At 39.8% G+C, this 69897-nt stretch overlaps 5 protein-coding genes and 1 pseudogene across 5 annotated transcripts; 4 read left to right on the top strand and 2 right to left on the bottom strand.

Annotated features, from left to right (window-relative positions):
- The first annotated feature begins 15303 nt into the window (after positions 1–15303).
- Positions 15304–18069, top strand: LOC146567684 (NACHT, LRR and PYD domains-containing protein 1b allele 3-like). The gene has a single exon (XM_085285986.1). The coding sequence runs from the start codon at positions 15304–15306 to the stop codon at positions 16684–16686; it is 1383 nt and encodes a 460-aa protein (XP_085142112.1). The 3' UTR covers positions 16687–18069.
- A 12386-nt stretch (positions 18070–30455) lies between these two features.
- Positions 30456–37006, bottom strand: LOC146567683 (caspase recruitment domain-containing protein 8-like). The gene is made up of 3 exons (XM_085287685.1): positions 36843–37006; positions 33826–35159; positions 30456–32072 (listed from the first exon to the last, which is right to left on the bottom strand). The coding sequence occupies exons 2-3, from the start codon at positions 35073–35075 to the stop codon at positions 31328–31330; spliced, it is 1995 nt and encodes a 664-aa protein (XP_085143811.1). The 5' UTR covers positions 35076–35159; positions 36843–37006; the 3' UTR covers positions 30456–31327.
- A 2952-nt stretch (positions 37007–39958) lies between these two features.
- On the bottom strand, positions 39959–44874 carry LOC146567682 (caspase recruitment domain-containing protein 8-like). The gene is made up of 2 exons (XM_085285985.1): positions 44722–44874; positions 39959–43033 (listed from the first exon to the last, which is right to left on the bottom strand). The coding sequence occupies exon 2, from the start codon at positions 42947–42949 to the stop codon at positions 40964–40966; it is 1986 nt and encodes a 661-aa protein (XP_085142111.1). The 5' UTR covers positions 42950–43033; positions 44722–44874; the 3' UTR covers positions 39959–40963.
- Positions 44875–48197: 3323 nt separating this feature from the next.
- LOC146567681 (NACHT, LRR and PYD domains-containing protein 1b allele 3-like) lies at positions 48198–52099 on the top strand. Its single transcript, XM_085287684.1, has 2 exons — positions 48198–48936; positions 49778–52099. Exons 1-2 carry the CDS (start codon positions 48896–48898, stop codon positions 51171–51173), a joined length of 1437 nt encoding a protein of 478 aa, XP_085143810.1. The 5' UTR covers positions 48198–48895; the 3' UTR covers positions 51174–52099.
- Positions 52100–60034: 7935 nt separating this feature from the next.
- LOC146567680 (NACHT, LRR and PYD domains-containing protein 1a allele 5-like) lies at positions 60035–63777 on the top strand. Its single transcript, XM_085285984.1, has 2 exons — positions 60035–60053; positions 60504–63777. The coding sequence occupies exon 2, from the start codon at positions 60520–60522 to the stop codon at positions 61900–61902; it is 1383 nt and encodes a 460-aa protein (XP_085142110.1). The 5' UTR covers positions 60035–60053; positions 60504–60519; the 3' UTR covers positions 61903–63777.
- A 273-nt stretch (positions 63778–64050) lies between these two features.
- On the top strand, positions 64051–66712 carry LOC146567679 (uncharacterized; annotated as a pseudogene).
- Positions 66713–69897: the final 3185 nt, after the last annotated feature.

Here is a 69897-nt window from a genome sequence, read left to right as displayed (position 1 = left end):
AGCCAATATTATCATTGCTTGTAACCCGGTAAATAATTTCGTACATCTCCCAATAAAATAAGTCTTAGTGGAAAAAAGCTCATATTCGAATAAGTTTATTAAAGCACCCCCCTCTGTGGGAAAGAGTTTTTTTTCTCAGAGTCAAGTTTAAACCATGAGGCGAGTTTTGTCAACAGGAGACGGGTTTTGTCACTACCAAGAACAACTGTTGCCCATAAGGTAAAACAAATATCCGCCTCTAAGTCGTATTTTACCGTTGCAGAATGTGGAAAACAGACAGCGTTCACAAGAAGGCATTCAAAAAAAGGAAATTGGATACCCCAACTCTCCCGACTGCACACACACACACACACACACACACACACACACACACACACACACACACACACACACACACACACACACACACACGCTTGCATAGATAAACTCTGAATATAATAGTGGGACTTCAGCTGTTTATGTAACTTACTATCTTAAGACTTTTGTATCTACAATAATTAGTTTCCTTGGAACCAGATCCCTACCTGTTAATAATTCTCCACTGTACCCATGGTTCAGAAAATTACAGTCAGCCTGCCAGGGACACGTCACTCAGAGAGCTTTTAGAAACATGAGAGGCATCCATACATTTAGAGCACGGGCCTGTTATCAGAAAAAAGTACAAGCCGGAGTTGAATGGTGTTCAGTTTCACCTTCCTTCCTGTTGCTCTATGACGTAGTTTGAAACAGAAACCACAAGTGAGTCAGTCTCGGGTCGAGGTTAGGATTTCCAAAATCAGAGTTCACGCACATGTAGCTCTTGATCATATATGTTCATATGTTAACAGTCTTTTTCTTCCCCTTCTTTATTTCTGTGGGAGTCAGGTGGCAGGAGCTCTGTGGTGGTATTTCATCTCCAAAGGCATTGAGTATCTGGACACTGTGTTTTTCATCCTGAGGAAAAAATTTAACCAGGTCACCTTCCTGCACGTCTACCATCATTGCTCCATGTTCACGCTCTGGTGGATTGGCATCAAGTGGGTGGCAGGAGGACAGTGTGAGTAGCTTACAACACAGCAGACATCAGCTATATGATATATATATGAATTTATCAGCATTGCTGTTGATAAAGCCTTCACCGGCTCTGTAGTTTTGTGGTTTATACTGGGTGAGGGCTGGGAAGAGACACAAATGCCTTGGTGGATGCTTCAGGAAGCTAAACCAAACATGTCGAGCTACTTGTCTATAAACCTTTTATTCACTACTGGTTAATGTATTCATTATTGTTGTTTGTTGAGCTTATTTTTTTTTTATAATATGCATCTGCATATTAACAGCCATGCTAGCAACTCTGTAAAGGTATACCACAGGCAGAGGAGCACTTTGAGCTAAGTGCTAATGCCAACAAGGCAACATGTTGAGAGTAATAGCATTTAATCGCTGAAGTTTACTATTGGGTACAATGTTTATCATGTTCACAGTATGTATTTAGCATGATAACACGCTATCACTTGCTAATTAGTAAACACAGGTGCAGCTATATGTATATTTGCAAGTAGATGATTGTGACTGAGAGTAAACTGAGTCTGAACACTGATGAGGAAGCTAGATGACAAATTTCACTGAAACCCACAAGCATAGTATCGTCATATGTAGCTTGGATAGTTTAATCTGGATTCATGGGCCCCTGGACCTACACTTGTTTGAGAAGTATGGCCTCTACAGCCCTGCGCCACCCTGCGGAGGAGGAGGAAAGTTCTGCGGACGAGGGCACAATATTACCTGACACGTCCGGTTACTATCGCCCCTTGGAAAAGCAGCAGCAAGCGGATGAGCTTGACGGTTGGGCATCTTCTTTGTTCATCGATACCGTGAAAACCGCGGTGTATCATCTTGTCAACCTCGTAATCAACAAGTACCTCACTGACACATGCAACGATTGTATGGCCGATCAACCCCACCAGAAACAGCATGAGTGTTTGCGAGTGTTGGAGGATGACTTTTACGCTGAAAATTATTACAGCATCAGAAAAAGACTCCTCACCCCTCGTTTCATTCCATCCATTCAACGGCTGCTGATTGCTCGCCACATCAAAATGGACGACGTCAAAGTCTGCATGGTGGCGGAAACTCTCTTGCACGAACTGAAATCGGAAAGGAAAGTCTTTGACGCCATAGCCGAGGCATACCACAATCTGGTAGGGTTGGACATGGTGAAAATCAGACAGCTACGGTTGGTCGCAGAGTTTTACAAAGGGGGCTGCTAATTTTTTCTCTGAAAGACTGATTTTTTCATTCTCAGAACGTGTAACCAGCATTTTACCAAACAATGTATTCTACATATAGTGCATTTAAAAAGAAAATGTACCCACGTTGGTACATATTTGGTACTTGGTACCAGGGATACTGAGCAATCGTCTCTGAAGATCCAGCCACGAACCCTACATTTGAAGATTGGAGTGAAGACGCACCGTATTCACCAGTGTCAGAGTGGAGCACACCCCCCTCACCACCACAGCTGTGGACGATGGACACTGACAACGAGGAAGATTTTTTTGTATTTCGGCGACTCTCCCGACATTGATGAGGTAGACTGGACATGGCCACCCTTCCAAGGCCCTGAGAGATTACCGGAACAGCTATGGGATAATGATGAGGACTTACCCTATGTACCCACGTAATCGGTGATGAATTGTGAAGTTACAATTCTTTTCTGAAAAAGCATTTTTATTTTTGTATATAAATAAATGTTGATGTTGTGCTATGGGATTGTATGTTTCAATTTTACTTATAATGTGCCAAATCACTACAACAGGCGGCTCAAGGCGATGCCATCCAGAGTAAGGATCTTGTTAGCCACAGTGTTTCTAAGATTTTTACGCCCCGTTACAATAACCTCAGTTCTATCTGAACTTAGAAGCAGAAAATTAAAGCTCATTATGTGTCTAAGACATCCCGGCAGTTTAACCAATAAAAGCGGGTATCTTATGCATAGCAGTGAAAATGTATGCTATGCTATGCCTTCTAAAGCACGTATGATGTAAACAAAACTGGTCTTTGCACAGAAGCCTGTGGAGCTTCATAATTAACCTCAGTGTGTGAAGAGGACTCTCCATTTAATAATAGCTGTAATAAAATGTTCTGGCCAATGGTGTTAAACGCTGCACTTGGGTCTAGCAGGGAAGATTTCAACTTTTCAATACGAATGAAGGCTGAAAACTGATTAGATTAATGTCTGATGATCTTTTCTGTGCTTCTTCAAGTTTGTAACACCAAACATATTAAAGGATGATATAAGGTTCACAGGAAGAGTTTAATTAGACACACATTTACTATTTTTCTTTATACTCTTTCTTTCTTGACATGTTTAATATGATTACTATCAGAGGAGAAAATGACCCTTGTGTAGTTTAAAAACTTTTTATTTACTCAAACTGTAATGTTGTTGAACTCTGACGGACGTGTCTTTTAATCTTGTCAACAAATCCTTAATCACCTAAATCTGTCATTTATCATCTTGTAAAATGTTCCCTCTGCTTCTGTTGCACATCTCCCCGGACACTCTCTGCTTCACCAGCCCTGTGCAGCTGGTTCAACCCCTGCCTGCCTCCTTAAACTGGGGTGTTTAAATCTCTTTACCTCTGTTGTGAACTTCACACAAAGTTTGTGGTAACAAAATCAAACTGACGAGGATCTCGTTTGAAAAACACACACACTCACGAGACAAAATGAAAACAGACTGCTCAAAGCAAAAGCAGAGCCCTCACAGCTGGTAGTACAAAAACACAGTGACAACATGCGTATTAGATACCCTCAGTGCCAAAAGCATAAATATGAAAAAGGTGGGATCACCAAGAATATCCTAAAAATGGCGTTGAGGTGGGTGTTACAGTGAAAAAAACAAAAAGCAGCCAAATTTTCATCGGAAAATGTTGAATTTTAGTAAAAACAATGCTCTGTAGTTTGATACTGTCGTTACAGGGTATGCAGATGTTTAAAGCCTTTGGACGCTCATTTGAAATGCCCTCATTCTCCTTATCAGCTGGAAACATTAAAGCCGTAAAATGACTTTTTCGAACGGATAAAAACTATTGAACAGCAGCAATGATGAGCCTGTACCAGAATTTGAATGTACATGTGTTGAAGGTGCGGGTCTTGTTGAATTATTAAACATACTTTCTTTAATTTTTCGAGCCACAAAAACAAAAACTTTTAATTTTCTTCTGCTTGAGTCTCGGCCTCGGGTAGCTCTACTTATCATTGCTCAGTCAGTTGTCTGTTTGTGCTACTTTTTCAAGGAGCAGCGGTTTATTGGTAAGGGTGACTTTATGTGTTTAGCTACTTAAGTGGAAGTACTGTGGATAGTTTTACTTTACATACATAGATCTACCAGTACAGCTTCTGAGGTAACTGTTTACAAAATTTTATAATCTATCCACAAGTTCTTTGCAATTTTACATTGATAAACATTATCCTTAACACATTTGGCCCACATAAAGTGCTATGGCCATCACACTGTCATTTAGAATTGTTTAAATAACTCGTGTCTTAAGTCCTTCCATCAAACAGAAAAAAAAAAAAGTCGCATGGTTCACTTTATATTTCTAACATTTTGTGATATAAAGTCGTTCATAACAAACTGAAAGGCTGGGAGTTTAAAATGCAAACCGATGGAAGCAGCAGTAGAAGACTATAATGTCTCAGAGCACACGGTGTCTATTATTGTGTAGACAATTATAAATAAGAGCTTAATAAAGATGCTTAATTTCTTAAGAAATAAACAGGTGGAGTGATCTTTATCAAAAGTGGATGTTGCATCTGTGGCTAAACCCCTGTAACCAAAAACTTTAAAAATCTACTGTGTGTGAGGCTGTGTAAGTAAAGCTTGCCCTTCACACCCGCGTGTAACAAACCATTTGTTGGGGGTTGTGGATTTGACACCTCAGCATTGTGAAAGTGGGGAAACATGTTTCTGGCTGTGCATAAGATTTCTGCTTACAACTTAGAATCTCATTTCTAAATGAAATTCAGATGTTTTTTAAGTATGGCTAATGTATTAATTGACTTCTAAGGCATGCACACACACATGCACACACACACACACACACACACACACACACACACACACACACACACACACACGCACGCACACGAACAACAACAACACCGACACAGAGAAGAAGAAGAGGGGGTCGGCAGACTATGAATAAATCTACATACTCTGATATATGGTATGTATGGTATGTGTTTTATAAAAACCTACTGTACACCAGCTGAGGAAGTAATTAAACACAATGTTTTGCCAAGTTTCCCCTCTGGGAAAAAGTCTGTCTTCATTTATTCAGTTATTGTACTAATGTATGCACATTTCTATGCTATTAAAGGTACTGAAAAGCTTTACTTACACAATACTTTGGGTACTGAGTTGACTTACAACAAAGATTATGCTGAAATGCTGAAATAAATAATATATATATATATATATATATATATATATATATATATATATATATATATATATATATATATATATATATATATATATATATATTATAAACTATATAAATAAAAAGTACTTTTAATAAATTAAATTATTTTTTTCACATGAAAACAATATTTATATTAATAAATTCTTGTTTAACTGTGGTGTAATTATAATTAGTAGTAGTTGTATTTAATTATGTCCATATGCATGTGTCTACCAGCCTCGACTTTTTGGTGCCCACACGATACAGAGACAAATATGATGACAAACACTCCTATCTGCTTCCACCACACACTATTCTGATCTATATCACAAATGCCAGCAATTACTAAACATGTACATTTTGCTACTTAATAAGAATGTATCATAAACAGTCAGCAAATCTTTGACATATGAAAATATTTAAACAGAAATCTCTGATAATGTTTGTGGTGTCAGCTTTTTCCTTTTCAAACTGTGCGAGAGAAGAAGTATCTCATGACATTCACGCCTAATGTGTTCAGCATATTCTGCACAGTCTGCATCGTCACTGGTACCTGTTTAAGGCTGAAGGCGGGTTGAACAGCAGGCTCTGGACACGGGCCCCAGTGGGGAACCTGAGCCCTGATGATGGGGAGGGTGAGTGCAAACACCAGAGCCAAAGGTAGCTTCATGGTAAAGATGTGGCTTTATTACCTAAAGAGAGTATGAAAGAAAAGCAGGTAAGGTAACACAAACCAAAAGAAACATGGCCAACGCAAACAAGATTACTGCTACATCAACTCAGGCAACATTTTTCTTGGCAGAAATAATCTAATATTAACTAATTTATAGTTTAATCCTTCGCATGTATCTCCACAGATTTCTCTTACCTCTGTGTTCCAGTGGTTCAGATATGTGCTCTGTCTTTAGAGATAGAGAGACAAGCCCGTGTGACCGATGGTGACATGGAACTGAATCTGAGCCCCAAAGAGAGAATAAGAGTTATGCTTTTGCACCATATTGTGTTTTCACCGTTCTTTCATAGCAAGAAGAACGATTTTCAGTCAAATGATCCCTACAATCAGTATATTTAATTTCAAAATCAGCCACCCTGGAAATCAACCTACTATCTGGATAATTGTCAGATACTTCTTCCACCACAGGTACTTTTGGATCTTAGGTCCACAGGAGGCAAGACCGTAATACAGGTACATCAGGACATGGATCATCGCATTCATATGTGCACCAAAGAATCCTGCAGTAGAAGAAACAATAAGTTTTTAATTTTGTTCTGCTTACTATAGTTAAAAAAAATCTTAAACTGAGTTGCTCTGAACTCCTGCTGTCTGTATCCAATAAAAAGACAATAGTTGAGGGGGTGGGAGATACAAACAAGTGTAGGTCCAGGGGCCCATGAATCCAGATTAAACTATCCAAGCTACATATGACGATACTATGCTTGTGGGTTTCAGTGAAATTTGTCATCTAGCTTCCTCATCAGTGTTCAGACTCAGTTTACTCTCAGTCACAATCATCTACTTGCAAATATACATATAGCTGCACCTGTGTTTACTAATTAGCAAGTGATAGCGTGTTATCATGCTAAATACATACTGTGAACATGATAAACATTGTACCCAATAGTAAACTTCAGCGATTAAATGCTATTACTCTCAACATGTTGCCTTGTTGGCATTAGCACTTAGCTCAAAGTGCTCCTCTGCCTGTGGTATACCTTTACAGAGTTGCTAGCATGGCTGTTAATATGCAGATGCATATTATAAAAAAAAAATAAGCTCAACAAACAACAATAATGAATACATTAACCAGTAGTGAATAAAAGGTTTATAGACAAGTAGCTCCACATGTTTGGTTTAGCTTCCTGAAGCATCCACCAAGGCATTTGTGTCTCTTCCCAGCCCTCACCCAGTATAAACCACAAAACTACAGAGCCGGTGAAGGCTTTATCAACAGCAATGCTGATAAATTCATATATATATCATATAGCTGATGTCTGCTGTGTTGTAAGCTACTCACACTGTCCTCCTGCCACCCACTTGATGCCAATCCACCAGAGCGTGAACATGGAGCAATGATGGTAGACGTGCAGGAAGGTGACCTGGTTAAATTTTTTCCTCAGGATGAAAAACACAGTGTCCAGATACTCAATGCCTTTGGAGATGAAATACCACCACAGAGCTCCTGCCACCTGACTCCCACAGAAATAAAGAAGGGGAAGAAAAAGACTGTTAACATATGAACATATATGATCAAGAGCTACATGTGCGTGAACTCTGATTTTGGAAATCCTAACCTCGACCCGAGACTGACTCACTTGTGGTTTCTGTTTCAAACTACGTCATAGAGCAACAGGAAGGAAGGTGAAACTGAACACCATTCAACTCCGGCTTGTACTTTTTTCTGATAACAGGCCCGTGCTCTAAATGTATGGATGCCTCTCATGTTTCTAAAAGCTCTCTGAGTGACGTGTCCCTGGCAGGCTGACTGTAATTTTCTGAACCATGGGTACAGTGGAGAATTATTAACAGGTAGGGATCTGGTTCCAAGGAAACTAATTATTGTAGATACAAAAGTCTTAAGATAGTAAGTTACATAAACAGCTGAAGTCCCACTACTATATTCAGAGTTTATCTATGCAAGCGTGTGTGTGTGTGTGTGTGTGTGTGTGTGTGTGTGTGTGTGTGTGTGTGTGTGTGTGTGCAGTCGGGAGAGTTGGGGTATCCAATTTCCTTTTTTTGAATGCCTTCTTGTGAACGCTGTCTGTTTTCCACATTCTGCAACGGTAAAATACGACTTAGAGGCGGATATTTGTTTTACCTTATGGGCAACAGTTGTTCTTGGTAGTGACAAAACCCGTCTCCTGTTGACAAAACTCGCCTCATGGTTTAAACTTGACTCTGAGAAAAAAAACTCTTTCCCACAGAGGGGGGTGCTTTAATAAACTTATTCGAATATGAGCTTTTATCCACTAAGACTTATTTTATTGGGAGATGTACGAAATTATTTACCGGGTTACAAGCAATGATAATATTGGCTGTTGACTCCTCAGCGTCATCATTTTCTGTCTATTGAGAAAACCCATTGTAAAAGTAATGAAGAAAAAAACTCTACCAAGGAGCAGGCTGCGCAAAACCTACCTCATATAGATGTTTTAATAATAATAATATTTTTTTTTTGGGGGGGGGGGACGCGTTATAGGTTATAAGCATTGAGAAAAAACTGATATCTGCTGTCTCATTCCTCCTTGACCCGCGGTGTGTGTGTGTGTGTGTGTGTGTGTGTGTGTGTGTGTGTGTGTGTGTGTGTGTGTGTGTGTGTGTGAAACAAGATCGCCTGTCACGGCAATTATGGTTTGTTTTTTCAGTCCCTTGTAAAAAGGACTCTCAAAAGGAAAAGTAGTATTCAAAGAAAAGTATTCACTAAGGGATATTTATTCATTTTTTTTTTTACACATACGGGGTAGGCAGCCTGTAGGTTACAAGCGGATAGAAAGTTCTTCTTTTCATCACAAGCTATGGTGTAGCCTAAAAATGCAATTTGTTGCTAGGCTGATCATCTTAAAGGTTTTTTACTGCATCTGTATTATAGGAAAATAAAATACTATTGAAAGAAACGGTTCTCTACAGACAATAGGAAGTCACTCTTTATTCCCATTACAAACGCCGGTGCAGCTTAAGAAAGTAAAATTACATCTATTGTAAAAAAAAAAGAAATACAGAGAAAATTGACATAATATTGAAACAGAATTCAAACTATGAGTTTGTGGAAAACTAACTGCCGCTCTGTCTCTATACATCACTGAATCAACTGCTGCATCACCGCTCTGCTTTTATTCCCCTCCCATGCTGCAGACCCTCCCTCCCTCTAAAAACTTTTTTCTTTTTTTTCCAACAACAGGTGGCGCGCTTCCGGGGGTTTCCCCCTCCCTTCTCCGGATGCAATTCGTCACGCTTAGGGGATCAAATTACACACTTCCGGGGGGGAGGGGGGAGGTCAAAAGGTCATGATTAGGGTCATCAATCAAATCGGATCAAATTTTGTCATAAGCTGTATGGGAGTATCTCTCTGTTCAGTTTGCTTTTCCATTTTTCAAAGCATGCAGTGCTATGGTGGCCCTGAAAGGTCAAACGGATTGCAACTTAGGAAAAACACCAGTAAATTGGTTTCTGTCACTTCTGCAGCTGTTCCTTCAGATACTTGTGTTGCCACAAACACTGCAGTTTTTTTAAAGTAAGCAGCATTTATTCAGTTTGTCTTTTGTGTGTTTTTGCATCATTTTTCTCATTGCTGTTTTTTTCTTAAGTTGTACTCCATTTCCATCCACTTCTCAGACCCACCATAATGTCCTCTACAGGGCAGCAATATAGAAGCAAGAGCTCACATTTATCATGGGTCAGACCGACCACATGTCCCGTATATGATAACCAGTTTGTTTCTTTCCGTTCAGTTTACTCACAAACTCTGTGTTTTATTCTCTGTCAGACTCCTGTTACGTTGCTCTTTGGTGTTTTGCTCAGTGAAGGCAGGCTGTGAGAATGAATCAGGAAGCAGGAAGCTGTGAAGGAGAGCTGGAGGTCAGAATTACATGTCAGGGTTTTGGTAGCTGGCAGTCAGTCCTGATCACCTTCACTAAATCCCTGTCCAACAAAGCAGTATTGAGGCCTTATTGATTTAACTTGAGCTCCAGTCCTGAGTTTTATGTTTATGTGGGTGGTTCAGTTTTTTCTGGGATACATTGCCATGGTAACCTATGGTCAAAATAAGAGATCCGTATAAATGCCCAGGGACCAATCGAATTTGTAAAAAATAGCATCACCTGGATTAGTGAGAGGCAAGATCCCTCAGACGTCAGTGGGTGGATGGTGTCTAATGCTTTTAAGAGCATCAGAAGTTTCTGTATTCGCCCAAAAAACATCAGGAAAAAATATCAGTTCTTAGAAGCAACATAATACTCACAAATTTAAATTAAGTTATTGTTTATACATATCAATATAGGTGACCTTTTATTAGGTTTGGTAGTAGACCAAGTCTGTGTGTGACTTGTGTTTTGTGTCGTACAGATAAGCATTCATCTGATGGAATCGCAGGTTAGAACAATGTAGCTTTAACACTGAGATTTCCACAGTCAGCGTTTTAGGAAGAGCAATGGTGAATGCATGTCATTCTAAAAGTACCGTAGCAAAGTTTAAGGCTATCATTTATTCAATGTTATGTGCCAACTAAGCAAACAGCAGCTGCTGCTACTCCCTCAACAGTCGATTGTCCTGTTTATTCTGGTTCATCCTGCACGCAAACATCACAAGACGCTCATTCTCGAGTTACTTAAAGTTTTGCGGGTGACAGTCTGTACTTCTGCGTGACAATGTATACATGTGTGGTCTGTTCATCAGGGATTCCCAAACGCTGACACTGTCTGCACCACAACGGGTAAATGGCATCGCCTCAAAAAAGAGGACGTGGTTTAAATAAGTAAAGAAATGTTCAGGCCACAAATAACCACAACATAAACACTTGTTTGTTTAAAACTCAGATGTTAATCAAAAAGAAGAAAAATCTAAATGCAAATAAAAGTTTTTGTTTTTGAACTGTACATTTGAAAATTATTGTTTTCCAGGGTGCAGCACCGTTTTCCTTTGAAGTCTCTCCCTCTTTCCTCCACCTTTAATCTTCTTGTGTTCTCCATTCGATCATCCAACTAAATAAATATCAGAGAAGCAGAAAGACGTCCTGCAGGACCCTGCGTGTGCAATGCACTTAGCTTTGAGCCCCAGAAACAATCAACAGATGCTGAAAGATGCTGATCGTAGTGAGTTTCATGCAAACAAGATGAGACACTCATTCTCTACTTAAAGTTTACCAGCTACACCTGTCTTATCTATGACCTATGACACCTTTCTCTGTAAGATCTTTTTTTTTTTTTCTTCTCTTCTCCTTTTTCTTTTTTCTTTTTTTTTTTTTTTCTTTCTCTCTTTTTTGTAATTACATCAATAATAATTTTCATGTATGCTTTTTCCTGTGCATGAACATTGTAATTTTCCAATCGTGCACCTTGTTATAGCAGGAAGCTCAGATAACATAAAATATAGGGAAGGAAAATGAGGGTCATCAGAAGCCATGGGGGAGTGTATTTCTGGTTGACCCACATGCTTTTCAGAGGCGTTCAGCCAGTTAGACCCAAAGGGGGGGACGCTGACAAACCTGAAGTGACACTATGGATGTCCTCAGGAACTGTCTCTACCCAGAAATACCCCTCACATACACTCTGTTGAGCAGCGGTGGATCACAAGGACAAATCAGCGGCCATGCTACTAGCACTGCTCTCTCCATGACAAAATGAGGTCTGTAGCCTCTGCCAAGGAGGATACAAAACACCACAGTGCAGCAGATGGCTCCTTATAAAGCCAATGGGTGTAAACTCCCTGGAAGGAAGAGAAACCATAAACCTACTGCTAATTAGATATTCTATTAACTTGCTAAAATACAATAAACGATAATGGCTGAATATTTTCCCATAATAATTTTTCAGGTGCATCTTACAACAAACCCAAAAAAGGATAGTGCTGGAAAAAAGATAAGAGTAGAAAATGATTTTTAACTGAAATCATGAACAAAGCTGGAGCGAGCCGGCCTTCTTTTCCCTATGAATGATGAGTGATTGACACATGCTGGCAATATTTTGCTGCCATGTTTACTGGAGTCATTTGGAAAAGAAAAAAAATGAAATTTGTCAGTTTCCTTTCAACACGGATTAGCAAGTTTGATGCACACAAACACAAATCTGTGCTGTAAGTGCAGTTTGACTCGCCAGAAATCTGACTCTGGATTCAAGGGTGTCTTTTTTGTTTTCTGGTGGCGATCAAAGTGTGATGTCCTCATTTCACTGCAGGCGGCTTTGTTGCCTGTCTTCTTATATTTACTCTATAATTACACCAGAAGCCATCTAATACAAGCAAAATGTTGTAAAAGCAGTCTACAAAAATGGACTTTGCTGTGCCTTCCTCGTAATAATTTCTGCTAGATGACTCCGTTTAGTTCCACGGCAAAGATGCTAATGTGCCCGCCTGCAGTGACACAGACAGGGTTTAAGCTGTATTTCTCAATCTGATATATCATATTTGCTCTGCACTTTAATCCAAATGAACAGTTGGGTGACTGAGCAGTTTTAGAGGCTCCAGCCAACTGAAGTAAACACAGCCGGTTGTACGCTGCGGTCATGTGACTGCAGTGTTAGTCCAGGGGAACCTACGTAAGCTTGCGGCATAGCACTTGGCTTCCTGCCCTTCTGGCTGCAATAAGTGACACACACACAGACACACACTCGCACGCACACCACAAACTTTGTTATATCATCCTCCCACCTCTGCCCCGCCTCCGCTGTTGTGTTTGATACAGATTGGACTTGGACCTAGTGGAACATATGCTGTGACAATAGGGGATTTTGTTTTCTCGCGCTTCTCAGTTAAAGCTGTCCAGTAAAACAGATCTTCTGGCCAACACACGCACACATAGTGATAGTAGGTCACCGCCGTGCCCGTGTGATTCTGCTGAATCTTTTCTTAAAACCGAGTTACTTCTTCCTCTTGTTAGGGCTGTCCTCCACACAGGAAAACGTGCCCGGCTGTAAGCTCGAGTAAGCACCGACTTGATAAATAGATGCTGCTACGAGGTCTGAGACATGGGGTTTTCTCAGCAGCCAGGAGCATTAAATCTCCCAACTTCTGAAGGATTACAAAAAAGGATTATATAAATGTATTATTAACACAATTACCACTACATGTGTTGGTTTTTTTTGTCAGTATTTTCGGACATTTTTCATCTGAGCCCACTAATCCATGCAGCTGCCTGGGCTTAAATCACAATTGTGGTCGGCCATGAACTGTAAATTCAATAATGCATTTGCATGCATTTGTTCAGCACTGCCTTTTTATAGCCGTATAGCACTTACAAGAGTGACTATAGATACATGTGAATTCTACTATCAGTCTTTTCACTTGCACTTTGGAACTTAAACACAAGAAAACGATCGCATAGTAATCGTCATGGTTACTACAGCTATAAGGAACATTTGGGCTTCTGCAAAGACAGTGCGGTTGCTTTAACAGGGAAGTGTACAAACAGGAACAAACAGTAGTTCTTACTTTTTAAAGACTGCATTGGATGAGCAACATGTGAACGACACAGTCACTGTCTTATGTGAGTGTATCTAGGAAGAGCTATGCGAGCAGATACTGTTTAAATGCATTAAATACCAGGATTAATTAGCAGTTTACTTTATGATATGATCAAAGGTCCATAAAGCAAGTTCCACATACCCAGCTGCTAGTCAGCTGTATTAAAGGCTGTATCCCTGCACTGTTTTTTTTTTTTGTTTGTTTTTTTGTTTTTTTTACTAAATGACATCAGAAACAGCAGTATGCGACATTACGTGATGGCAGAGCTTCAGTTCATCCTTTGTCATTTTTTTTTTTTTTTTTTTTTTTTTTAATAAATAGGACAGGGGGAATGAATGAGAGAAAGAGGGGGAGAGAAAGAAAGAAAACCAAAGGGGAGAAGAGACGGTGAGAAGGGGGGGGGGAAGAGAGAGAGAAAAAAAAAAGAACTCCTGGGTCACCTGTATGGAGAAAAAAAAAAAACAAACAAAAAAACAAACAAACAGAGGAGACAGCAAACAACAAAGAGCAACATAATAATAGAGAAAACAAAGCACCATCACAATAAACTAGCTAGTCATAGATATCAATATTTACTAAATAATAAACGATATTGTGCAGCACGCAAGATAGACAGCGCACAGTGTGCTTTGAGATCTCTGTAAGATCTTTAACAAAGTCTTAATAATAAAGTCCTTTAAAAAAAGTTTCAGTTTTTAATGAGCAATTATAGAGAAGCTATATCAGATTCCCTTATGAGAGAAATGTGTAATATAACATTGCTGCCTTCATCGGTCCATTACAGGGACATTATTGTAGATTATTTGAGTGCTTGGACTCGTGGGAGAACCCCAAGTTCGATTCCAGCTGCTGGAATCACTCGGTAGTAGATTTTCTGAGCAGACAGACTGTGATCAGATGAGCTGCTGTGGATGGTTCTAAGGTTTAATGCTTTTTGTGGATTTAGCCATCATATTGTATAAGCACCTGTTACGTTGGAGATGCTTTCGAACCCCTGGTCATTGTCTAAACACCATCAGCTGAAAATCACATTTTAAAATCTCTGCACTTATTGGCAATTATTTAGTTTTGCACACTTAATCACTGTGGTAGGCTGCCACTTATGAAACCCCTAAATGACATCACAGTCGACTGGGAAAGAGGAAGGAGTCACACGACAGATTGGAATAAAAAGACATGACAACCTGTCTAAAAGATTCAGTTATAAGAAAACGACGGACAAGTTACTGGGTAGGTGAGATCTCTTTTTTTCTGTCTTTAATGCATGTAGGTTTATGTAAAACTAGATAAGTTTACATAGTTTATCCAGTTTATTCTGATGTCAGTTTTCATAAGAAAAGGTCAAATTAGAAATGCAATACAGCACTGCTAGTCTCCAGCCTAGATAGAAAACAGACCTATTAATTGCACTTGTGTGAATACTATGCATTTAATTTTTGCTGAAAGCGTTTAACTTGTAATAATCTTGTGATTATTATTATTATTTGCCAAATTCCTTTACTTAAAAAAGTTACATATGCTGAGAACAAACTAGCAGCACACAGAGTTTTTAATAATTTCTGTCATGATCTCTTTTAAAACAAATCTGAGATCACACTATTTCAAAATGTTTTATAAGAGTTGAGAGTGAAAAGTGTTGCAATGAAGAGTTTATTTTTAATGTTTCACAGATGCAAACAAGACAGGATGAAACTCAGACAGAAACATCCACACTGCGTTAATGCAGGAGACGCACCACTGAAGAAAAAGAAAAAGCTTAATGGACAGACTTCTGTACCAATGAACACACAATCTAACAGTCAGAGTGTTAATGGGCAGGAAAGCCTAGAAGGAATCAAACATACTGGTGCTATTACATATAATGCAATGATCCAGAACAAAGATCGGCGTCAGTCACTGACCACAACACAACGAAGGACGGATTTAACACAAGCAACCTGTTCACCTGACATGAAGCCACAAAGCTGCTTTGAAGAGTTTACACCTATCATCACTGCTGATGAGTCTGATGATGAAACCTACCTGTTCCAGTGCTCCAGTGCAGGCCTGTACCAGTGCAGTGTGACCGGCCTGGTGTTTGACATGAAGGCAGAAGGAGACGTGGTTTACAGGACTGTCCCTTGGAACAGGAGGCTGCTGGCCCAACACCACAAGAAGCCTGCAGGACCCCTGTTTGACATCAAATGTCAGCAGCAGTCTGTGTGTCAGCTTCATCTCCCACACTGTGAGCTCATCTCCACAGGTGGAGGTCAGTTCTTGCAGGTCGCTCATGTGAAGGATGAAGGCATTGAGTTCATCCCCCCTCATCAGATAACAGAAACTCATGTTGTTATAAACATCACAGGGTTTTCTGGTTATGGTAATGTGAAGGATGAAGACTCTCCCCCTGAACCAGTCCACGCTTTGGTTCTGCTCTTCTACAAACCTCCAGAAGAACTTAATCTCAGATCCTTCCTCAACGTATTGTTGTTGCCAAGGAACATCATGATCCATGATGTTAAAAACAAGAGGAGGGAATTATTTGGTGAAGAGATGTACATAGATGTACCCTCAAAATGTATTCTGTATCCAAAGCAGGTTTACACTCTGTCCACTGTTCCTGACGATGACCTGATTGTAGTTCAACCAAATGAGGCAGAGTTTGATGAGGAGCATAACTACTCCATCACAACCTTCCAGGTGATTTTAAAAACAATCATTACAGATATTAACCTGAGTGTGACACACCAGGGTAGCTCCAGCTGTATCTGGGAAAGAGAGGTTTGTCTTTTGCCCAACAGAGTTAGAGCCATGACTGCTTCTCCAAATAAGAGGCTTTTAAATGTAAGGAGCTCATTCATTGATAGGATATCAGGACCTGTTCTCAGCAGTCTGATTGACAAACTCCTGGAGAAAGGGTTGATGGTTGATGGTGACAGGGAGGAAGCAGACGCAATGCAAACCAGGAGCGATAGAGCTCGTTTTGTTATCGACACTGTGAGAAGGAAAGTTGAACCTGCCAGTTCACAGATGATTGAGTTTCTGCGTGAGCTTGACGCCTTCCTCCACAGAAATCTTTTTTTGATTTGACGCATCTGGCAAATTTTGTTATGTTTGCCTAGATCTGATATCGTCTTTCAGGCTTCAGCTACAACATCAATAACCACGAGTGATCCAGTGTCGCCCATGCATCATTGTGTTGGAGGTTGATTTTAGTTTAATTTGTCCAAATAGGACTAATGCAGCTTTTTTGATCTTTAAGCAAAGTTTAATCCTGACCTTTATCTTCAGACTGAAATCTGGTTTGTACCTTGTGGTGAATCCTCTTGGGGATTTTTGTTTCTTTGTTTTGTGTTTTTGTTTGTTTATGATACGTACACATAGACCATTGTTGTGAGTGCGCACGCCAGGGGCTGACACATTAATACAGCCATATTTCACACATGACTGTGAAAGGCGGAAGAGGAAGTAGTTCCTTCCAATGCAGACAATCCGAATGTTATAGTTTCTATCCACTGTGTTCCTGTTAATCATAAACTACAAATTTACCATAAATTACTAAAATATCGATATTTTAATATGAGAATCGATTCTAGAACATAAATGATTGGTATCGGAGGAATCGATATTTCAGGCATTTCAGAATTATGCTGCATTTTTCTGACTTTTTCTTTCAAGTCTCTCCATCTCTCCTCCACCTTTAACCTTCTTCCGTTACCCTATTTCATCAGCCAACTTAAGTTGTCATCGGAGAAGCAGGGAGACCTCCTATAAGACCCTGCAAACAATTAATAGGTGCTTAAAGAAGAGCATGGAGGAATCCTGAGAACTGCGTGGGGTTGTTCCTCTCATTTAATTCATAATGTTGTTGATGGTTCATGCAAATCCACTGGTGAACAACACGAGACGGTTATTGTCACGTTACTTAAAGTTTTGCTGACAGTTGTGGTACTCTGTACATCTGCGCCACAATGTATGCATGTGCGGGCTGTTCAAAACTAGTTAATGCCATCAATTCCAAAAAAAAGAGGATGTGGTAAAGAAAAGCACATTTCACAGACAACCACCCAAACCCCGATTTTAACCAGAGAAAAGAAAAAAATAATTAATGTAAAAGTAAGGATTTGAACTGTACATTTGAGAAGCTATTTTAAAAACATTTAGACTATATTTGTAATTATTGCTCTCCGCTAATACTTTTAAATTCTCCATAATTATGCTTTGGGTAAAGCTTTAATTTGACTTGATTTCCCAGCTGCACTTGTCCAAGTTATGACTTCAACTTTGCTCTTTAAGGTTTGTTGAAAATAGTAAAGAATAATAATAAAGGCCTTCAGGAAAAAAAGTTATTTTTAATCATCCATCTTTATCCCATGTACAAGTCAGTTATTGTGAAAAGTTTCTGTTTAGTGTAAACTTAAACATATGTTCCTACCATCGCCATCATCGCCAACATGACGCGTTTTTGGAGTTTGACAGGTTTTTTTTGTTCCATGAATAAGAACAAACAAAAAATAATAAAAGTTTTACAAACACTTTTATCATTTCGTTTGAGAAAATAACAGAAAATAAAGAAGCACAATATTAACATATATTTTCCTCTTTTTTCACAGTGAAAATAAAAACAAAATTGTAATCATGTGACGTATGAATGAAACTGAAAGAAAAACCATGACGTCTGCTGTTACGTATAATCATATTGTTGGTGAAACGCTTTCGTGTTCTCCACTTTTTGGATATTTCACTCAATTCATTGAAATTCTCATATAAACATTATGAATATTTCAGAAACTTTTACGTACACAGGAAGCTGCATCATGTTTGTGTTTACATAAAATATTATATCTCTTACATAAAACCGCTGAGTTATGAAACAGTTTAAGTGGTAAACAGCTCTTTGAGTAGACTTATGTTCTGATATTTTAGTATCAGATTCACTATCAGAAATGTGTGATGTAACATTGCTGCCTTTCTCGCTCCATTGCAGTGACATTATTTAAGCTTTGAGCTTAGACTCGTGGGGGAACTCTAAGTTCCAGTCTACCTGAGGGAATCACTCACTTTAAACTAAGTCATGTACATTTTGAGCTCCAGCAGATTTTCTGTGCAGACAGATAGTAATCAGATTACTTGATGATGATTTCTAAATTTTTTCTGCTTTTTGCCATCTTTGTACATCACATGGCAAATGGAAACAAGTGTTCATCTTGTCCAGTTTTCCTTTAAGTGAAGTATTTCATGTACTGGAACGGTTTCACCCTCGGTAAGGGTGAACTTACTCCTGGAATAAGTTCACCCTCGGTAAGGGTGAACTTATTCCAGGAGTAAGTTCACCCAGGAATTTGACAGAGGGGTGAACTCTGTCTATATACAGGGAGTGCAGAATTTTTAGGCAAATGAGTATTTTGTCCACATCATCCTCTTCATGCATGTTGTCTTACTCCAAGCTGTATAGGCTCGAAAGCCTACTACCAATTAAGCATATTAGGTGATGTGCATCTCTGTAATGAGAAGGGGTGTGGTCTAATGACATCAACACCCTATATCAGGTGTGCATAATTATTAGGCAACGTCCTTTCCTTTGGCAAAATGGGTCAAAAGAAGGACTTGAAAGGCTCAGAAAAGTCAAAACTAGTGAGATATCTTGCAGAGGGATGCAGCAGTCTCAAAATTGCAAAGCTTCTGAAGCGTGATCATCGAACAATCAAGCGTTTCATTCAAAATAGTCAACAGGGTCGCAAGAAGCGTGTGGAAAAACCAAGGCGCCAAATAACTGCCCATGAACTGAGAAAAGTCAAGCGTGCAGCTGCCAAGATGCCACTTGCCACCAGTTTGGCCATATTTCAGAGCTGCAACATCACTGGAGTGCCCAAAAGCACAAGGTGTGCAATACTCAGAGACATGGCCAAGGTAAGAAAGGCTGAAAGACGACCACCACTGAACAAGACACACAAGCTGAAACGTCAAGACTGGGCCAAGAAATATCTCAAGACTGGTTTTCTAAGGTTTTATGGACTGATGAAATGAGAGTGAGTCTTGATGGGCCAGATGGATGGGCCCGTGGCTGGATTGGTAAAGGGCAGAGAGCTCCAGTCCCACTCAGACGCCAGCAAGGTGGAGGTGGAGTACTGGTTTGGGCTGGTATCATCAAAGATGAGCTTGTGGGGCCTTTTCGGGTTGAGGATGGAGTCAAGCTGAACTCCCAGTCCTACTGCCAGTTTCTGGAAGACACCTTCTTCAAGCAGTGGTACAGGAAGAAGTCTGCATCCTTCAAGAAAAACATGATTTCCATGCAGGACAATGCTCCATCACACGCATCCAAGTACTCCACAGCGTGGCTGGCAAGAAAGGGTATAAAAGAAGAAAAACTAATGACATGGCCTCCTTGTTCACCTGATCTGAACCCCATTGAGAACCTGTGGTCCATCATCAAATGTGAGATTTACAAGGAGGGAAAACAGTACACCTCTCTGAACAGTGTCTGGGAGGCTGTGGTTGCTGCTGCACGCAATGTTGATGGTGAACAGATCAAAACACTGACAGAATAACACGAAGAAGAAGGCTAGGCAGAGAGACGCGGAGGGACACTAAATGACACGGGGAAACACAGAGTCATGTGGAGAAACGCAGATGATGCGATGAGTAGCACAGGCAGACACACACAATAAATACACACACCAGGTAATCAGGAAATGGCACACAGGAGGGGACACAGCGGGAGAGAAAACCGGGAGAGGACACAGGTTGCGAAAACAGAAACACTAAACACACGACTAAGAACAAATACAAAACAGCAGAAACTGGAAAAATAAAACAATAAACTCAGAACACTGGGTCAACGACCCAGGACCATGACAGTTCTTAGTATCAGACCAGTTTGATTCATGCTACAGAGCAAAGAGTCGCAATCCTTCAGACACACACACACACACTGTAGTTTTCTGTCAGAGTTTCACGTGTCGCTTTTTTTCACCCATTAAAATAAATTCTATTAAATAGATTTGCTGTTGTATTTGTTTTTGCTGCAAGCCTCTGCTCACACCTTAAAAATCACCCTGCTCACTATTGATATTTGACTTTTAATTTAGTTATTTATTTAATAACTTATTTATTATTTATTTAAAAGTTAAGTATAAACTTAGTGACTTCTTTGGTTTATTAATTGAACTAATAACTTATCCAGCTTTCCCAGCCGTTTTGATTATTTTTAATTAACTGTGAACCAATAATGAAAATGAAAGATACTAGCGGAGTTTTTCCTTTGTAGACAGAACAATGAAGTAATTTCAACATACCAAGGACATCTTGTCCTTATCAGCAATTCACTTACTGGAAACCAGATAAGCCATTTATCCCATACCTGACATCAGCAGTCAGGGTAAGCAGTCTCACAAAAGCTTTTGTCAACATTGTCAGCCTGGCGTTTGAAATTATACTGTTAAATTTACTGTAAATGTGTGTGTGTCCTGTATAATCTCTTTGGTCAGTCTACAAAAGTGCTCATATTTTTGGCGTGTTTGGCCTATTTAAAAGGAAAGCTAGCAAAAATGTTCAAAAACCTCTCAGTACTCAACTTCTGTTCTCATACATGCTCCATTAAATTCATATTTACATATGCCGAATACTCTTAGTTATTTACTGAGCTGTAGCCCTGACCTTGTTAACAGTCTTAACAATTTCAATAAGTTAACAATAAGTAGAAAAATAAAAGTCAAAGGTGGGATCAGAATAATTGTAAATTAAACTAATTAACTAGCTAACTAACTGTAAATTGAAAGTCAACAAGTAATACTCCATTACTACTCTACTCCACTGTATGCAACAAACTTTTTTAGATGGTAAGGAATAATGCTTTGTTCATTAATCAATATTTATTAATTTATTTGTTTTTTGCTAATCGATATAAAATGGAAACTTTAACACTGACACTCCTATTGTGTGCGAACCACGGTCTCAGGAGTCTTCAGTGCTCAAGAAACCCAGCTGATCAGCAGGTGTTGGTTTAATCAATTGTTTAACATAAGTTACTAAACAATGTACCCAGGTGTGAGGCGAGCATCATCATAACACTAAAACTTAACACTTAAGTTAACTTAACGAGCTCCCAGTTTCACTTTGTTGTTCAGGCCTCAGGTTTGAAGTAGTTTTTCCTTATGAAATCAGAAAGTAGTGGAGGTCAGTCCTTGATTCAGTGATGAGGACAGTGAGTTCACATGCCCTCAAAAGACAAGGCAAAGTCAAGTTGCTGACCTAGTATGAGTAATGGTCTTGTACTTCTAAAGACAATGAAAACATTCCAGTTACAATGTGACTCTTACAGATCACATCAGGGCTTCATTCCATGGTGTTAGTAAGGTATGAAGGTTATGAGTCTGTAGGTTCTCAGTCTGACTCACTGCAGCCCTGCTCATTCTTTACATTATCATCAGTGTCTGTCTGCCCAACTGTCTGACACCAGCTGATAAGAATGCCTTTCTAAATATTTAGCCTCTGTTTTCTATCATTATTATTACACTGAAATTCAATCCGATTCAATATAAATTGTATAGCGCCAAATCAAAAGTGCTCTGAAGGTGCTTTATATTGTAAGGTAGACCCTACAATGACACAATGATCTCCCTTGAGTTCATGCATGGGGTTAAAAAATGCCTCCAGATGTAGACACCACAGTTACTGATCAACACACATTTTATCTGCTTAATTCATTTTTCCTGTAAATGGTTAATTACAGTGAAATAAAGGACTCTCCATACAAATTTTTCCCTGCAGTTAATCCAAGCATACAGTGTCTGTGCGCTATGGTGGCCCTGAAAGTAAGCAGCAATTATTCCAATTTTCTTTTATGTGTTTTTGCATCTTTTTTCTCATTGCTGGTTTTTTCTCAAGTTGTACTCCATTTCACTGCTTGGGGCCACCATAATGTCATCTAAAAGGCAGCAATATAGAAGCAAGAGCTCACATTTATCATGGGTCAGACCAACCACATGTCCCGTATATGATAACCAGTTTGTTTCTTTCCGTTCAGTTTACTCACAAACTCTGTGTTTTATTCTCTGTCAGACTCCTGTTACGTTGCTCTTTGGTGTTTTGCTCAGTGAAGGCAGGCTGTGAGAATGAATCAGGAAGCAGGAAGCTGTGAAGGAGAGCTGGAGGTCAGAATTACATGTCAGGGTTTTGGTAGCTGGCAGTCAGTCCTGATCACCTTCACTAAATCCCTGTCCAACAAAGCAGTATTGAGGCCTTATTGATTTAACTTGAGCTCCAGTCCTGAGTTTTATGTTTATGTGGGTGGTTCAGTTTTTTCTGGGATACATTGCCATGGTAACCTATGGTCAAAATAAGAGATCCGTATAAATGCCCAGGGACCAATCGAATTTGTAAAAAAATAGCATCACCTGGATTAGTGAGAGGCAAGATCCCTCAGACGTCAGTGGGTGGATGGTGTCTAATGTTTTTAAGAGCATCAGAAGTTTCTGTATTCACCCAAAAAACATCAGGAAAAAATATCAGTTCTTAGAAGCAACATAATACTCACAAATTTATTGTTTATACATATCAATATAGGTGACCTTTTATTAGGTTTGGTAGTAGACCAAGTCTGTGTGTGACTTGTGTTTTGTGTCGTACAGATAAGCTTTCGTCTAATGGAATCGCAGGTTAGAACAATGTAGCTTTAACACTGAGATTTCCACAGTCAGCGTTTTTGAAGAGCAATGGTGAATGCATGTCATTCTAAAAGTACCGTAGCAAAGTTTAAGGCTATCATTTATTCAATGTTATGTGCCAACTAAGCAAACAGCAGCTGCTGCTACTCCCTCAACAGTCGATTGTCCTGTTTATTCTGGTTCATCCTCCACGCAAACATCACAAGACGCTCATTCTCGAGTTACTTAAAGTTTTGCGGGTGACAGTCTGTACTTCTGCGTGACAATGTATACATGTGTGGTCTGTTCATCAGGGATTCCCAAACGCTGACACTGTCCACAACACAACGGGTAAATGGCATCGCCTCAAAAAAGAGGACGTGGTTTAAATAAGTAAAGAAATGTTCAGGCCACAAATAACCACAACATAAACACTTGTTTGTTTAAAACTCAGATGTTAATCAAAAAGAAGAAAAATATGAATACATTTAAAAGTTAGTTTTTGAACTGTACATTAGAAAATTGTTTTGTTCCCGGGTGCAGCACCGTTTTTCTTTGAAGTCTCTCCCTCTTTCCTCCACCTTTAATCTTCTTTGAAATATTTGAAATATTATCATCAGAGATGCAGAAAGACCCTGCGTGTGCAATGCGTGTAGCTTTGAGCCCCAGAAACAATCAACAGATGCTGATCGTATTGAGTTTCATGCAAACAACCATAGACACTCATTCTCCTCTTAAAGTTTCGCATGTAACACTCTTGTTTCTGCGTGACAATGTATACACGTGTGGTCTATTCATCAGGGATTTCCAAAAGTCACACTGGTCACATCAAAATGGGTTAATCTATCACTTAAGAAAAAGGTGATAAATTGAGTACACAACCACAAACTATGTAAACACTTATTTAAAACTCAGATTTTAATCAAAGAGGAATAGGAATACGATTAAAAGTAAAAATTTGAACTCTAAATTCAGGAAGCTATTTTAAAAAAAACAAAAAAAACTATATATATATATATATATATATATATATATATATATATATATATATATATATATATATATATATATATAGCTATATATATATATATGGGCTTGGAGTTGGCCTCTAGTGTTGTTCTGCATAGGCCTGAACCCCCTCAGTGAGATCATTAACAAGACTGGCTACGGATACCGACTACAGAACGGAGCAGTTGTCAGCCACCTCCTGTACATGGATGACATCAAGCTGTATGCCAAGAGTGAACGAGACATCGATTCACTGATCCACACTACCAGGCTATACAGCAATGACATTGGAATGTCGTTCGGACTGGAGAAGTGTAGTCGGATGGTAACAAAGAGAGGGAAGGTAGTCAGAACTGAGGGGATTGAACTACCAGAAGGCAACATTGCAGACATAGAGGACAGTTACAAGTACTTGGGGATCCCACAGGCGAATGGGAACCATGAAGAGGCCGCTAGAAAAGCTGCAACCACCAAGTACCTGCAGAGGGTCAGGCAAGTCCTGAGGAGTCAGCTGAATGGTAAGAACAAGATCCGGGCCATCAACACGTACGCCCTGCCCGTGATCAGGTACCCTGCTGGGGTAATAGGCTGGCCAAAGGAGGAGATAGAAGCCACTGACATAAAGACAAGAAAGCTCCTTACCATGCATGGAGGGTTTCACCCCAAATCCAGCACCCTGAGGCTGTACGCTAAGCGGAAGGAAGGGGGCCGGGGACTGGTGAGTGTCAGCACCACAGTCCAGGATGAGACAACGAACATCCAAGAATACATTAGGAAGATGGCCCCAACTGACCGAGTGCTCAGTGAATACCTCAGGCAGCAGAAACCCAAGAAAGAGGAGGGAGACGAGAAACCATCATGGAAGGACAGGCCCCTGCACGGTATGTACCACCGGCAGATAGAGGAGGTGGCTGATATCCAGAAATCCTACCAGTGGCTGGACAAAGCTGGACTGAAAGACAGCACAGAGGCACTAATCATGGCAGCACAAGAACAAGCTCTGAGCACAAGATCCATAGAGGCTGGGGTCTATCACACCAGGCAAGACCCCAGGTGCAGGCTGTGTAAAGATGCCCCAGAGACAATCCAGCACATAACAGCAGGGTGCAAGATGCTAGCAGGCAAGGCATACATGAAACGCCATAACCAAGTGGCCGGCATAGTGTACAGGAACATCTGTGCCGAGTATAACCTGGAAGTCCCGAGGTCAAAATGGGAGATGCCCCCAAGGGTGGTGGAGAATGACCGAGCTAAGATCCTGTGGGACTTCCAGATACAGACGGACAAAATGGTGGTGGCTAACCAACCGGACATAGTGGTGGTAGACAAACAGAAGAAGACGGCCGTAGTGATCGATGTAGCGGTTCCGAATGACAGCAATATCAGGAAGAAGGAACACGAGAAGCTGGAGAAATACCAAGGGCTCAGAGAAGAGCTCGAGAGGATGTGGAGGGTGAAGGTAACGGTGGTCCCCGTGGTAATCGGAGCACTAGGTGCGGTGACTCCCAAGCTAGGCGAGTGGCTCCAGCAGATCCCGGGAACAACATCGGAGATCTCTGTCCAGAAGAGCGCAGTCCTGGGAACAGCTAAGATGCTGCGCAGGACCCTCAAGCTCCCAGGCCTCTGGTAGAGGACCCGAGCTTGAAGGATAAACCGCCCGCAGGGGCGTGCTGGGTGTTTTTTTATATATATATATATATATATATATATATATATATTAGGGGTGCAACGATATTCGTATCGATATTGAACCGTTCGATACAGTGCTTTCGGTTCGGTACGCATATGTATCGAACAATACAATTTTTTTCAATTTTTTTTTTTTTTTTTTTTTTTTTTGTGTCCCGTTTGGATCTATAGCCATCAGAATTGTTGTCTTGAGGCCAAGAAAGATGCCAAGAGGATTTATTTTAAGTGGATCATCATATTGGTCCATTTGATTGACCTTTATTATAATTATGAATTTATTTTATTTTCAGTTGCAAACGGGACAGACATGACTGTGGGATAGGACAGGGGGAAAGAATGAAAGAAAGAGGGGGAGAGAAAGAAAGAAAACCAAAGGGGAGAAAAAAAAAGAACAATACAAAATTTGTAATTTATTTTATCAACTTTCCTTCTGACGATGCTGTCTGTGTTGAGCGCTCAGTGAATCTGCATTTGACTACTCCGCCTAGGCTCGAGAGTGCAGCCTAGGCGGAGTAGTCGAACGCAGATTCACTGAGCACTCAACACAGACAGCATCGTCAGAAGGAAGAGCGCAGGGCAAGCTAGCGAGACAGAAGTTGACCTCCCCACTCTCATTCAGATCTGGCGTTTGGAATTATTTTGGTTTTCATGTGACGTATGACCCTGAAGGTAAGCGAGTCATGGACTAAAGTAAAACAGTATGTTGGATGTGCCATGCAATGCTCAATTACATGGGTGGGAGCTAGTGTGTTAGCGCAGTTAGCTCGTTAACGTGTTGGCCGTCTAGCCCCTCTGTATAGGGTAGCTCGTTAACGGAGATTTGCCGTGTTGTGGCGTTAAGGTCATTTCAACGAGATTAACCTGAAAGCACTAGTGGGAACACAACGAATATGACTGCACATTTACACCGACATCATCCTAGTGCAAAGACAAAAACAACAAGCATGCTACAAACTTTAGCCGAGTCATTTAGACAGCTGTTAGCACAGGATTCTCCTTATGGAGACCTGATATGTTTAATATGCTGCTGAGAATATAGCCCAGAAGAAGCGGATAGTATAGCTTTTATTTTGGAAAGAGACATTTCTCTGTAATAAACTCTCTTTTCCAAAGATGAGTGATTCCTCAATCAGATACAGGGCTCGCAATATCGCTAGCCCGACGTCCCGGGGCTATCTCTGCCCTGCCTGTCGGGCTATTGTAGGAAGGAAAAATATATGTCAATGCTTTTGCATTCTTTCAGAAATGTAGCTGGGTAATTATGTCATTGGGTGAGCCACTGTCAATATGTGACATATTGAAATCGTGTTTGAATTTGCGCTTGTTTTTTTGCTTTCACTTTGCAATCGTGCGAACTGTGTATAGAGAGCGACAGCACTGATCTGTGAGTGATGATAATTTGTGCACCAATTCCTCTGACATCGTCTTATTAATTGTTAGCTTACTATGCAAACATGACAAGTGAAATCTCCCGCAGCTTAAACATGTGAGAGGTTGATCGCGCAGAGAATCGCTGAGCTTATGTGAGTGCGTGTGTAAAAGCAGCAGGATATATATTTCACTACGATGACCTGGATGACTGAGAACCTTCACAGACAGATATATATTTTAGTTCTGCTGAGCCAAATAAGACAGGTCAGGGTGAAGAAGTGACAGCCAAAGAAAAGCTTACCACAAAACGGAGAAGTTATGACAAATCAGACTATAAGGCAAAAAGAAAGTGCAGCTTTATGGTTTCATGGACAAAAGAATTTCTGTGGCTGCAATATGACGAGCTAAAAAACAACACGCACAAGGGTTAGGGTTAAATTTAAAAACTGTACTTTTGTGTTAAAATATATATTTATAATTTTAATAAATGACAAATTAAAAAGGCATGAACATTTTTTTTTGTATCGAAAAAATATCGAACCGTGACACCAAAGTATCGAACCGAACCGAACCGTGAATTTTGTGTATCGTTGCACCCCTAATATATATATATATATATATATATATATATATATATATATATATATATATATATATATATATAGATATATATCAAAGAGAGGGAAGGTAGTCAGAACTGAGGGGATTGAACTACCAGAAGGCAACATTGCAGACATAGAGGACAGTTACAAGTACTTGGGGATCCCGCAGGCAAATGGGAACCATGAAGAGGCCGCTAGAAAAGCTGCAACCACCAAGTACCTGCAGAGGGTCAGGCAAGTCCTGAGGAGTCAGCTGAATGGTAAGAACAAGATCCGGGCCATCAACACGTACGCCCTGCCCGTGATCAGGTACCCTGCTGGGGTAATAGGCTGGCCAAAGGAGGAGATAGAAGCCACTGACATAAAGACAAGAAAGCTCCTTACCATGCATGGAGGGTTTCACCCCAAATCCAGCACCCTGAGGCTGTACACTAAGCGGAAGGAAGGGGGCCGGGGACTGGTGAGTGTCAGCACCACAGTCCAGGATGAGACAACGAACATCCAAGAATACATTGGGAAGATGGCCCCAACTGACCGAGTGCTCAGTGAATACCTCAGGCAGCAGAAACCCAAGAAAGAGGAGGGAGACGAGGAACCATCATGGAAGGACAGGCCCCTGCACGGTATGTACCACCGGCAGATAGAGGAGGTGGCTGATATCCAGAAATCCTACCAGTGGCTGGACAAAGCTGGACTGAAAGACAGCACAGAGGCACTAATCATGGCAGCACAAGAACAAGCTCTGAGTACAAGATCCATAGAGGCTGAGGTCTATCACACCAGGCGAGACCCCAGGTGCAGGCTGTGTAAAGATGCCCCAGAGACAATCCAGCACATAACAGCAGGGTGCAAGATGCTAGCAGGCAAGGCATACATGGAACGCCATAACCAAGTGGCCGGCATAGTGTACAGGAACATCTGTGCCGAGTATAACCTGGAAGTCCCGAGGTCAAAATGGGAGATGCCCCCAAAGGTGGTGGAGAATGACCGAGCTAAGATACTGTGGGACTTCCAGATACAGACGGACAAAATGGTGGTGGCTAACCAACCGGACATAGTGGTGGTAGACAAACAGAAGAAGACGACCGTGATCGATGTAGCGGTTCCGAATGACAGCAATATCAGGAAGAAGGAACACGAGAAGCTGGAGAAATACCAAGGGCTCAGAGAAGAGCTCGAGAGGATGTGGAGGGTGAAGGTAACGGTGGTCCCCGTGGTAATCGGAGCACTAGGTGCGGTGACTCCCAAGCTAGGCGAGTGGCTCCAGCAGATCCCGGGAATAACATCGGAGATCTCTGTCCAGAAGAGCGCAGTCCTGGGAACAGCTAAGATACTGCGCAGGACCCTCAAGCTCCCAGGCCTCTGGTAGAGGACCCGAGCTTGAAGGATAAACCGCCCGCAGGGGCGTGCTGGGTGTTTATATATATATATATATATATATATATATTAGGGGTGCAACGATACACAAAATTCACGGTTCGATATTTTTTCGATACAAAAAAAATGTTCATGCCTTTTTAATTTGTCATTTATTAAATTTTCACGGCACATTCTGCACCACATCTCTGTGCGTTCATCATTTGTTTGAAGCCAGCTCACCTCCTGCAACTACTTTTCCGAGAATACGCGCTTCTTTTGTGGTTCGGACTTCTGACATTTCTTTGGAGGTGGAGGAACATCACAGTAATTGCTTAAAGGAGCTTCTTCGACATCTTTAAGAGTTCTAAACAAATGTCTGTCCTCCTCCAGAAAATCTTATGTACGCAAACACGTTGTTGCAACTTCATATCTTGTGCGCGTTTTTTATTTTGACAGCGAATGCGCACCTGCGGACCACTTATGTGCAGCCCTGGTTATTTAGCTCATCATATCGCAGCCACAGAAATTCTTTTGTCCATGAAACCGTAAAGCTGCACTTTCTTTTTGCCTTATAGTCTGATTTGTCATAACTTCTCCGTTTTGTGGTAAGCTTTTCTTTGGCTGTCACTTCTTCACCCTGACCTGTCTTATTTGGCTCAGCAGAACTGAAATATATATCCTGCTGCTTTTACACACACACTCACATAAGCTCAGCGATTCTCTGCGCGATCAACCTCTCATATGTTTAAGCTGTGGGAGATTTCACTTGTCATGTTTGCATAGTAAGCTAACAATTAATAAGACGATGTCAGAGGAATTGGTGCGCAAATTATCATCACTCACCAATCAGTGCTGTCGCTCTCTATACACAGTTCGCGCGATTGCAAAGTGAAAGCAAAAAACAAGCGCAAATTCAAACGTGATTTCAATATGTCACATATTGACAGTGGCTCACCGATGCCAATGACATAATTACCCAGCTACATTTCCGAAAGAATGCAAAAGCATTGACATATATTTTTCCTTCCTATGACAGCCCGACGGGCAGGGAAGAGATAGATTTTGGTAGCCCGACTGAAAAAATCGCTAGCCCGACGTCCCGGGGCTTGACAAATTGGTCTCCCTGTGTGAGTTTTTTGGCTGCAAGAGGGAGAAAGGAGAATTGGAAAGGCTCCTCACAGATTTGCTGTCAGATACCAGAACTGCAGACAACTCACGCTCACAGAAGGCCTTCAAAATGAAGGTAAGCAGAGCCTGTGTCATTACCGAAATTTAAATGTGAGCAGTGAGCGCTCAAAGTTTTCGCAGTCAAGCTGATAGAGCATCTATATGATATGATATAAAGCACAAAAAATTGAATTACAAGTTGATTATATAAGATTTAAAAAGGGGTTTGTGCAAGGTTTTAAGGTTGAATAAATAAAAATGAATGACAAATTGAACACGGCAGTAGTGGGTGCATAATTTTCATAGAGCTGTTTATATATTCATAAGTCACATTTGGCATCACTGTTTTATCAGAGCTGCAGAAATGCACCGAGGAACTCTGGAGAAAAAATAAGATGAGACATTGCATCTTTTAGATTTTTCAAACAAAGAAAAAAACCGTAGAAATTAGTCCACAATGAAAAGTACAAGAAAACTCATGGTTAAATAAATACCTGACAGAAAAAACTGATTCACATTCAATCATAAAAAAAAATCCTTATGTTTTAAACAGCTCTGTATATACAAAAAAATAAAAGCAAATAATTAAAGACAAAGCAACATGCTGCTGTTTGTCTTCATGAAAAATTCAGAAACACATATACATGAGACATATCCATACAGATACTTCTGTATGGATTCATCTGTATGCATGTAATAATAATTAATAATAACTATTCATGAAAAAGTACTGAAATCAGTTCACAAGCTGTTAGAGTTTCATACTTTAAGTTACATTAAAATCCATTCAGACAATGGTAATAAAAATAATTTAAAAAAAGGTTGCATGACACACACTAGAGAAATGCGTCATAAATGTAATTATTCTTACTGTCTGTTCACATGGATGCGTCAGTACAACCCAAGATATTCACAGAGGAAGGGGTCAAGCTCACACAGAAACTCAATCATCTGTGAACTGGCAGCTTCACCTTTCTTCCTCACAGTGTCGATAACAAAGCGAGCTCTGTCACTTCTGTTTTGTATGACGTCTGCTGCATCCATCTCAGCATCAGTTAGGACCTTTTCATCCAGCAGTTTGTCCATCAGACTGCTGAGAACAGGTCCTGATATACTTTTGATGAAGCAGCTCCGTAGAGCTGATAGTCTCTTTATTGGATCAGTGTCCAAAGTATCAGTTTTCCCTCCGCTGGGCAACAGACAAACCTCTCTTTCCCAAACACAGCTGGAGCTGCTCTTGTCTCCCAGACTCAGGTTAATATCTGTGAGGATTTTTTTTAAGACTACCTGAAATGATGGGAAGTAGCTTTCATGGTGCTCCTCATCAAAATCAGCTTCTTTGGGTTGAACTTTAATCAGGTCATGCTCAGGATCAGTGACCAGAGTGTAAACCTGCTTTGGGTGCAGTTTACAGTGAGATGATGTCTCTATGTATCTCTCAGTTTTGTCTGACGTCTTCCTGTTACGCAGAATTTTGCTGAACACAATATTTCGTGGCAGCATGAAGACACTGAGGACAGATCTGGGATCAGGATCAACTGGGGGTTTGTAGAAGAGCAGAACCAAAGCTTGGACTGGGTCAGGGGGAGAGTCTTCATCCTTCACATTACCATAACCAGAAAACCAGAGGTGTGGACTCGAGTCACATGACTTGGACTCGAGTCAGACTCGAGTCATTAATTTTATGACTTTAGACTTGACTTGAAAAAATGTTCTAAGACTTGTGACTTGACTTGGACTTTTACACCAATGACTTGGGACTTGAATTGGACTTGAACCGGTTTACTTGAAAAGACTTGATATTTTACCCCAAATATAAAATTTAACATGCATATTATATAGAGATTGAAAATGTGAGGTCATTCACGGGTAGAACCGCAAAGGATTCTGGGAACTCGTGGCAAGCGGTACTAGCGCACGCAGGCTTTCAATTAAAATCAGTTAAACAGCGATAAAAAGAAACACAAAAATGTCAAGAAGCTGTTGTATTATTAACTGCAATAGCCGGTCGCATGACAGCCACGGGAAGCCGACGGGTAAAGAGATCGGTTGTTATCGGATTACGTCGTTGAAGAGAAATTGTTCGAGCCATGTTTCCGAAGTAACAAAGACGCGACGGATGGCCTGGATTGCAGCCATTCAAAGACCAAATATAACGTCCCAGAACACTCCAGCTCACAGGTTAGTCTGCTCCAAGCATTTACACGAAGGTCAGTGTTTTTTAGTAGTTAATACGTCATTTTCATAACATAATTAGTGATATAGGTTACAAGCAAGTCTGGCGCTGAACAGAAATTGTCGCGCTATGCTCCTTTATTTATTGTGCATAAATAGTGAATTGTCCTGACACAATATTGCGTTTCGCTTCTGTTATTATGGTACACTGACAAAAACATATACTTTTATTCACAGGATAAAACAGGTTTTTTGTATCACTAATTGCCCAGTGCGATTACAGACTGCGGTAAAGTGAGCCGTCATTTGTGAGCCGCGGTCAAGCCAGCCGCCTCCTATCCGCGCGGTGATTACAGCATACAATATTATTGTCACTGCTACATTTCTGTAACGCTACCAGAAATTATTTCCACTACTAATTAATTACCGTTGAGCTCAAAGGTCCTATTAATAAACGGTTAAGGAATGTGTATTTATGACGACAATTTGTGAGACTGGTAAACTTATGATACGTACGATGGTCTTTCGTTCTACACGGTGCATTTCAAGGTCCTGCACCCATCCGGCGGTAAACTGTACCTGGGCTTGTTGCAGTGACCTGAAGTTACTAAACTTCATGAGTGTATGCACTCACTCCAAGAACCGTATGATTATAAATATGCATATAAATATGCTAAGATGAGATAGCTGACTTCATCTAACTAGCAAATGTTGTCCAGGCTACGTTGGTGATACAGTTTTTTTTAATGTGTATGATATTTTTGTCATGCGATTTTAAAGCCGGTCCTACAACCGCATCCAAGAATAACATGCAGCTTATCTCAGAACTGTCGGTGAAAATTATTCTTGGAGCTAGGTTTAATTGAGCTGCATTTTAAAGAGGTGCAATTTCACAATTTGTGTATATTTTCTAAGTTCACTATTTTGTCATGTGTTGAGAAAAACACAGATTTTAAAATTACATGGTCTAATATTTACATTTAGCATAACTGCAACATTATTTTTTCGTTTTTGTTTTTTTTTAAAGACTCGAAAGGACTTGAAATTCAAAGTTTCAGACTTGTGACTTGACTCGGACTTTTACACCAGTGACTTGAGACTCGACTCTGACTTGCCTGACATTACTTGAGACTTGACTTGAGACTTGAGGATAAAGACTTGAGACTTACTTGAGACTTGCAAAACAATGACTTGGTCCCACCTCTGCAGAAAACCCTGTGATGTTTATAAAAGCATGACTTTCTGTTATCTTGTGGGGGTTAATAAACTCGATACCCTCATCATTCACATGAGCGACCTGCAAGAACTGACCTCCACCTGTGGAGATGAGCTCACAGTGTGGGAGATGAAGCTGACACACAGACTGCTGCTGACATTTGATGTCAAACAGGGGTCCTGCAGGCTTCTTGTGGTGTTGGGCCAGCAGCCTCTTGTTCCAAGGGACAGTCCTGTAAACCACGTCTCCTTCTGCCTGCATGACAAACACCAGGCCGGTCACACTGCACTGGTACAGGCCTGCACTGGAACACTGGAACAGGTAGGTTTCATCATCAAACTCATCAGCAGTAATGCCAGGTGTAAACCCCTTTAACCTCATGTCAGGTAAGCTTGCTGCTTGCATCAAGTTCTTGATTGGTGTTTTGGTCAGTGAAGACAGGCTGTGAGAACGAGTCAAGTAGCAGGAATCTGTGGAGGAGAGCTGTACATGAGAACTCTGTGAAAAGGTATTGGTTGATGACATGTTCTTAGTCATGACAGGAGGATCTGCTTCTCTTGACTTGTTTTTTATCCATGGAGAAGAAACTCTGCAACCATCTTCTTCAATTGTTCCTTCACTTATGTGTTTAGGCAACCCAGTGGATTTACAGGGTGATGAAGTCTTGCCCATCAGGTCTGTGGAGCCAAACTTAATTTCACCACATTTACCTTCAGTATACTGGTGAGATGTGTTTTGTTCCTCTTGTGAATCTTCCATCTCATGCAAAACAACAGTAACAGACAAATTAAACTGTCTAAAATCACTGTCTTCCACTTTGAGCTCCTTACAAACAATTGCCGGCTCCCGTGATGGGGAAGGATTGTGGCTTAAAGGTTTACGGTTCTCCTTTCTGTCTGACTTCTTCAACTTAAAATGTAAAATCTTGAATCGATGTTTATAAGCTGAAATCTTTTTTTCTTTAGGTAGTGAAGTACTCCTGTAGCAGACACCATCATCATCATTGTCGTCGTCTGTGTTCAGCTCTGTTCTGATGTTTTCATCACTGATGCAGTATGTCCTACAGGAGGGCCTTCTGAGAAAGAAGCACCAACCTGCTCTTACATCCTCCTCACCTTCTTCATCATGTGACTTAAATGCATAATTTGTGTCTTCTTCTGTTTTTCCTTCACTTATTGGATCATCTCTAACTTTAGTGATTTCTCTCTTTTTCTCCTTTAAGTGTCTGTTCTTAAATAAACACTTCATCTTTTCTTCTTTAAATGTCTCTTGTTTAAAGAAGCTGCTTCAGTCTTCTTTTTGGCTCTGATGGTATCCGTCACTTTCTTGAACCTGGAAAACCAATTGTAGACTTTGTTTTATTCTGTAAGAATCATTCAGTAGCTGGTGTGTATACAGAATAAATACAAATCATTATTTACGCCTACACATTCAATTCAATTTTATTTATAGAGTGCAAAATCACAACAACAGTCGCCTCAACGCACTTTATATTGTAAAGTAGACCCTACAATAATACATACAGAGAAAAACCCAACTATCATATGACCCCCTATGAGCAGCACTTTGGTGACAGTGGGGACGAAAAACTCCCTTTTAACAGGAAGAAACCTCCGGCAGAACCAGGCTCAGGGAGGGGCATCTTGTCTAATGTAAACAAGATGCAATCCCGGATTGAAAATGCTGATTTGAGATGGTTTGTAGTGGACCTGTGTGGTTAAGATTTGGAATTGCTGTAAATAACACAGAATTGAATAAATAAAAAAATCCAAAATTGAATTCAAAATCCCGCTCCTCACATACAAGGTCTTAAATAATCATCTTTTACTCCAGCAGAGTTCATTCGAGTTCGTTAATTAAACAAATGTATACAAATATTATAATATCATATAACATCTGTAGGGCTCTGCACAGCATGGAGGCTGCATCACATGAAAGTACCTGGCTGGAAAAAAATGTTCAGTGAGAGAGAAGTTACTTACAAAGGCTACACAGCAGTACACTGAAGTCACTCCACTTTGTCACCAACACTTGTGACCAGACAAAAAATATGAGCACACGTTTTCCCCACACACCAGCTGGTGTTTATACAGGAAGTAAAAAGAACACAAAAGTGTCAGAACGCATCAGAGCCTGATTAAGTGACGCTAAAAGAAAAAGGCAAGAAAGAATTTAACATAACATAAACCAATGAACAAGATGTGTTTCACTCGGACATTTCAGCTTAAACTATATTTTCATTTTTCGTTAATAGTTTTATTATTTAATCATTGAATTTTATTGAATAAGTGCAATGAATATATTGTCCTATTTGAGCCAAGTAGCTTATTTGTCTCTCTCTTATTTATTTTTCTTTTCCGGCTCATGTGTTTTCACACATTTAAACTGATGTTGTTATTTTACTCCTGTAGAGAACTACTGTTGACATCAGTTTTTACAAATCCATAATCAAGAAACACGAAGCAATTAATTATTTTTCTTTGTTTTGTTTTTTAAGCGAGCGATACAAAGTTATCTCGGTTGTTTGGATGATTATATTCCAGCTTGATCCAAAAGTATGCAAAAAGAAATATGCGCATATTCAGTGAAACTGGAACAGGACGCAACGCTGTAAACAGCCTGAGTGTGTTTAACAAACCGAGGTTGTCCGACCTGCATTTCAGCTTCGCTCCTGATCTGGACAGAGCCACGTTTTTACACTCGTACGTGACAATCAGGGCCCGAAATCTCTCTGGATGTGCGCTCTGTACAAAAATGTTCATGCCACAACTAAAAAAAAAATTAAAAATAAAAATAAAAATAAACGCCACTTTAATTAACAGAGAAATGTTAATCGTTACAGACAAACACGGCCCGCTGACGCCGGGGTGCAAACGGGAGTTCTAAAAAGTTTGTAAGAAAGAATTTGTTTCTGTAAGCTCTTCTTTTCTTAACTTTCATATTTTTAAAATGTTCTCTACAAATGTTTTAAAATGTTTCTCTGCAGATAACCCAAATGTTCACGGTCTACATTACCTGAAGCTTCCTTAACGTTTCAGCCTTGATTTCCTTTTTCGGTGTGATCCACCGACTGCACCTGCCAAGATCTGACTTTGCCTTCGACCAGTAAGTTTTAAGAATATATAAACGAAAACGGCTTAAAATCACTTTACCACCTATCGACCTTGATCCCATGTACACCTCAGCTATTAGAAATGTTTTTTGTTCATTTCAAAGTCCAGCAGGGCGCGGCCGACCTGTACACGTCACCAGTATCTCACCCTTTTAGTTTATTTCGATTTATTGTTTTTTGCTTTGTGTTTAATAAACTTTCAGATCTCATTTAAATCCAATCTAAACTATTTTGCTTGTAAGAAAGGAACATGCTGCTTTCAAAAAGCATAGATTAGAAGTGGGCAGAGATTTATAGTTAAAGAAAGTGAAACAAAAAGTAATGTATAAAAACAAACGCTGAGCTGTCTGACTGCTCCAGTAATTATGTAACAACAAATGCAGTTCCTGCTTTCTTGTTTTTCACTTTTTCCGGGTTTTTGATTAAATTAACCTAAATGAATCTAAAATGTCTTGGAAAGCTCAGAATTAGATGTCAGGGTTTTGGTAGCTGGCAGTCAGTCCTGATCACCTTCACTAAATCCCTGTCCAACAAAGCAGTATTGAGGCCTTATTGATTTAACTTGAGCTCCAGTCCTGAGTTTTATGTTTATGAAGGTGGTTCAGTTTTTTCTGGGATACATTGCCATGGTAACCTATGGTCAAAATAAGAGATCCGTATAAATGCCCAGGGACCAATCGAATTTGTAAAAAAAATAGCATCACCTGGATTAGTGAGAGGCAAGATCCCTCAGACCTCAGTGGGTGGATGGTGTCTAATGTTTTTAAGAGCATCAGAAGTTTCTGTATTCACCCAAAAAACATCAGGAAAAAATATCAGTTCTTAGAAGCAACATAATACTCACAAATTTAAATTAAGTTATTGTTTATACATATCAATATAGGTGACCTTTTATTAGGTTTGGTAGTAGACCAAGTCTGTGTGTGACTTGTGTTTTGTGTCGTACAGATAAGCTTTCGTCTGATGGAATCGCAGGTTAGAACAATGTAGCTTTAACACTGAGATTTCCACAGTCAGCGTTTTTGAAGAGCAATGGTGAATGCATGTCATTCTAAAAGTACCGTAGCAAAGTTTAAGGCTATCATTTATTCAATGTTATGTGCCAACTAAGCAAACAGCAGCTGCTGCTACTCCCTCAACAGTCGATTGTCCTGTTTATTCTGGTTCATCCTGCACGCAAACATCACACGACGCTCATTCTCGAGTTACTTAAAGTTTTGCGGGTGACAGTCTGTACTTCTGCGTGACAATGTATACATGTGTGGTCTGTTCATCAGGGATTCCCAAACGCTGACACTGTCTGCACCACAAATGGGTAAATGGCATCGCCTCAAAAAAAGAGGACGTGGTTTAAATAAGTAAAGAAATGTTCAGGCCACAAATAACCACAACATAAACACTTGTTTGTTTAAAACTCAGATGTTAATCAAAAAGAAGAAAAATATGAATACATTTAAAAGTTAGTTTTTGATCTGTAAATTAGAAAATTGTTTTGTTCCCGGGTGCAGCACCGTTTTTCTTTGAAGTCTCTCCCTCTTTCCTCCACCTTTAATCTTCTTTGAAATATTTGAAATATTATCATCAGAGATGCAGAAAGACCCTGCGTGTAGCTTTGAGCCCCAGAAATAATCAACAGATGCTGATCGTATTGAGTTTCATGCAAACAACCATAGACACTCATTCTCCTCTTAAAGTTTCGCATGTAACACTCTTGTTTCTGCGTGACAATGTATACACGTGTGGTCTATTCATCAGGGATTTCCAAAAGTCACACTGGTCACATCAAAATGGGTTAATCTATCACTTAAGAAAAAGGTGATAAATTGAGTACACAACCACAAACTATGTACACACTTATTTAAAACTCAGATTTTAATCAAAGAGGAATAGGAATACGATTAAAAGTAAAAATTTGAACTCTAAATTCAGGAAGCTATTTAAAAAAAAACAAAAAAAACCTATATATATATATAGGTTATATATATAGGTGTTATATATATATATATATATATAGGGGTGCAATGATACACAAAATTCACGGTTCGATATTTTTTCGATACAAAAAAAATGTTCATGCCTTTTTGTCATTTATTAAATTTTCACGGCACATTCCGCACCACATCTCTGTGCGTTCATCATTTGTTTGAAGCCAGCTCACCTCCTGCAACCACTTTTCTGAGAATACGTGCTTCTTTTGTGGTTCGGCCTTCTGACATTTCTTTGGAGGTGGAGGAACACCACAGTAATTGCTTAAAGGAGCTTCTTCGACATCTTTAAGAGTTCTAAACAAATGTCTGTCCTCCTGAAAATCTTATGTACGCAAACACGTTGTTGCAACTTCTTATCTTGTGCGTGTTTTTTATTTTGACAGCGAATGCGCACCTGCGGACCACTTATGTGCAGCCCTGGTTATTTAGCTCGTCATATTGCAGCCACAGAAATTCTTTTGTCCATGAAACCATAAAGCTGCACTTTCTTTTTGCCTCATAGTCTCATTTGTCATAACTTCTCCGTTTTGTGGTAAGCTTTTCTTTGGCTGTCACTTCTTCACCCTGACCTGTCTTATTTGGCTCAGCAGAACTAAAATATATATCTGTCTGTGAAGGTTCTCAGTCATCCAGGTCATCGTAGTCAAATATAAATCCTGCTGCTTTTACACACGCACTCACATAAGCTCAGCGATTCTCTGCGCGATCAACCTCTCACATGTTTAAGCTGCGGGAGATTTCACTTGTCATGTTTGCATAGTAAGCTAACGATTAATAAGACGATGTCAGAGGAATTGGTGCACAAATTATCATCACTCACAGATCAGTGCTGTCGCTCTCTATACACAGTTCGCACGATTGCAAAGTGAAAGCAAAAAAACAAGCGCAAATTCAAACGCGACTTCAATATGTCACATATTGACAGTGGCTCACCGATGCCAATGACATAATTACCCAGCTACATTTCCGAAAGAATGCAAAAGCATTGACATATATTTTTCCTTCCTATGACAGCCCGACGGGCAGGGCAGAGATAGATTTTGGTAGCCCGACTGGAAAAATCGCTAGCCCGACGTCCCGGGGCTTGACAAATTGGTGACCCTGTGTGAGTTTTTTGGCTGCAAGAGGGAGAAAGGAGAATTGGAAAGGCTCCTCACAGATTTGCTGTCAGATACCAGAACTGCAGACAACTCACGCTCACAGAAGGCCTTCAAAATGAAGGTAAGCAGAGCCTGTGTCATTACCGAAATTTAAATGTGAGCAGTGAGCGCTCAAAGTTTTCGCAGTCAAGCTGATAGAGCATCTATATGATATGATATAAAGCACAAAAAATTGAATTACAAGTTGATTATATAAGATTTAAAAAGGGGTTTGTGCAAGGTTTTAAGGTTGAATAAATAAAAATGAATGACAAATTGAACACGGCAGTAGTGGGTGCATAATTTTCATAGAGCTGTTTATATATTCATAAGTCACATTTGGCATCACTGTTTTATCAGAGCTGCAGAAATGCACTGAGGAACTCGGGAGAAAAAATAAGATGAGACATTGCATCTTTTAGATTTTTCAAACAAAGAAAAAAACCGTAGAAATTAGTCCACAATGAAAAGTACAAGAAAACTCATGGTTAAATAAATACCTGACAGAAAAAACTGATTCACATTCAATCATAAAAAAAAATCCTTATGTTTTAAACAGCTCTGTATATACAAAAAAATAAAAGCAAATAATTAAAGACAAAGCAACATGCTGCTGTTTGTCTTCATGAAAAATTCAGAAACACATATAAATGAGACATATCCATACAGATACTTCTGTATGGATTCATCTGTATGCATGTAATTATAATTAATAATAACTATTCATGAAAAAGTACTGAAATCAGTTCACAAGCTGTTAGAGTTTCATACTTTAAGTTACATTAAAATCCATTCAGACAATGGTAATAAAAATAATTTAAAAAAAGGTTGCATGACACACACTAGAGAAATGCGTCATAAATGTAATTATTCTTACTGTCTGTTCACATGGATGCGTCAGACTAACCCAAGATATTCACAGAGGAAGGGGTCAAGCTCACACAGAAACTCAATCATCTGTGAACTGGCAGCTTCACCTTTCTTCCTCACAGTGTCGATAACAAAGCGAGCTCTGTCACTTCTGTTTTGTATGACGTCTGCTGCATCCATCTCAGCATCAGTTAGGACCTTTTCATCCAGCAGTTTGTCCATCAGACTGCTGAGAACAGGTCCTGATATACTTTTGATGAAGCAGCTCCGTAGAGCTGATAGTCTCTTTATTGGATCAGTGTCCAAAGTATCAGTTTTCCCTCCGCTGGGCAACAGACAAACCTCTCTTTCCCAAACACAGCTGGAGCTGCTCTTGTCTCCCAGACTCAGGTTAATATCTGTGAGGATTTTTTTTAAGACTACCTGAAATGATGGGAAGTAGCTTTCATGGTGCTCCTCATCAAAATCAGCTTCTTTGGGTTGAACTTTAATCAGGTCATGCTCAAGATCAGTGACCAGAGTGTAAACCTGCTTTGGGTGCAGTTTACAGTGAGATGATGTCTCTATGTATCTCTCAGTTTTGTCTGACGTCTTCCTGTTACGCAGAATTTTGCTGAACACAATATTTCGTGGCAGCATGAACACACTGAGGACAGATCTGAGATCAGGATCAACTGGGGGTTTGTAGAAGAGCAGAACCAAAGCTTGGACTGGGTCAGGGGGAGAGTCTTCATCCTTCACATTACCATAACCAGAAAACCCTGTGATGTTTATAAAAGCATGACTTTCTGTTATCTTGTGGGGGGTAATAAACTCGATACCCTCCTCCTTCACATGAGCGACCTGCAAGAACTGACCTCCACCTGTGGAGATGAGCTCACAGTGTGGGAGACAAAGCTGACACACAGACTGCTGCTGACATTTGATGTCAAACAGGGGTCCTGCAGGCTTCTTGTGGTGTTGGGCCAGCAGCCTCCTGTTCCAAGGGACAGTCCTGTAAACCACGTCTCCTTCTGCCTTCATTAAAAACACCAGGCCGGTCACACTGCACTGGTACAGGCCTGGACAGGAGCACTGGAACGTGTAGTTTTCATCATCAAAATCATCAGTGATAACTGGTGTAAACTCATTTAACAGCATATCAGGTGAGCTTGCTGCTTGTATCAAGTTCTTGATTGGTGTTTTGGTCAGTGAAGACAGGCTGTGAGAACGAGTCAAGTAGCAGGAATCTGTGGAGGAGAGCTGTACATGAGAACTCTGTGAAAAGGTATTGGTTGATGACATGTTCTTAGTCATGACAGGAGGATCTGTTTCTCTTGACTTGTTTTTTATCCATGGAGAAGAAACTCTGCAACCATCTTCTTCAATTGTTCCTTCACTTATGTGTTTAGGCAACCCAGTGGATTTACAGGGTGATGAAGTCTTGCCCATCAGGTCTGTGGAGCCAAACTTAATTTCACCACATTTACCTTCAGTATACTGGTGAGATGTGTTTTGTTCCTCTTGCGAATCTTCCATCTCATGCAAAACAACAGTAAAAGAGCCAGACAAATTAAACTGTCTAAAATCACTGTCTTCCACTTTGAGCTCCTTACAAACAATTGCCGGCTCCCGTGATGGGGAAGGATTGTGGCTTAAAGGTTTACGGTTCTCCTTTCTGTCTGACTTCTTCAACTTAAAATGTAAAATCTTGAATCGATGTTTATAAGCTGAAATCTTTTTTTCTTTAGGTAGTGAAATACTCCTGTAGCAGACACCATCATCATCATTGTCGTCGTCTGTGTTCAGCTCTGTTCTGATGTTTTCATCACTGATGCAGTATGTCCTACAGGAGGGCCTTCTGAGAAAGAAGCACCAACCTGCTCTTACATCCTCCTCACCTTCTTCATCATGTGACTTAAATGCATAATTTGTGTCTTCTTCTGTTTTTCCTTCACTTATTGGATCATCTCTAACTTTAGTGATTTCTCTCTTTTTCTCCTTTAAGTGTCTGTTCTTAAATAAACACTTCATCTTTTCTTCTTTAAATGTCTCTTGTTTAAAGAAGCTGCTTCAGTCTTCTTTTTGGCTCTGATGGTATCCGTCACTTTCTTGAACCTGGAAAACCAATTGTAGACTTTGTTTTATTCTGTAAGAATCATTCAGTAGCTGGTGTGTATACAGAATAAATACAAATCATTATTTACGCCTACACATTCAATTCAATTTTATTTATAGAGTGCAAAATCACAACAACAGTCGCCTCAACGCACTTTATATTGTAAAGTAGACCCTGCAATAATACATACAGAGAAAAACTCAACAATCATAAGACCCCCCTATGAGCAGCACTTTGGTGACAGTGGGGACGAAAAACTCCCTTTTAACAGGAAGAAACCTCCGGCAGAACCAGGCTCAGGGAGGGGCATCTTGTCTAATGTAGACAAGATACAATCCCGGATTGAAAATGCTGATTTGAGATGGTTTGTAGTGGACCTGTGTGGTTAAGATTTGGAATTGCAAATAAATAACACAGAATTGAATAAATAAAAAAATCCAAAATTGAATTCAAAATCCCGCTCCTCACATACAAGGTCTTAAATAATCATCTTTTACTCCAGCAGAGTTCATTCGAGTTCGTTAATTAAACAAATGTATACAAATATTATAATATCATATAAAATCTGTAGGGCTCTGCACAGCATGGAGGCTGCATCACATGAAAGTACCTGGCTGGAAAAAAATGTTCAGTGAGAGAGAAGTTACTTACAAAGGCTACACAGCAGTACACTGAAGTCACTCCACTTTGTCACCAACACTTGTGACCAGACAAAAAATATGAGCACACGTTTTCCCCACACACCAGCTGGTGTTTATACAGGAAGTAAAAAGAACACAAAAGTGTCAGAACGCATCAGAGCCTGATTAAGTGACGCTAAAAGAAAAAGGCAAGAAAGAATTTAACATAACATAAACCAATGAACAAGATGTGTTTCACTCGGACATTTCAGCTTAAACTATATTTTCATTTTTCGTTAATAGTTTTATTATTTAATCATTGAATTTTATTGAATAAGTGCAATGAATATATTGTCCTATTTGAGCCAAGTAGCTTATTTGTCTCTCTCTTATTTATTTTTCTTTTCCGGCTCATGTGTTTTCACACATTTAAACTGATGTTGTTATTTTACTCCTGTAGAGAACTACTGTTGACATCAGTTTTTACAAATCCATAATCAAGAAACACGAAGCAATTAATTATTTTTCTTTGTTTTGTTTTTTAAGCGAGCGATACAAAGTTATCTCGGTTGTTTGGATGATTATATTCCAGCTTGATCCAAAAGTATGCAAAAAGAAATATGCGCATATTCAGTGAAACTGGAACAGGACGCAACGCTGTAAACAGCCTGGGTGTGTTTAACAAACCGAGGTTGTCCAACCTGCATTTCAGCTTATTCGCTCCTGATCTGGACAGAGCCACGTTTTTACACTCGTACGTGACAATCAGGGCCCGAAATCTCTCTGGATGTGCCCTCTGTACAAAAATGTTCATGCCACAACTAAAAAAAAAATTAAAAATAAAAATAAAAATAAACGCCACTTTAATTAACAGAGAAATGTTAATCGTTACAGACAAACACGGCCCGCTGACGCCGGGGTGCAAACGGGAGTTCTAAAAAGTTTGTTAGAAAGAATTTGTTTCTGTAAGCTCTTCTTTTCTTAACTTTCATATTTTTAAAATGTTCTCTACAAATGTTTTAAAATGTTTCTCTGCAGATAACCCAAATGTTCACATTCTACATTACCTGAAGCTTTCTTAACGTTTCAGCCTTGATTTCCTTTTTCGGTGTGATCCACCGACTGCACCTGCCAAGATCTGACTTTACCTTCGACCAGTAAGTTTTAAGAATATATAAACGAAAACGGCTTAAAATCACTTTACCACCTATCGACCTTGATCCCATGTACACCTCAGCTATTAGAAATGTTTTTGTTCATTTCAAAGTCCAGCAGGGCGCGGCCGACCTGTACACGTCACCAGTATCTCACCCTTTTAGTTTATTTCGATTTATTGTTTTTTGCTTTGTGTTTAATAAATTTTCAAATCTAATTTAAATCCAATCTAAACTATTTTGCTTGTAAGAAAGGAACATGCTGCTTTCAAAAAGCATAGATTAGAAGTGGGCAGAGATTTATAGTTAAAGAAAGTGAAACAAAAAGTAATGTATAAAAACAAACGCTGAGCTGTCTGACTGCTCCAGTAATTATGTAACAACAAATGCAGTTCCTGCTTTCTTGTTTGTTTGCTTGTTTTAATCAATTTTAAATCATGCTTTTTATTTGTTTTTGTTTCTAATGTCTCTGTAAAGCACTTTGAATCACCTTGTTGTTGAATTGTGCTATACAAATAAACTTGCCTTGCCTCTCTCTCTCTCTCTCTTTCTCTCTCTCTCTCATTTATTTTTTTTTAAGTAAATGATTCACTCTCACCTGTGTTTTCACACATTTAATCTAATATTGTTATTGTTAGTTCTGGTTTAGGACTACAGCTGAAAAACCTGTGACTACATTTTCGAAGGTATGTTTTGGCGCATCAGTAAAAACCTCAGTATGGAAACATCAGGTTTTACAAATCCACGATCAAGACACACGAAGCAGACGATGTCCGACCTGCTTTTCAGCTTCGCTCCTGACCTGGACAGAGCCACAGTCTCTACTTTCATTTTTACACCCGTGCGTGACAATCAGCGCCCGAAACCTCTCTGAATGTTTGAAAAATGTTCGGCGGGGCCGACCTGTACACGTCACCAGTATCTCACCCTTTTAGTTTAATTCGATTTATTGTTTTTTACTTTTTTGTTTAATAAACTTTCAGATCTCATTTAAATCCTTTGCAAACTATTTTGCTTCTAACAAAGGAACATGCTGCTTTCAACAAGCATAGATTAGAAGTGGGCAGAGATTTATAGTTAAAGAAAGTGAAACAAAAAGTAATGTATAAAAACAAACGCTGAGCTGTCTGACTGCTCCGGTAATTATGTAACAACAAATGCAGTTCCTGCTTTCTTGTTTTTCACTTTTTCCAGGATTTTGATTAAATTAACCTAAATTAATCCAAAATGTCTTGGAAAGCTCAGAATTACATGTCAGGGTTTTGGTAGCTGGCAGTCAGTCCTGATCACCTTCACTAAATCCCTGTCCAACAAAGCAGTATTGAGGCCTTATTGATTTAACTTGCGCTCCAGTCCTGAGTTTTATGTTTATGAAGGTGGTTCAGTTTTTTCTGGGATACATTGCCATGGTAACCTATGGTCAAAATAAGAGATCCGTATAAATGCCCAGGGACCAATCGAATTTGTAAAAAAAATAGCATCACCTGGATTAGTGAGAGGCAAGATCCCTCAGACCTCAGTGGGTGGATGGTGTCTAATGCTTTTAAGAGCATCAGAAGTTTCTGTATTCACCCAAGAAACATCAGGAAAAATATCAGTTCTTAGAAGCAACATAATACTCACAAATTTATTGTTTATACATATCAATATAGGTGACCTTTTATTAGGTTTGGTAGTAGACCAAGTCTGTGTGTGACTTGTGTTTTGTGTCGTACAGATAAGCATTCGTCTGATGGAATCGCAGGTTAGAACAATGTAGCTTTAACACTGAGATTTCCACAGTCAGCGTTTTTGAAGAGCAATGGTGAATGCATGTCATTCTAAAAGTACCGTAGCAAAGTTTAAGGCTATCATTTATTCAATGTTATGTGCCAACTAAGCAAACAGCAGCTGCTGCTACTCCCTCAACAGTCGATTGTCCTGTTTATTCTGGTTCATCCTGCACGCAAACATCACAAGACGCTCATTCTCGAGTTACTTAAAGTTTTGCGGGTGACAGTCTGTACTTCTGCGTGACAATGTATACATGTGTGGTCTGTTCATCAGGGATTCCCAAACGCTGACACTGTCCACAACACAACGGGTAAATGGCATCGCCTCAAAAAAAGAGGACGTGGTTTAAATAAGTAAAGAAATGTTCAGGCCACAAATGACCACAACATAAACACTTGTTTGTTTAAAACTCAGATGTTAATCAAAAAGAAGAAAAATCTAAATACAAATAAAAGTTTTTGTTTTTGAACTGTACATTTGAAATTATTTTTTTCCAGGGTGCAGCACCGTTTTCCTTTGAAGTCTCTCCCTCTTTCCTCCACCTTTAATCTTCTTGTGTTCTCCATTCGATCATCCAACTAAATAAATATCAGAGAAGCAGAACGACGTCCTGCAGGACCCTGCGTGTGCAATGCGCGTAGCTTTGAGCCCCAGAAACAATCAACAGATGCTGAAAGATGCTGATCGTAGTGAGTTTCATGCAAACAACATGAGACACTCATTCTCTACTTAAAGTTTACCAGCTACACCTGTCTTATCTATGACCTATGACACCTTTCTCTGTAAGATCTTTAACAAAGTCTTAATAATAAAGTCCTTTAAAAAAAGTTTCAGTTTTTAATGAGCAATTATAGAGAAGCTATATCAGATTCCCTTATGAGAGAAATGAGTAATATAACATTGCTGCCGTCATCGGTCCATTACAGGGACATTATTGTAGATTATTTGAGTGCTTGGACTCGTGGGAGAACCCCAAGTTCGATTCCAGCTGCAGGAATCACTCTGCTGTAGCTGTAGTAGGTTTTCTGAGCACACAGACTGTGATCAGATGACCTGCTGTGGATGGTTCTAAGGTTTACTGCTTTTTGTGGATTTAGCCATCATATTGTATAAGCACCTGTCACGTTAGAGATGCTTTCGAACCCCTGGTCATTGTCTAAACACCATCAGCTGAAAATCACATTTTAAAATCTCTGCACTTATTGGCAATTATTTAGTTTTGCACACTTAATCACTGTGGTAGGCTGCCACTTATGAAACCCTTAAATGACATCACAGTCGGCTGGGAAAGAGGAAGGAGTCACATGACAGATTGGAATAAAAAGACATGACAACCTGTCTAAAAGATTCAGTTATAAGAAAACGACGGACAAGTTACTGGGTAGGTGAGATCTCTTTTTTTCTGTCTTTAATGCATGTAGGTTTATGTAAAACTAGATAAGTTTACATCGTTTATCCAGTTTATTCTGATGTCAGTTTTCATAAGAAAAGGTCAAATTAGAAATGCAATACCCTGCTGCTGCGGAGTCGGGGTGGTCTGCCTCTCCCCACCGCAGGGAAAAGGGTAACACCACCTGGGTCTGGGTGCAATTCCCCCCTCCAGGGGCAAGGGTACCTAGACCCGGTTTGTAGAGTACGCTTGGGGAGTGTGATTGTGTGTACAGCGTCTCTTTATGTCTGTCTCCACGTTGGTTGAGTGTGGAGTGAGTGCATATGAGAGCATGAGGGTGGGAATGGATGTTTGTGTCTGTGTGTGCCTGTATGTCTGTGTCTATATGTCAGGTTGGGTATCAGACGCCACCTCTCTGGGGACACCTCAGGCCCTCCAAGGTTTGGAGGCCTATCTCCACCCACCACCACTTCCCCTGCCGGTGGCGGACTCCCTCAGGTGTCGGTGTGTTGGTGGTTCTTTGTGTCTGGGGGTGGGCGTCCGGGTACACACCGGCTCACTCCTTGGCGGCCGCTTGTCGGGGCCTGGGGCCTGGGGCTCGCTCGGGCCCCTTTGGAGGTGGGGTGCCCCCGGCCTCTCGGCCTAGGGCTCGGTCACTCAGGCGCAGCTGGGGGCCGGCGGAGCTCACGGGCGCGTCACTGCAACCCCCCCTGGCTTCTGCTCCGCGGCTGCTGAGTGAGCCCTCATCTGGGACTCTCCTCAGCTCTTACTGGAACAGTGGCGCGGCTGCCCCTCTGTTGGTCTTCCATGGTCTCTTGTGTTCTGGGGGCCTCTGGATGTCTGGAGTTTTGATCTCCTCCATACCCGCTTCACACCCTGGAGGATGGGGCTGTGGCCCCCCCACACTCCCTAGCAGATCATTACATGGAGAAACCTTTGGAATGCAAGCATGCTGATCCACACAGGTATGCACACATGGGTATTCACAGACGCGGACTAAAGCTTTCTTGGCTGCTGCCTCAAAGCACACTGTGCGCTGTCTATCTTGCGTGCTGCACAATATCGTTTATTACTTAGTAAATACTGATATCTATGACTAGCTAGTTTATTGTGATGGTGCTTTGTTTTCTCTATTATTATGTTGCTCTTTGTTGTTTGCTGTCTCCTCTGTTTGTTTGTTTGTTTGTTTGTTTGTTTTTTCTCCATACAGGTGACCCAGGAGTTTTTTTTTTTTTTTGTCTCTCTTCCCCCCCCTTCTCACCGTCTCTTCTCCCCTTGGGTTTTCTTTCTTTCTCTCCCCCTCTCTCTCTCATTCATTCCCCCTGTCCTATTTATTAAAAAAAAAAAAAAAAAAAAAAAAAAAAAAATGACAAAGGATGAACTGAAGCTCTGCCATCACGTAATGTCGCATACTGCTGTTTCTGATGTCATTTAAGAAAAAAAAAAAAAAAAAAAAAAAAAAAAAAAAAAGAAAAGGTCAAATTAGAAATGCAATACAGCACTGCTAGTCTCCAGCCTAGATAGAAAACGGACCTATTAATTGCACTTGTGTGAATACTATGCATTTAATTTTTGCTGAAAGCGTTTAACTTGTAATAATCTTGTGATTATTATTATTATTTGCCAAATTCCTTTATTTAAAAAAGTTACATATGCTGAGAACAAACTAGCAGCACACAGAGTTTTTAATAATTTCTGTCATGATCTCTTTTAAAACAAATCTGAGATCACACTGTTTCAAAATGTTTTATAAGAGTTGAGAGTGAAAAGTGTTGCAATGAAGAGTTTATTTTTAATGTTTCACAGATGCAAACAAGACAGGATGAAACTCAGACAGAAACATCCGCACTGCTTTGATGCAGGAGACGCACCACTGAAGAAAAAGCTTAATGGACAGACTTCTGTACCAATGAACACACAATCTAACAGTCAGAGTGTTAATGGGCAGGAAAGCCTAGAAGAAATCAAACATACTGGTGCTATTACATATAATGCAATGATCCAGAACAAAGGTCGGCGTCAGTCACTGACCACAACACAACGAAGGACGGATTTAACACAAGCAACCTGTTCACCTGACATGAAGCCACAAAGCTGCTTTGAAGAGTTTACACCTATCATCACTGCTGATGAGTCTGATGATGAAACCTACCTGTTCCAGTGCTCCAGTGCAGGCCTGTACCAGTGCAGTGTGACCGGCCTGGTGTTTGTCATGAAGGCAGAAGGAGACGTGGTTTACAGGACTGTCCCTTGGAACCTGAGGCTGCTGGCCCAACACCACAAGAAGCCTGCAGGACCCCTGTTTGACATCAAATGTCAGCAGCAGTCTGTGTGTCAGCTTCATCTCCCACACTGTGAGCTCATCTCCACAGGTGGAGGTCAGTTCTTGCAGGTCGCACATGTGAAGGATGAAGGCATTGAGTTCATCCGCCCTCATCAGATAACAGAAACTCATGTTGTTATAAACATCACAGGGTTTTCTGGTTTTGGTAATGTGAAGGATGAGGACTCTCCCCCTGAACCAGTCCAAGCTTTGGTTCTGCTCTTCTACAAACCTCCAGAAGAACTTAATCTCAGATCCTTCCTCAATGTATTGTTGTTGCCAAGGAACATCATGATCCATTATGTTAAAAACAAGAGGAGGGAATTATTTGGTGAAGAGATGTACATAGATGTACCCTCAAAATGTATTCTGTATCCAAAACAGGTTTACACTCTGTCCACTGTTCCTGACGATGACCTGATTGTAGTTCAACCAAATGAGGCAGAGTTTAATGAGGAGCATCTTAACTACTCCATCACAACCTTCCAGGTGATTTTAAAAACAATCATTACAGATATTAACCTGAGTGTGACACACCAGGGTAGCTCCAGCTGTATCTGGGAAAGAGAGGTTTGTCTGTTGCCCAACAGAGTTAGAGACATGACTGCTTCTCCAAAAAAGAGGCTTTTAAATGTAAGGAGCTCATTCATTGATAGGATATCAGGACCTGTTCTCAGCAGTCTGATGGACAAACTCCTGGAGAAAGGGTTGATGGTTGATGGTGACAGGGAGGAAGCAGACACAATGCAAACCAGGAGCGATAGAGCTCGTTTTGTTATCGACACTGTGAGAAGGAAAGGTGAAGCTGCCAGTTCACAGATGATTGCGTTTCTGCGTGAGCTTGACGCCTTCCTCCACAGAAATCTTTTTTTGATTTGACGCATCTGGCAAATTTTGTTATGTTTGCCTAGATCTGATTGAGTCTTTCAGGCTTCAGCTACAACATCAATAACCACGAGTGATCCAGTGTTGCCCATGCATCATTGTGTTGGAGGTTGATTTTAGTTTAATTTGTCCAAATAGGACTAATGCAGCTTTTTTTGATCTTTAAGCAAAGTTTAATCCAGACCTTTATCTTCAGACTGAAATCTGGTTTGTACCTTGTGGTGAATCCTCTTGGGGTTTTTTGTTTCTTTGTTTTGTTTGTTTTGTGAAGGCTCCTGTTTATGATACGTACACATAGACCACCCAGATAGCAAGGAAACATTGAAACAATGTTGAGTCAATATCAGGCGATGTCATTGAATCAATGTTGAAGTGTGACGTTGACGTAACGTCACTCTTGCACCCTTTTTTAACGTTGAAACAACGTCAGGTTTTGATATTGAATCAATGTTGAAACCTGACATTGATTCGACGTTATATTTTCTAATACTGTTGACATTAAAACAATGTCAGATTCTGATATTGAAACACTGTTGAGCTATGGTGTTGATTTTCCACCTCTTTCGCACAGTTGCTTTTTATTAAAACAACAGTTAAATCATGACTGGAAATCTACCTTTCTTTATAGGTATTTTAACCAATACTAAACTACTGCATGTTTCCATCAATACTTCAACCACCTAAACACATAATTGTACTTATTCCTCAAATTGGACACCCTTTATAAAAAAATGTCTCACAATGTATCATGTCAATATTAATATCCTAAAATAAGAAAGCATTGCATGTGATGTAACAGAGAAAAAAAACTAAACAATAAAAGGTCAATAGACATGTTTCGTTTGCTAAATACTTTATTAAAAGACAGTTTCCTATTTACATTTATATGTTTCACAGAAGTTTGTAATTTTTACTCTGGGATGGGGATGGATGGTGTGGTCCTGCGCCACCCAAACGATCTGGGGCGTATCGGAGCCATCTCTGGACTGCTTATGCAAAGACAAACTCGGACATAGAATTATGCTGCATTTTTCTGACTTTTTCTTTCAAGTCTCTCCATCTCTCCTCCACCTTTAACCTTCTTCCGTTACCCTATTTCATCAGCCAACTTAAGTTGTCATCGGAGAAGCAGGGAGACCTCCTATAAGACCCTGCAAACAATTAATAGGTGCTTAAAGAAGAGCATGGAGGAATCCTGAGAACTGCGTGGGGTTGTTCCTCTCATTTAATTCATAATGTTGTTGATGGTTCATGCAAATCCACTGGTGAACAACACGAGACGGTTATTGTCACGTTACTTAAAGTTTTGCTGACAGTTGTGGTACTCTGTACATCTGCGCCACAATGTATGCATGTGCGGTCTGTGCAAAACTAGTTAATGCCATCAATTCCAAAAAAAAGAGGATGTGGTAAAGAAAAGCACATTTCACAGACAACCACCCAAACCCCGATTTTAACCAGAGAAAAGAAAAAAACAATAAATGTAAAAGTAAGGATTTGAACTGTACATTTGAGAAGCTATTTTAAAAACATTTAGACTATATTTGTAATTATTGCTCTCCGCTAATACTTTTAAATTCTCCATAATTATGCTTTGGGTAAAGCTTTAATTTGACTTGATTTCCCAGCTGCACTTGTCCAAGTTATGACTCCAACTTTGCTCTTTAAGGTTTGTTGAAAATAGTAAAGAATAATAATAAAGGCCTTCAGGAAAAAAAGTTATTTTTAATCATCCATCTTTATCCCATGTACAAGTCAGTTATTGTGAAAAGTTTCTGTTTAGTGTAAACTTAAACATATGTTCCTACCATCGCCATCATCGCCAACATGATGCATTTTTGGAGTTTGACAGGTTTTTTTGTTCCATGAATAAGAACAAACAAAAAATAATAAAAGTTCTACAAACACTTTTATCATTTCAGTTTTGGGAAAATAACACAAAATAAAGAAGCACAATATTAACATATATTTTCCTCTTTTTTCACAGTGAAAATGAAAACAAAATTGTAATCATGTGACGTATGAATGAAACTGAAAGAAAAACCATGACGTCTGCTGTTACGTATAATCATATTGTTGGTGAAACACTTTCGTGTTCTCCACTTTTTGGATATTTCACTCAATTCATTGAAATTCTCATATAAACATTATGAATATTTCAGAAACTTTTACGTACACAGGAAGCTGCATCATGTTTGTGTTTACATAAAATATTATATCTCTTACATAAAACCGCTGAGTTATGTGCATCTCTGTAATGAGAAGGGGTGTGGTCTAATGACATCAACACCCTATATCAGGTGTGCATAATTATTAGGCAACGTCCTTTCCTTTGGCAACATGGGTCAAAAGAAGGACTTGACAGGCTCAGAAAAGTCAAAAACAGTGAGATATCTTGCAGAGGGATGCAGCAGTCTCAAAATTGCAAAGCTTCTGAAGCGTGATCATCGAACAATCAAGCGTTTCATTCAAAATAGTCAACAGGGTCGCAAGAAGCGTGTGGAAAAACCAAGGAGCAAAATAACTGCCCATGAACTGAGAAAAGTCAAGCGTGCAGCCCCCAAGATGCCACTTGCCACCAGTTTGGCCATATTTCAGAGCTGCAACATCACTGGAGTGCCCAAAAGCACAAGGTGTGCAATACTCAGAGACATGGCCAAGGTAAGAAAGGCTGAAAGACGACCACCACTGAACAAGACACACAAGCTGAAACGTCAAGACTGGGCCAAGAAATATCTCAAGACTGGTTTTTCTAAGGTTTTATGGACTGATGAAATGAGAGTGAGTCTTGATGGGCCAGATGGATGGGCCCGTGGCTGGATTGGTAAAGGGCAGAGAGCTCCAGTCCGACTCAGACGCCAGCAAGGTGGAGGTGGAGTACTGGTTTGGGCTGGTATCATCAAAGATGAGCTTGTGGGGCCTTTTCGGGTTGAGGATGGAGTCAAGCTCAACTCCCAGTCCTACTGCCAGTTTCTGGAAGACACCTTCTTCAAGCAGTGGTACAGGAAGAAGCCTGCATCCTTCAAGAAAAACATGATTTTCATGCAGGACAATGCTCCATCACACGCGTCCAAGTACTCCACAGCGTGGCTGGCAAGAAAGGGTATAAAAGAAGAAAAACTAATGACATGGCCTCCTTGTTCACCTGATCTGAACCCCATTGAGAACCTGTGGTCCATCATCAAATGTGAGATTTACAAGGAGGGAAAACAGTACACCTCTCTGAACAGTGTGTGGGAGGCTGTGGTTGCTGCTGCACGCAATGTTGATGGTGAACAGATCAAAACACTGACAGAATAACACGAAGAAGAAGGCTAGGCAGAGAGACGCGGAGGGACACTAAATGACACGGGGAAACACAGAGTCATGTGGAGAAACGCAGATGATGCGATGAGTAGCACAGGCAGACACACACAATAAATACACACACCAGGTAATCAGGAAATGGCACACAGGAGGGGACACAGCGGGAGAGAAAACCGGGAGAGGACACAGGTTGCGAAAACAGAAACACTAAACACACGACTAAGAACAAATACAAAACAGCAGAAACTGGAAAAATAAAACAATAAACTCAGAACACTGGGTCAACGACCCAGGACCATGACAGTTCTTAGTATCAGACCAGTTTGATTCATGCTACAGAGCAAAGAGTCGCAATCCTTCAGACACACACACACACACTGTAGTTTTCTGTCAGAGTTTCACGTGTCGCTTTTTTTCACCCATTAAAATAAATTCTATTAAATAGATTTGCTGTTGTATTTGTTTTTGCTGCAAGCCTCTGCTCACACCTTAAAAATCACCCTGCTCACTATTGATATTTGACTTTTAATTTAGTTATTTATTTAATAACTTATTTATTATTTATTTAATAGTTAAGTATAAACTTAGTGACTTCTTTGGTTTATTAATTGAACTAATAACTTATCCAGCTTTCCCAGCCGTTTTGATTATTTTTAATTAACTGTGAACCAATAATGAAAATGAAAGATACTAGCGGAGTTTTTCCTTTGTAGACAGAACAATGAAGTAATTTCAACATACCAAGGACATCTTGTCCTTATCAGCAATTCACTTACTGGAAACCAGATAAGCCATTTATCCCATACCTGACACCAGCTGTCAGGGTAAGCAGTCTCACAAAAGCTTTTGTCAACATTGTCAGCCTGGCGTTTGAAATTATACTGTTAAATTTAATGTAAATGTGTGTGTGTCCTGCATAATCTGTTTGGTCAGTCTACAAAAGTGCTCATATTTTTGGCGTGTTTGGCCTATTTAAAAGGAAAGCTAGCAAAAATGTTCAAAAACCTCTCAGTACTCAACTTCTGTTCTCATACATGCTCCATTAAATTCATATTTACATATGCCGAATACTCTTAGTTATTTACTGAGCTGTAGCCCTGACCTTGTTAACAGTCTTAACAATTTCAATAAGTTAACAATAAGTAGAAAAATAAAAGTCAAAGGTGGGATCAGAATAATTGTAAATTAAACTAATTAACTAGCTAACTAACTGTAAATTGAAGGTCAACAAGTAATACTCCATTACTACTCTACTCCACTGTATGCAACAAACTTTTTTAGATGGTAAGGAATAATGCTTTGTTCATTCATCAATATTTATTAATTTATTTGTTTTTTGCTAATCGATATAAAATGGAAACTTTAACACTGACACTCCTATTGTGTGCGAACCACGGTCTCAGGAGTCTTCAGTGCTCAAGAAACCCGGCTGATCAGCAGGTGTTGGTTTAATCAATTGTTTAACACAAGTTACTAAACAATGTACCCAGGTGTGAGGCGAGCATCATCATAACACTAAAACTTAACACTTAAGTTAACTTAACGAGCTCCCAGTTTCACTTTGTTGTTCAGGCCTCAGGTTTGAAGTAGTTTTTCCTTATGAAATCAGAAAGTAGTGGAGGTCAGTCCTTGATTCAGTGATGAGGACAGTGAGTTCACATGCCCTCAAAAGACAAGGCAAAGTCAAGTTGCTGACCTAGTATGAGTAATGGTCTTGTACTTCTAAAGACAATGAAAACATTCCAGTTACAATGTGACTCTTACAGATCACATCAGGGCTTCATTCCATGGTGTTAGTAAGGTATGAAGGTTATGAGTCTGTAGGTTCTCAGTCTGACTCACTGCAGCCCTGCTCATTCTTTACATTATCATCAGTGTCTGTCTGCCCAACTGTCTGACACCAGCTGATAAGAATGCCTTTCTAAATATTTAGCCTCTGTTTTCTATCATTATTATTACACTGAAATTCAATCCGATTCAATATAAATTGTATAGCGCCAAATCAAAAGTGCTCTGAAGGTGCTTTATATTGTAAGGTAGACCCTACAATGACACAATGATCTCCCTTGAGTTCATGCATGGGGTTAAAAAATGCCTCCAGATGTAGACACCACAGTTACTGATCAACACACATTTTATCTGCTTAATTCATTTTTCCTGTAAATGGTTAATTACAGTGAAATAAAGGACTCTCCATACAAATTTTTCCCTGCAGTTAATCCAAGCATACAGTGTCTGTGCGCTATGGTGGCCCTGAAAGTAAGCAGCAATTATTCCAATTTTCTTTTATGTGTTTTTGCATCTTTTTTCTCATTGCTGGTTTTTTCTTAAGTTGTACTCCATTTCACTGCTTGGGGCCACCATAATGTCATCTAAAAGGCAGCAATATAGAAGCAAGAGCTCACATTTATCATGGGTCAGACCAACCACATGTCCCGTATATGATAACCAGTTTGTTTCTTTCCGTTCAGTTTACTCACAAACTCTGTGTTTTATTCTCTGTCAGACTCCTGTTACGTTGCTCTTTGGTGTTTTGCTCAGTGAAGGCAGGCTGTGAGAATGAATCAGGAAGGAGGAAGCTGTGAAGGAGAGCTGGAGGTCAGAATTACATGTCAGGGTTTTGGTAGCTGGCAGTCAGTCCTGATCACCTTCACTAAATCCCTGTCCAACAAAGCAGTATTGAGGCCTTATTGATTTAACTTGAGCTCCAGTCCTGAGTTTTATGTTTATGTGGGTGGTTCAGTTTTTTCTGGGATACATTGCCATGGTAACCTATGGTCAAAATAAGAGATCCGTATAAATGCCCAGGGACCAATCGAATTTGTAAAAAAATAGCATCACCTGGATTAGTGAGAGGAAAGATCCCTCAGACCTCAGTGGGTGGATGGTGTCTAATGTTTTTAAGAGCATCAGAAGTTTCTGTATTCACCCAAAAAACATCAGGAAAAAATATCAGTTCTTAGAAGCAACATAATACTCACAAATTTAAATTAAGTTATTGTTTATACATATCAATATAGGTGACCTTTTATTAGGTTTGGTAGTAGACCAAGTCTGTGTGTGACTTGTGTTTTGTGTCGTACAGATAAGCATTCATCTGATGGAATCGCAGGTTAGAACAATGTAGCTTTAACACTGAGATTTCCACAGTCAGCGTTTTAGGAAGAGCAATGGTGAATGCATGTCATTCTAAAAGTACCGTAGCAAAGTTTAAGGCTATCATTTATTCAATGTTATGTGCCAACTAAGCAAACAGCAGCTGCTGCTACTCCCTCAACAGTCGATTGTCCTGTTTATTCTGGTTCATCCTCCACGCAAACATCACAAGACGCTCATTCTCGAGTTACTTAAAGTTTTGCGGGTGACAGTCTGTACTTCTGCGTGACAATGTATACATGTGTGGTCTGTTCATCAGGGATTCCCAAACGCTGACACTGTCTGCACCACAAACGGGTAAATGGCATCGCCTCAAAAAAAGAGGACGTGGTTTAAATAAGTAAAGAAATGTTCAGGCCACAAATGACCACAACATAAACACTTGTTTGTTTAAAACTCAGATGTTAATCAAAAAGAAGAAAAATCTAAATACAAATAAAAGTTTTTGTTTTTGAACTGTACATTTGAAATTATTGTTTTCCAGGGTGCAGCACCGTTTTTCTTTGAAGTCTCTCCCTCTTTCCTCCACCTTTAATCTTCTTGTGTTCTCCATTCGATCATCCAACTAAATAAATATCAGAGAAGCAGAACGACGTCCTGCAGGACCCTGCGTGTGCAATGCGCGTAGCTTTGAGCCCCAGAAACAATCAACAGATGCTGAAAGATGCTGATCGTAGTGAGTTTCATGCAAACAACATGAGACACTCATTCTCTACTTAAAGTTTACCAGCTACACCTGTCTTATCTATGACCTATGACACCTTTCTCTGTAAGATCTTTAACAAAGTCTTAATAATAAAGTCCTTTAAAAAAAGTTTCAGTTTTTAATGAGCAATTATAGAGAAGCTATATCAGATTCCCTTATGAGAGAAATGAGTAATATAACATTGCTGCCTTCATCGGTCCATTACAGGGACATTATTGTAGATTATTTGAGTGCTTGGACTCGTGGGAGAACCCCAAGTTCGATTCCAGCTGCTGGAATCACTCTGCTGTAGCTGTAGTAGGTTTTCTGAGCACACAGACTGTGATCAGATGACCTGCTGTGGATGGTTCTAAGGTTTACTGCTTTTTGTGGATTTAGCCATCATATTGTATAAGCACCTGTCACGTTAGAGATGCTTTCGAACCCCTGGTCATTGTCTAAACACCAAACACTGTCATTGGCCTCATTCAAGATGGTGATGAGTCTGCATACCGGCAGGAAGTTGAGCGGCTGGTACTCTGGTGCAGTCAGCACAATCTGGAGCTGAACACTCTTAAAACTGTAGAGATGACAGTGGACTTCAGGAGACATCCCTCAACTCTGCTCCCCCTCACCATATCAGACAGCCCTGTGTCAACTGTGAAGATCTTCAAGTTCCTGGGTACAACCATCTCCCAGGACCTGAAGTGGGAGACCAACATCAACTCCATCCTCAAAAAGACCCAGCAGAGGATGTACTTCCTGAGACAACTGGGGAAGTACAGTCTTCCACAGGAGCTGCTGATCCAGTTCTACACTGCGGTCATTGAGTCTGTCCTGTGCTCCTCCATCACAGTCTGGTATGGAGCAGCCACTAAACAGGACAGGAGCAGACTGCAGCGGACTGTACGGGCAGCAGAAAGGATCATCGGCGCCCCCCTGCCCTCCATCCAGGATCTGTACCTCTCAAGAACCAGGAAACGGGCAGGGAAAAATCATCACAGACCCCTCACACCCTGCACACAGACTTTTTGATCTGCTGCCCTCTGGCAGACGGTACAGAAGCCTGCAGACCAGGACCACCCGACATAGGAACAGTTTCTTTCCCCTCGCCATCTCCCTTCTAAAAAAGTTGACCTGTCACACTGCTCCCACTGCCAGACTGCAACTGCACCTTATGTACATTCTGTAGTATTCATTCCACCTCATTCATTTCTGTATTTTATGTATATAAGTTTAGATTAGTTATTTATAGTTTGTTTACACAGCTTTGTGTATGTATGTGTAATGTGTATATATACACACTTGTGTGTATATATACACTCTATATATATGTGTGTGTGTGTGTGTGTGTGTGTGTGTGTGTGTGTGTGTGTGTGTGTGTGTGTGTGTGTGTGTGTGTGTGAGATTTACATTGCTGTGCTTGAGAGCCTCCATCTACCGGAACCAAATTCCCTGTATGTGTCTGCACATATACTTGGCCAATAAACACGATTCTGATTCTGATTCTGATCAGCTGAAAATCACATTTTAAAATCTCTGCACTTATTGGCAGTTATTTAGTTTTGCACACTTAATCACTGTGGTAGGCTGCCACTTATGAAACCCTTAAATGACATCACAGTCGGCTGGGAAAGAGGAAGGAGTCACATGACAGATTGGAATAAAAAGACATGACAACCTGTCTAAAAGATTCAGTTATAAGAAAACGACGGACAAGTTACTGGGTAGGTGAGATCTCTTTTTTTTCTGTCTTTAATGCATGTAGGTTTATGTAAAACTAGATAAGTTTACATAGTTTATCCAGTTTATCCAGTTTATTCTGATGTCAGTTTTCATAAGAAAAGGTCAAATTAGAAATGCAATACAGCACTGCTAGTCTCCAGCCTAGATAGAAAACGGACCTATTAATTGCACTTGTGTGAATACTATGCATTTAATTTTTGCTGAAAGCGTTTAACTTGTAATAATCTTGTGATTGTTATTATTATTTGCCAAATTCCTTTATTTAAAAAAGTTACATATGCTGAGAACAAACTAGCAGCACACAGAGTTTTTAATAATTTCTGTCATGATCTCTTTTAAAACAAATCTGAGATCACACTGTTTCAAAATGTTTTATAAGAGTTGAGAGTGAAAAGTGTTGCAATGAAGAGTTTATTTTTAATGTTTCACAGATGCAAACAAGACAGGATGAAACTCAGACAGAAACATCCGCACTGCTTTGATGCAGGAGACGCACCACTGAAGAAAAAGCTTAATGGACAGACTTCTGTACCAATGAACACACAATCTAACAGTCAGAGTGTTAATGGGAAGGAAAGCCTAGAAGAAATCAAACATACTGGTGCTATTACATATAATGCAATGATCCAGAACAAAGGTCGGCGTCAGTCACTGACCACAACACAACGAAGGACGGATTTAACACAAGCAACCTGTTCACCTGACATGAAGCCACAAAGCTGCTTTGAAGAGTTTACACCTATCATCACTGCTGATGAGTCTGAAGATGAAACCTACACGTTCCAGTGCTCCAGTGCAGGCCTGTACCAGTGCAGTGTGACCGGCCTGGTGTTTGACATGAAGGCAGAAGGAGACGTGGTTTACAGGACTGTCCCTTGGAACCTGAGGCTGCTGGCCCAACACCACAAGAAGCCTGCAGGACCCCTGTTTGACATCAAATGTCAGCAGCAGTCTGTGTGTCAGCTTTGTCTCCCACACTGTGAGCTCATCTCCACAGGTGGAGGTCAGTTCTTGCAGGTCGCTCATGTGGATAACCTTGAAGATATCGAGTTTATCACCCCTCATCAGATAACAGAAACTCATGTTGTTATAAACATCACAGAGTTTTCTCGTTACGGTAATGTGAAGGATGAGGACTCTCCCCCTGAACCAGTCCACGCGATGGTTCTGCTCTTCTACAAACCTCCAGAAGAACTTAATCTCAGATCCTTCCTCAATGTATTGTTGTTGCCAAGGAACATCGTGATCCATTATGTTAAAAACAAGAGGAGGGAATTAGTTGGTGAAGAGATGTACATAGATGTACCCTCAAAATGTATTCTGTATCCAAAGCAGGTTTACACTCTGTCCACTGTTCCTGACGATGACCTGATTGTAGTTCAACCAAATGAGGCAGAGTTTAATGAGGAGCATCTTAACTACTCCATCACAACCTTCCAGGTGATTTTAAAAACAATCATTACAGATATTAACCTGAGTGTGACACACCAGGGTAGCTCCAGCTGTATCTGGGAAAGAGAGGTTTGTCTTTTGCCCAACAGAGTTAGAGACATGACTGCTTCTCCAAATAAGAGGCTTTTAAATGTAAGGAGCTCATTCATTGATAGGATATCAGGACCTGTTCTCAGCAGTCTGATCGACAAACTCCTGGAGAAAGGGTTGATGGTTGATGGTGACAGGGAGGAAGCAGACGCAATGCAAACCAGGAGCGATAGAGCTCGTTTTGTTATCGACACTGTGAGAAGGAAAGGTGAAGCTGCCAGTTCACAGATGATTGCGTTTCTGCGTGAGCTTGACGCCTTCCTCCACAGAAATCTTTTTTTGATTTGATGTATCTGGCAAATTTTGTTATGTTTGCCTAGATCTGATTGAGTCTTTCAGGCTTCAGCTACAAAATCAATAACCACGAGTGATCCAGTGTTGCCCATGCATCATTGTGTTGGAGGTTGATTTTAGTTTAATTTGTCCAAATAGGACTAATGCAGCTTTTTTTGATCTTTAAGCAAAGTTTAATCCTGACCTTTATCTTCAGACTGAAATCTGGTTTGTACCTTGTGGTGAATCCTCTTGGGGTTTTTTGTTTCTTTGTTTTGTGTTTTTGTTTGTTTATGATACGTACACATAGACCATTGTTGTGAGTGCGCACGCCAGGGGCTGACACATTAATACAGCCATATTTCACACATGACTATGAAAGGCGGAAGAGGAAGTAGTTCCTTCCAATGCAGACAATCCGAATGTTATAGTTTCTATCCACTGTGTTCCTGTTAATCATAAACTACAAATTTACCATAAATTACTAAAATATCGATATTTTAATATGAGAATCGATTCTAGAACATAAATGATTGGTATCGGAGGAATCGATATTTCAGGCATTTCAAAATTATGCTGCATTTTTCTGACTTTTTCTTTCAAGTCTCTCCATCTCTCCTCCACCTTTAACCTTCTTCCGTTACCCTATTTCATCAGCCAACTTAAGTTGTCATCGGAGAAGCAGGGAGACCTCCTATAAGACCCTGCAAACAATTAATAGGTGCTTAAAGAAGAGCATGGAGGAATCCTGAGAACTGCGTGGGGTTGTTCCTCTCATTTAATTCATAATGTTGTTGATGGTTCATGCAAATCCACTGGTGAACAACACGAGACGGTTATTGTCACGTTACTTAAAGTTTTGCTGACAGTTGTGGTAGTCTGTACATCTGCGCCACAATGTATGCATGTGCGGTCTGTTCAAAACTAGTTAATGCCATCAATTCCAAAAAAAAGAGGATGTGGTAAAGAAAAGCACATTTCACAGACAACCACTCAAACCCCGATTTTAACCAGAGAAAAGAAAAAAACAATAAATGTAAAAGTAAGGATTTGAACTGTACATTTGAGAAGCTATTTTAAAAACATTTAGACTATATTTGTAATTATTGCTCTCCGCTAATACTTTTAAATTCTCCATAATTATGCTTTGGGTAAAGCTTTAATTTGACTTGATTTCCCAGCTGCACTTGTCCAAGTTATGACTCCAACTTTGCTCTTTAAGGTTTGTTGAAAATAGTAAAGAATAATAATAAAGGCCTTCAGGAAAAAAAGTTATTTTTAATCATCCATCTTTATCCCATGTACAAGTCAGTTATTGTGAAAAGTTTCTGTTTAGTGTAAACTTAAACATATGTTCCTACCATCGCCATCATCGCCAACATGACGCGTTTTTGGAGTTTGACAGGTTTTTTTGTTCCATGAATAAGAACAAACAAAAAATAATTAAAGTTTTACAAACACTTTTATCATTTCGTTTGAGAAAATAACAGAAAATAAAGAAGCACAATATTAACATATATTTTCCTCTTTTTTCACAGTGAAAATGAAAACAAAATTGTAATCATGTGACGTATGAATGAAACTGAAAGAAAAACCATGACGTCTGCTGTTACGTATAATCATATTGCTGGTGAAACACTTTCATGTTCTCCACTTTTCGGATATTTCACTCAATTCATTTAAATTCTCATATAAACATTATGAATATTTCAGAAACTTTTACGTACACAGGAAGCTGCATCATGTTTCTGTTTACACAAAATATTATATGTCTTACATAAAACCCCTGAGTTATCAAACAGTTTGCGTGGCACACAGCTCTTTGAGTAGACTTATGTTCTGATATTTTAGTATCAGATTCACTATCAGAAATGTGTGATGTAACATTGCTGCCTTTCTCGCTCCATTGCAGTGACATTATTTAAGCTTTGAGCTTAGACTCGTGGGGGAACTCTAAGTTCCAGTCTACCTGAGGGAATCACTCACTTTAAACTAAGTCGTGTACATTTTGAGCTCCAGCAGATTTTCTGTGCAGACAGATAGTAATCAGATTACTTGATGAGGATTTCTAATTTTTTTCTGCTTTTTGCCATCTTTGTACATCACGTGGCAAATGGAAACAAGTGTTCATCTTGTCCAGTTTTCCTTTAAGTGAAGTATTTCATGTACTGGAACAGTTTCACTCTCGGTAAGGGTGGACTTATTCCAGGCCAGGAATTTGACAATAAGAGCAAATATTCAATGTTGTTAGTGGGATTTGAACCCACACACCCAGGGAAAACTGCAACCTGAACGCAGCACAATAAGCCGCTTGGCCATCCTGACACACTATTGCTGAATAATCGTGCACAGCTACTGATGTCCACTCAACCACATTAAGTATATAAAAAATAAATAAATAAAACGATTATTCCTTTTTTTTTATATGATCTGCAATTTATTTTCACATTTCAGCATTACACCTGATGATGGACACAAACCTAAAGATCGCACTATCTCTATCTATCTGTAATAAAAATGATTACAAAGAAAATGTAATGAACTTTTTTGTGTGTTTTGTAAGCTGGATAGAGATAGAGCCATCTGACTTCCAATCTCGGTAGAAACTGAGTTTTGGGAGGTGAAACCATAAGACATGCACTATAGTGCATGTCTTCTCTGACACATTGAAATTGTGTTTTCAGTTAGAGTTGTATAAAATCAAGCAGCTGACTCTAATGTCTGCCTTTAGAAACACTTGTGAATCACTATGTGGTACTAAACTGTCTACTGTCTCACTCACTTACTGAGAGGACAGACGGATGCTCCACTTGACTGTCGCGTCTCTTACCCTCTCTGTTTTTCACATAATGATATTATCCTATATCCTCGCATGTGATTGGCCACAATATGGAGCGATTGGAGCATAACTGAGCCACTTTGTGAGAGCTGAGCAGCGAAAGGAAATTAAGTGAGGGTAGAAATGACTGAAAGATTATTATGGTCTGTTTTGAGTTTTGTTCAAAAAAGAACGACTTCATATATATATATATATATATATTGGCGTAATGGTCTATTTGATTCACCTTTTATTGTTTATTTTATTTATTTATTTATTTTCACTTGCTAGATACGGGACAGACTTGAATGAGGAAAAGAAAAGGGAGAAAGGAAGAGGGGGGAAAAACAGCGGACAAGAGGGATGGGGATAAAGGGCAAAAAACAAAAACCAACTAAATAAGCAGACAAAAATGCATATATCAATCACCTGGATCACCTGTTGAGAAAGAAAAAAGAAAACAAGCAGAAGAGAACAAGAGTAATAGAATAAACAACATCATGATGATCTATGGGAATATAACAGTAAATACTAAATATTAAACATTATTGTGCAGTACGTAATATCAACAGCGCACAGTGTGCTTTGAGGTAGGAGCCAAAAAGGGTGTAGTTTGTGTGTGTGAGCACCCGTGTGTACACCTGTATTTTAAAAACCAAAAAACCTATACTTGTGATTCTTGCTCTCCACAAATATTTTTAAATTCTCCATACTTAAAATCAGATATCCTCTGGTCTTCTCTGAATAAACCTTGATTTGATTTCTCAGCTACACATGTCCAAATTCAATCATTAGGATTTTCTTCTGTTCATTTGAAGCCCAGTTGATGGACACGGTCCTGCTACATCATCTACATCACAAACTTTTTGTAGTTTCTCGTTTTCGTTTAAAGAGGAAAAATAATAATAAAAGACCAAAAACATTCATCAACATTTCAAATTATTTTTCCTCATTTTATTTCAACATTTCAAGAATTATAGATTAGATTATAGATTAACAAAGAAGCAGAACAGAAACATCAGATTTTAAAATGGAAGACTGAAGATAAAAGCTACATTTTTTAGGTGACTCATGATGAACGAAACAAATAAAAAGTCAAAATGTTGTGCTGTTGAGTAAAATCATGTTATTGATCAAAAGCTTTCTTGTTTTCCACTTTTCTGATTTTTTGCTTAATACACTTACATTCTCATTTAAAAAATAAAAAGGTTTTCAGAAACATTTACATACACAGGAAGCTGCGTCACGTTGTTACAAAGTCACATTGTTGTAAACATCACAGGGTTTACTGCTTTCGGTAATGTTAGTGAGGAAGACTCTCTGACCCAGTCCGAGCGTTGATTCTGCTCTTCTACAAACCTCCAGTTGATCCTCATCCCAGGTCTGTCCTCAGTGTGCTGTTGGTGCCGAGGACTGTAGTGATTCGTCATGTTAAGCACACCAGGAGTAAATTAATTGGTGAAGAGATGTATATAGACATACCCTTAAGATGTAGTCTGTTTCCAAAGCAGGTTTACACTCTGTCCACTGCTCCTGATGATGACCTGATTGTAGTTCAACCAAATGAAGCAGAGTTTCATGGAGAGTATTTTAACAGCTCAGTTCCATCATTCCAGGTGATTTTCAACAGAGTCATTACAGATATTAACCTGAGTGTGACACACAAGAGCAGCTCCAGCTGTGTCTGGAAAAGTGAGGTTTGTCTTTTGCCCAACAGAGTGAGAACATTGAGTCTCCCTCCAAATGAGAAGCTGTTAAATGTACGGAGCTCCATTATTAAAGGGATATCAGGACCTGTTCTCAGCAGTCTGATGGACAAACTGCTGGAGAAAAAAAGTGATAACTGATGCTGAGAGGGAGGAAGCAATCGTAATGCCAAACAGAAGAGACAGAGCTCGTTTTGTTATCGACACTGTGAGAAACAAAGGTGAACGTGCTACTTCACAGATGATTGAGTCTCTGTATGAGCTTGACTCCTTCTTCTGTGAGTACACTGGGCTGATTTGAGGCATTTGGTAAATTTTGCTGAATTTGTCTTCAGGCTTCACTTACAAACCTCAACATCTTAGTTTGATCGAAATAGGACTGCTCCAGCTGTTTTTGATCTTTAAGCAAAGTTGAATCCAGCTTTTTTCTCTAGACTGAAACTGGCTATTAATATTAATGTTACATGGCACAAAGCCCGCTGGAACACGAGACCACTAACTGCACGACAAAACAAGACTAGACAGAGCTCTTTGTCAGCCAAAGTCGAGGAAAAGATTCCTTCACCTGAACTCGACCAACTTCAACTGATTCCTTCGCTAGAGCCCTTTTTATTGTCAGCAAGCAATCATTCATGAATATGCAATTACACATACACGTGACATTCTTAAACAACATCAGTGTCTGTATTGTGTGCGTGTGTGTGTTTCCAGTCATACTATACATAGACATACGACCTTTCAATAAACTTAAACTGTATGCAGAAAAGCAGAAGTAAGCGTCTTGCTAAACTATACAAAACAAACAAGAACTTGCAGTAGGTCATGTCTCAAAGAACATTTAAAGGTGTGAAAAAGTGTGTGCACTTTGAGATAACGAACAAGACAGTCGGGTCTCTACAGCTATAATGGAAATTATAACGTCGAGGCTGCTTCCTCTCATCTCATGGTACAGAAGTGCACACAGAACCTCATCAGACCTAATAAGGATAAGATTTTTATCAGCATACAAATGATTAAATATTTCTAAGCATAAATGACAACCTTAAATTATTAATTCTGACAGTAACAATTAAAATATAATAATAATATCTTTAGTTTAATCTGAGATTTTCTTTGACTGGATGTAGTGAGTAAAAAAATGCAAACACAAACCACATTTTATCTTCATAATTTGAAACAGCTTTTATCAGAATTGTTAATGTGAAATACAAGATTGCATAAAAAAAACTTGCAACTTTAACCACACAACACTCAAGTCATCACTGCTCTCATATGCAGACTGGCCATTGTCTAGTTTCCACCACGAATGTCCATCTATGTGGCTCTTTCACTTTAGTGCCCAGTTTTGATTTTAACAGTCAGTTTCATTTCACTACAAACGAGGTTTCTATCTGTTAACAGTTTTGCACGACAAAAGGAATTTATTTATTATGGGGCACATTTCAAATGCAGTGCATGGTTAAACATTTCACGGACCTGACCTGACTTCACTGTTAATGTTTTTAAACGTTCACCATGACCATGGTTCAATAAATATTAACATTTACAAATTGAAAACACATGTTTGAAAATAAAAATATGAAGTTATCCTTGACATCGCTGCTGATGACTCTGATGATGAAACCTGTTCCAGTGCTCCAGTGCAGGCCTGTACCAGTGCAGTGTGACCGGCCTGGTGTTTGTTATGAAGGCAGAAGGAGACGTGGTTTACAGGACTGTCCCCTGGAACAGGAGGCTGCTGGCCCAACACCACAAGAAGCCTGCAGGACCCCTGTTTGACATCAAATGTCAGCAGCAGTCTGTGTGTCAACTTCATCTCCCACACTGTGAGCTCATCTCCACAGGTGGAGGTCACAAACAAACCCCAAGTTGTTGCTGCAGATGAATTTAGCGATTTGTCAAGTAAAACAGACCAGGACTGAATTAACTGGAAGAGAATTTACATGGATAGGACTGGATTGGAATCTGTCATAAATTACAGGATGGACCGTCACTCTTTTGATCCGGCAGTGCAGCCTAAAAGGCCGCTGCGCACCAGCCGTACAAGCATTGACACACCTCATTTTCAGTATTGACACTAGATTGCCCAATCAAACCTCTTAATGCGACCAGCCCCTCCCCTACCTTAGCTGTGCGCTCACGCAGCTTGTAAAAAGATATAGGGTGGAAGAAGTGAAGGAAAGATACAGCTGAAAAATTGAGAGACAACCGTAAAAAGAAACTAAAAACAGATGCAGCAAAATGTGTAAAATTAGCCTATACTGGTCTTCACAATCCATAGCAAAAGTATTAACAACAAGGGGTATTGCATAGTTTTATACTTGCAAATGAGCCTGCTTGTGATAAAAGTAAGTATAGCATTTCAGTAATAACAAGTTCCAACCCAAATAACTGATTTGCTGCCTGGAGCAGCAGGTAAGCCAGGTGTTGAAGCTGGGATAAAACATGCAAAACCGCTATTAGCCATTGTCACGTGACTTGGGAGTTTTGAACCACACCTCGGAGCAGTCGTTCAAAACATCTGCACAGAAGCTCAACCAGTGCCAGCGTTGAGCATCTCATAACAAAAATTTGGATCATGTCATTACTTGAATGGACCTAGAAAAACTAAAGGTGATAAAGCTGTGTGAGGTCAGACTGTAGAGGGAGAGTGTTTGATTCACCGCAGTGTTTCTGCTCTGTGACGACAGTCGTGTTAACTGCAGAGATTTTACACACTGAAATGGAGACTAACATCAGAAGCTTGGACCCCACACAGCTGATTTTCAGTTTCATCACTAAAACTATTTAAAGTCACCTGAAAAAGATCTAACTGACCGCAGGTATCAGCGGGTAACTCACGTGACAAACAAAGACAACTGCTTATCTTTTTTGTGATCAACATTTTATTGATTTAAAACGGGGTTGGGGGGGGGGGGGTAGGTACAGACATATACAGCACAACTGTAAACTGCAGTAGCAAAGCAAACATTAGCAAACAAGGCATAGGGACAGCAAAGAAAAGACAACTGCTTATCTTATCCGGTTTACCTTTAACTGAAGTATTGCATCTACTGGAACACTTTCACTGAGTTTTTATTGGTGTCAGCAAGCTGAGTTATGGATTACAGGACGCAGTGTTAGAGGAATTGTACAGCACAGGCCAGTTATTCCAGACCAGGAATTTGAGTGCTTCCAGGAGTACACACGGGACACATTATTGCTGTCTTTCTCTATAAAGATATTTTAGGAGAAAATTATGCAATTATTCAAAAACATCGAGTCTGATGAACAAGTGTGGAAAGGTTGTGTGTCACAATCAAGAATGCTGTGGACTCAAGAGCAGACTCAATTGCTCGAACTATGTACAATTTATTTGAAGGAAAAAAATACTTAAACAAGGCTGGGTCTAACAGAAACTATACGCAGGAACTGAGGGAGACCAGAGGACGGAAAAACGGACGTGAAACACAAGGAGAACACGGGTGGGAGCTTCTGCAAACACAG

The sequence above is a fragment of the Mchenga conophoros genome, linkage group LG9 (genome assembly GCF_057382185.1).
Source record: "Mchenga conophoros isolate Kocher_MC1m ecotype Shallow Benthic linkage group LG9, M_conophoros_male_GT1.1, whole genome shotgun sequence".
Taxonomy (NCBI): Eukaryota; Metazoa; Chordata; class Actinopteri; order Cichliformes; family Cichlidae; genus Mchenga; species Mchenga conophoros.
This window is presented reverse-complemented; position numbering and strand designations above follow the sequence as displayed.

Bases quoted from the DNA above. Each gene is read 5' to 3' on its own strand.
- LOC146567683 (XM_085287685.1), bottom strand. From the start codon at position 35,075: ATGAAGTGTTTATTTAAGAACAGACACTTAAAGGAGAAAAAGAGAGAA. The intron at 32,073-33,825 runs GTTTTCTGCAGA...ATGTGACTCGAG, and splicing joins GCTTTTATAAACATCACAGG to TCCACACCTCTGGTTTTCTG.
- LOC146567682 (XM_085285985.1), bottom strand. From the start codon at position 42,949: ATGAAGTGTTTATTTAAGAACAGACACTTAAAGGAGAAAAAGAGAGAA.
- LOC146567680 (XM_085285984.1), top strand. From the start codon at position 60,520: ATGAAACTCAGACAGAAACATCCGCACTGCTTTGATGCAGGAGACGCA.
- LOC146567684 (XM_085285986.1), top strand. From the start codon at position 15,304: ATGAAACTCAGACAGAAACATCCACACTGCGTTAATGCAGGAGACGCA.
- LOC146567681 (XM_085287684.1), top strand. From the start codon at position 48,896: ATGGAGAAACCTTTGGAATGCAAGCATGCTGATCCACACAG. The intron at 48,937-49,777 runs GTATGCACACAT...AATGTTTCACAG, and splicing joins AAGCATGCTGATCCACACAG to ATGCAAACAAGACAGGATGA.